The following is a 72089-nucleotide window of genomic DNA, read 5'->3' as shown; positions in this document are numbered from 1 at the left end:
TGTAAGTAAAACCACACAAAACATCTGTACCTGAGAGTTCCAGGCCAATTCATAATCAGACAGCAGTGCACAGAGGTCAGGCAGTGAGAGGCTTCCCCTGTGGTGGAGGGCCACATGAACGGCTGGTGACACTGTGGTTGTCGTAGAAACACTGGAGGAACATCAGCTGGTCTTCAGCGTGCATAGGAGGTAAAGTCATATAACCAATGTTTCGGGCATTAGCCCCTTCCTCAAGGGCTAGCACTTGAATAAAGTGGCTAGGGGAGGTGGGAAGAAAGAACAGGGGGAGGAACGTGGATAGGAGGACAGGTGTGAATTGATCAGGGAATGGTGGTGGCTCTGTGAATGCAGAACTAGAGGGAAAGGAGACGGGGGACAGAAGGTGGGGTGGGGAATCTCACGGAAACTGGTTGGAGAGACTCTGTTGGTCTGTGCTCCTCCCCCTGCCCCTTCTTTCTTCCCTCCTCCCTCCACCTTTTCATTCAGACACCCTGTCTGCTCTTTGCTCGTACCTTGACAAAGGGCTCAGGCCAGAAGCCCAGGTGTTGTTCCTCCAATTTGCAGGCCAGTGCTGTTCCTCCAATTTGCAGGCAAGTCTGCCAGTGCATGAGACCATGGACAGACATGTCGGCAAGGGAATGGGATGGGGAATTGAAATGAGAAGTTAAAAATATTTGAAATTGAAGTGATCCTCTGACTCCTGTTGTCTGTGCGCCTCTTCTTCCTCTCATTTCTTCTCACTGGGGCTGTACACACAGGAACCCTCTTTACAGCTCTCATCCACCTTCTCCCTCTGAAAACCCTTCCTCAAAAACACCATCTCATTTACCATTTTGCCATCTCTCTCTCTCTCTCTCTCTCTCTCTGCCTCCTTCTCTCCCTTCCTCTCCCTCCTCCCTCCCTGTCTGTCTCTCTCTCTCTCTCCCCTTCCTTTCTCTTTCTCTCTCCCTCTTCCTCTGTCTGTCTCTCTGCCTCTCCCCTTCCCTCCTTCACTCTCCATCTCTTACCCTCTCTCTCTTTCCCTCTTTCTTTCTCTCTCCCTCTCCCTCTTTCTCTCTCTCTCCCTCTCCCTCCCTCCCTTCCTCTCTCTCTACACCTCTCTCCTTGTCTCCCTCTCCCCTACTTAGTTATGCCTCTGGAAACTTTAATCTGAGTTAAAGAAAACTATTACTGTTTCATGTGAGTCCCAAGAAAATCTTTGCCTTTCTGCTGAAATCCATAAATATAAGAGGGTGAGTGATGCTTCCAAAGGGGAATTCAAGAGAAAACATCTCCCCCAAGGTGCAGTGAGAAGGCAAAACTTCTCCTGTGGGTTGTAGCAGAGATGTTAGTAAGATGATTGTGTGGAATGAAAGGCACATTTGGTTAACTACCCCCTTACCCTTTCAAGTCATTGGCCATTCTTTCCAAGAAGCCATCTGGAAATTATGGTCAGCACACCTCCTGCCAAGATGGCTGGTGACCCACAGATATTTTTATTTATTTTTGTCTTAGAGGCATAAAGTTCTAGAGCACTTGTCCCTGCAGACCAAGTTGGTCCTTTCTGCCTGAGTTCACCCCCATCCCTCTAAACCAGGGGTGTCAAACTCAAATTCACGGAGGGCCAAAATTAAAAACTTGGACTAAGTCGAGGGCCGAACTAAATATTTATTGAAAATTTTCAACAACATCTGCATGTTTTCTCTTCTTTCAACATATGTAATGTTAAACTTTTTCTTATTAAAATAAATGTTTAATAATAGTTTTGGATAAACTCTTTCCAGAAGCATTAACAAATGAGAAATAAAATATTCAATAAATAATATTTCTCTATAGAGGATTTGTCAAATGTTGCTAGTGTGCTGTCGAAAAGTAAAATCTGAGGGCTATTGAGAATGTGGGAGAATAACATGATTCCTGAAACAATCAAATGGGTGACCGATTGCGGGCATGAACTCTAGCAGGGTTATTTGCCGTGCCCTTTTTCCATTGGTACATATCCTTTGATTTACACACTTTTCAAGTTTTATGCCTAATGAGCTTGTATCCAGGTGCAGGACCATTTTTAACCAGGAATATATTTATCACTGTGACATGAAACTATTGGAAGATCATTTTATCCTGAGATTAAAGTTCATAATCCTTACTCAGGCCTGTGTGCGGGAGGGCGGGGTTTGAGGGCGATCGGGTTGGACAACGACAGTGCGGGGACATCGGCTCTCGCTGCTGGGTGGCATCTCGGCGGATCAGTGGCCCCGTCACCGTGAGTCGCGGGTTGGCCTGCGGCAGGGAGGGGGAATGGGCAACGGTCCTGGCGAGGTCAGGCCTGAGGCCTCCGGTTCCGGGCACTGGGAAGCGGCCTTGGTTTCAACCAGAGTCCACGGTGAGACCCTGCAACGTAAACAGAGGAGGTGGGAAGGAGTCACGTGATGGAGTAGTGGCCGGACGGTGAACTCCAGCCCTCTCCAGAAAAGTCGGAAAAAACAAAGGAAAACACAAAGGCACAGAAATAAAAGTTAAAGAAAAGTGAGTATAAAGGTGGAAAGAAGATGGTGACAAAAAAAGAAAAATCGAAATCAACGGTAAGAAGAGAGGAAGAGAAGACAACGGAGGAAGAAGGAGAAGGCCTTACCTGTTCGAAGAGGCCCGTGGTGGAGAGAGAAACCCGCTCCCTCAGGTCGGTAGAAATGGGACTACAAAAATGGCTCACTGAGCCGAGTAAAAGTGCGCAACCGCGCATGAAAAAAAACACACCGACGGGAGGGGTGACCAGCTGGGGAGTCGATCTCCACAGCCGGCAACGACAGCTGCAGAACACCTGCAGCAAGAAGAGAACACAGAAGACAATGGAAACAAGAAAGAAGAGAAGAAAAGGGCAACAAAGAAACAACAGATGGCCAACCCAGAGGAAGAAGAAGAGGAAGAGGAAGAGTACAGTGAAATAGAAGAAGAAGGGAAAGGCAAGATAAAGGATTTACTTTCTCTTATTAAAGAATACATGGAGTCATTTAAAGAATGGCAAACACAGGAATTTAATGATTTAAGAAGAAGAATAAACAACACAGAAGAGAAAATGAATAAAATAGATATGACCTTAACAGAAATGGGAAAGAAAATGGACAAGATGGAAGAGCGGGCAGTAGCAGCAGAAATGGAGGTAGAGGACTTAAAAAAGAAATTAGAGGAATCTAATAAAAAAGCTATAGAGACACAAGAACTGTTAGCTCAGAAAATAGATATAATGGAAAATTATAACAGAAGAAATAACATAAAGATAGTGGGCCTTAAGGAAGATGAAGAAGGCAAGAATATGAGAGAGTTTATAAAAGATTGGATCCCTAGGATCCTAGGATGTCCAGAACTACAGCAAGAAATGGAAATAGAAAGGGCACATAGAGTATTGGCCTTTAAACCACAACCACAACAAAAACCAAGATCTATTTTAGTAAAATTCCTAAGATATACTACAAGAGAAAAGGTACTGGAGAAGACAATGGAAAAAGTAAGAGAGGGCAACAAACCACTGGAGTATAAAGGGTAAAAAATCCATTTATCCAGATATAAGTTTTGAACTCCTAAAGAACAGAAAGGAGTTCAATACAGCAAAGGCGATTTTATGCAAGAAAGGGTATAAATTTATACTAAAGCATCCAGCGATATTGAAAATATTTATTCCAGGACAACAAAACAGACTATTCTCGGATCCAGAAGAAGCACGAAAATTTGCAGAACAATTACAAAATAGACTGAGGGATGAAGACGTGTAATGAGAGTAAAAATGATCACGATTGATATGTATGTGGGTAAAGAGGTATAAGAGTGTATAGGTATAATGTGCATACGTGAATGTATCTGTATTTAGAGGAAAATATAGATAGTATAGACAAGAATTAATAAGGGAAGGTAATGGAATAGAGAGAATAAGGAGGGAATTAAAACAGTGACCTTTGTTACATATGAAAAGTGAAATCTTTTCTGGGGGGAGCTGGGTGGGGGGGAGTTGCGGTCACTGCAAAATCAGCTGACGCTTGCGAGTGAATTCACAAATCCAAATGGAGAGGGGAGATGTGGTTGTCCGACAAGGGATAAAGGACAACTCAGGAGGGGAAGGGGAGATTGGGGCTAAAGAAGTTTTAAATAGGAGAATAAGGAAAATGTTTGATGTTTTAGGAATGTTGTCTTATAAAGGGTTTAAAATAAGAAAACAGAAATGGAAAAGGAGGAAAGGTAATGATGGAAAAACGGAAAGAGAAGATAAACAAAGTATAAAATGGCTACGTTGAACTATATGACTTTAAATATTAATGGAATACATAACCAAATTAAAAGGAAGAAACTGCTAAATTTACTGAAAAAAGAAAAAATTGATATAGCATTTGTCCAAGAAACACACTTAACTGAATTGGAGCACGAGAAATTAAAGAGAGATTGGGTAGGACATGTAACAGCAGCATCGTATAATTCAAAAGCAAGAGGAGTGGCTATATTAATTAGTAAAAATGTGCCATTTAAAATAGAAGAGGAAATAATAGATCCAGCAGGGATAAAATGTCAGATATATTTGGAGTTTTGGAATCTACTCAATGTATATTCACCTAACGAAGAAGATCAAAAGTTTATGCAAGATATCTTTTTGAAGGTAGCTAATACACAAGGGACATACTAATAGGAGGGGATTTCAACCTGAATTTGGATTCAAATATGGATAAAACTGGGAAAAAAATTAACAGAAAGAACAAAGTAACCAAATTTATAATTAAATCAATGCAAGAAATGCAACTTTTGGATATATGGAGGAAACAAAACCCAAAAGAAAAGGAATATTCATATTACTCGGCTAGACATAAAACATACTCAAGAATAGACCTATTTTTGTTATCAGCTAGTATGCAAGATAGAGTAAGAAAAACAGAATATAAAGCTAGAATACTATCGGACCATTCACCCTTAATATTGACAGTAAAGCTAGAGGACATCCCTCCAAGAATGTATAGATGGAGATTAAACCCCATGCTACTTAAAAGGCAGGATTTTAGAGAATTTATTGAAAAACAATTAAAAATGTATTTTGAAATAAATACGGAATCAGTGGAAGATAAGTTTATACTATGGGATACAATGAAAGCATTCATTAGAGGGCAAATAATAAGTTATGTAACCAAGATGAAGAAGGACTATAATCAGGAAACAGAGCAGTTGGAAAGGGAAATAGTAAATATAGAAAAAAAATTAGCAATGAAGGAAGATACAACTAAAAGAAGAGAATTGGCGGATAAAAAAATAAAATATGAAACATTACAAACATATAAGGTAGAGAAGAATATAATGAAGACAAAACAGAAATATTATGAACTGGGTGAAAAAACGCACAAAATCCTAGCATGGCAGCTTAAGACAGAACAAGCTAAGAAAATGGTATTGGCATCAAGGAAAAAAGACAACCAAATTACATATAATCCAAAAGAAATTAAGGAAAACTTTAGAGAATTCTATGAACAATTATACCGAACTGAAAACGAAGGGAAAGAAGGGAAAATAGATGAATTTTTGACTAAAATTGAACTACCAAAACTACAAATAGAGGAACAAAATAAATTAAGAGAACCATTTGGAACAGTAGAAATACAAGAGATAATAAAAAAATTACCAAATAATAAGACACCAGGAGAGGATGGATTTCCAATAGAATTCTACAAAACATTTAAAGACTTATTAATTCCGCCCCTCCTAGATGTAATCAACCAGATTGATGAAACACAAAGCTTACCAGATTCATGTAAAACAGCAATAATTACAGTAATACTAAAACAAGGGAAAGATCCACTCTCACCAGCGTCATATAGACCGATATCTTTACTAAACACAGATTATAAGATAATAGCTAAACTATTAGCAAACAGATTAGCAGAGCAGGTACCGAAAATGGTAAATTTAGACCAAACTGGATTTATCAAAAAAAGACGCACAACAGACAATATTTGTAAATTTATTAACTTAATTCATGCAGTAGAAGGAAATAACGCACCTGCAGTAGCAGTTGCTTTAGACGCAGAGAAGGCCTTCGACAGAGTAGAATGGAATTATTTGTTCAAAGTATTGCAAAAATTCAGTTTACCGGAGAAGTATATTAATTGGATTAAAGCATTATATAAGGGACCGTTAGCGAAAGTGACAGTAAATGGACATGTATCAAAGCAATTTAACTTAAGCAGGTCAATGCGGCAGGGATGCCCACTATCACCTTTATTGTTTGTGTTAGCTATAGAACCACTAGCAGAATTGATAAGAATAGATAATAATATAAAAGGAATAAAAATAAAAGACAAGGAATATAAAATCAGTCTATTTGCGGATGATGTTATAGTGTACTTAACAGAACCAGAACTATCAATAAAAGAATTATATAAGAAATTGAAGGAATATGGAGAAGTGTCGGGTTACAAGATAAACGTAAATAAAAGTGAAGCAATGCCTATGAATAATGCGGATTTCTCAAAATTTAAGAAGGATTCTCCATTTAGATGGCAAATGCAGGCAATAAGATACCTAGGTGTACAAATAAACAAAAATCTCGGCCAATTATATAAACTCAATTATTATCCACTAATGAAAAAATTACAGGACGATTTAGAGCATTGGAAAGATTTACCACTAACACTAATAGGAAGGATAAACTGTATTAAAATGAACATTTTTCCAAGGATATTATACTTATTTCAGGCATTGCCAATACAACTGACAGAAAAATTCTTCAAAGAGTTAAAGAAAATAATAAGGAAATTTTTATGGAGAGGGGGGAAACCGAGGATAGCACTAGATAAATTAACAGAATGGTATAAACAAGGAGGCTTACAATTGCCAAACTTTAAAAATTTTTATAGAGCCGCACAATTAAGATACCTATCAGATTTTTATCAAACAAGGGAAAAACCAGACTGGACGAGACTAGAATTAGATAAAATAGGGGAAAAGATACCTGAACACATATTATATAAATGGGATGAAAAATTGGTACAACATAGAACTTCTCCAGTATTACATCATCTCCTCAATATTTGGAAGAAGATTCATGTAGAAAGAAATAAAACAAATTATCAATTACCAAAACTAATATTGACGCAAAATAAGTTACTCCCTTTTACAATAGATAACCTTTCCTTTAGAGAATGGGAAAAAAAAGGGATTAAAAGAATAGAAAATTGTTTTTCAGGAAGTAGATTCTTATCCTTTGAACAAATGAGAGATAAGTACAATATAACTGGAGATACAGCGCTGGCATATTACCAATTGAGATCCTACTTGAAGGATAAATTAGGAAGCAGTTTGAGTTTGCCAGAGGGAAGTAACCTTGAATATGTGATTACAGATACAATGTTAATCAAAAGATTTATAACAAATATGTATATTAAACTGCAAGAAAAGGAGAATGAGGAAACAAATGGTAAAACTAAACAAAAATGGGAACAAGATTTAAATATAAAGATAAAAAAGGAAACATGGGAGAAATTATGTTCTGGAACGATGAGAAATACAATAAATACGAGGCTACGTATGATACAATATAACTGGTTACACAGACTATACATTACACCTCAAAAGTTAAATAAATGGGACCCAACAGTATCTGATAGATGTTTTCGATGTAAAAAAGAAATGGGAACAACAATTCATGCAATCTGGACATGTGAGAAAGTAGAAAAATTTTGGGAAGATCTCAATCAGATATTAAATAAAATAACAGAAAACAATATACCAAAGAATCCAGAGATCTTTCTCCTAAGTAACATAAAAAACAAAGAATTTGGAAATGATTTGGAGGATGCACAAAAAAGATTTGTTAAGATAGCTCTAGCCGTAGCAAAAAAATGTATTATGTCAACCTGGAAATTGGAAGATAATCTGAAAATACAACAATGGTATATAGAAATGAATAAATGTATTCCATTGGAAAAAATTACATATAGTTTAAGAAATAATATTGAAATATTCAAACAAATATGGGAGCCTTACATTAAATACAATAGCGAAAACCTACCGGGGACAATCATTACCTAAGTTGATGGAAGGAGAAGGAAAGAAAAGAATGGACTCAGTAGAATTTCTGGTGTATTTTTGTTGAATGACAACATTGTCTGACTGGTTTAATGTAACCTAGATTGTATACCTAAAATGGATGGGAGGGGGGGGGTGGGGGGGTGGCTTGGGAGGAGGGGGGGGGGGAGAAAAAGTCACTGTATATGTGTGAAAAAGAAAAAGTGTGTATCATGGCTAATGTGATTTATGGTGTGAAAAATAAATTTTTTTTTAAAAAAAACAGAGGAGGTGGGGGTGATTAGCAGGCTGATGCCAATGCATTCTGGGATTTATTGTATTACTGTGCATGCGCTATACTGGTGCGGCGGCCAGCGGGCCACCTCTAATACATTTTTGAAATGATCTTGCGGGCCAAATATAATTATATCGCGGGCCAAATTTGGCCTGCGGGCCAGAGTTTGACATGTGTGCTCTAAACCTTCCCTGTCCATGTACCTAAATATCTTATAAACATGACAATTGTCCCTGCCTCTGCTGCTTCCTCTGGGCAGCTGTTCCATATCCCCAAAACCTTCTGTAGGAAGAAGGTGGCCCTCAGCTCTTTTTGTTTTTAATGTAATTTAGACATACAGCACATTAACAGGCCCTTCCAGCCCACGTGACCCAGATTCATCTAAAGTAACCTCCCAATCTTTGGAATGTGGAAGGAAACTGGAGTGCCCACAGATACGGGGAGAACATAAGAAATAGGAGCAGGAGTCGGCCATCAATGAGATCATGGCTGATCTGATGATTGGCTCATCTCCACCTACCTGTCATTTCCTCATATCCCTTAATTCCCCTATGATGTAAAAATCTATCCAACCTTGCCTTAAATATATTTATTGAATTCTCCTCCACTGCTTCAATGGGCAGCAAATTCCACAGATTCCCCACCCTGTGGGAAAAGCACTTCCTCCTCATCTCTGTCCTAAATCTACTACCATGGATCTTGAGGCTATGTCCCCTAGTTCTGGCCTCCCCCACCAATGGAAACAACTCTTATCTGTGCCTTTCAAAATTTTGTATGTTTCTATAAGAAACCCTCTCATTCTTCTAAATTCCAGTGAGTATAGTTCTAGACGACTCAATCTCTCCTCATAGGCCAACCCCTTCATCTCTGGAATCAACCGTCTCCAAAGACATTGCATCCTTACAGACAGCAGATTCGAACCCAGATCGCTGGAGCTGTAACAGTATTTTTCTAACCATTATGTTAACTGTGCCATCACCCAGCCTATTTGTGAACTTTCTAATTAAATGAACCCAATATTATGAATGCCTTTTGAAGCCCCCTGTAGATTCTGGTGTCCTTTCACCAGAGCTTATGTTCCCCAGTCTGGTGTCGAGTGCAAGATTCAAGATTCCTTTTATTATCACTGGGATAAAATACAAACTGCTTACAGATACAAAAAAAATGTAAACTACACAAAATTTATTAAGGCAAACAAAGATTCACCATGAGCATTGTCTGGCGCCTCTAACAATAAGAGAAAGAGAAGCAAAGAGAGTCTGTCCAGAGTCATTAAGTGTCCATGGATTTGCCTCCAGCGCTCCCTCAGCCCGGAGTTGGCATCAGAACAAGTCTGTTGGGGGGGTGCGGCACAAATTGATGTTCGAAAACTCTGTCAGCAATGTGGAGGGGGGGGCCTTACCTACCATGAACCTCCGTCCGCCACCATCACACTTCCCCCTCCCTCTGACGTAGTGCGTGAGCTTATATCACGTGTCGACGCTAGTGACACTAGCACTGTGGGTGGGAGCACAATTCAATTGGGGGGGCCGATGTCTGCGAATTCGCCCACCCTGCTTTAGCCGCACAGACTCCTGTTCAATCCATCAGCGTATCGAGCTCCAGATCCAAACCTCCAACAAAATTAGAAAGCCTTCAAGGCCTGAAGCCCCTCTTGACCTCCAGCTTGTATTTGTTGGGCAATGTCTCCTGTTTCAGGGCTGCAGTCAACACGTTATCTCCAATGCTGATGGGTGGGACATTCCTTTTACTACCAGTAGAGGGGGCTAGGAAAATACTTCGATATCCAATGAACCCTGTGTGGTTCTGGTTGCAAAGTAGCAACCTGGTAAATATTTTACACTGTAGCACCATCTACTGATTGTCTACACACTGTGCGGCATGTCTGGCCGAGATGGGATGGAGTGATCATCTTAATGTTGCAGCTCTGGGTGGTTGGACCACCCAGTTCTGGTCGCCTCATTACTGGATGTGAAAGTTTTAGAGAGGGTGCAGAAAAGATTTACCATGATGCTTCCTGGATTGCAGGATGTGTCTCGTGAGGCAAGGTTAGCAAGCTGTTCTCTTTGGAGCAAGCAGGATGAGGGGTGACTTAGAGGTCAACAAGATTAGGAGCCGCATGGATAGGGTGGACATATAGCACCTTACAGTAGCAAATACCAGAGGCCATCTGTTTAAAGTGAGGGAAGGAAAGTTTAGGGGAGAAGTCAGGGGTAAGTTAATTTTACACAGAGCCAGCTCTTCAGCGCTTGACGTCCTGCTTTTCGGAAACTGCCAAAATATTTGGCCTGGAAGTCAGCCTGAAGAAAACTGAGGTCCTCCATCAGCCAGCTCCCCACCATGACTACCAGCCCCCCCACATCTCCATCGGGCACACAAAACTCAAAACGGTCAACCAGTTTTCCTATCTCGGCTGCACCATTTCATCAGATGCAAGGATCGACAATGAGATAGACAACAGACTCGCCAAGGCAAATAGCGCCTTTGGAAGACTACACAAAAGAGTCTGGAAAAACAACCAACTGAAAAACCTCACAAAGATAAGCGTATACAGAGCCGTTGTCATACCCACACTCCTGTTCGGCTCCGAATCATGGGTCCTCTACCGGCACCACCTACGGCTCCTCGAACGCTTCCACCAGCGTTGTCTCCGCTCCATCCTCAACATCCATTGGAGCGCTTTCATCCCTAACGTCGAAGTACTCGAGATGGCAGAGGTCGACAGCATCGAGTCCACGCTGCTGAAGATCCAGCTGCGCTGGGTGGGTCACGTCTCCAGAATGGAGGACCATCGCCTTCCCAAGATCGTGTTATATGGCGAGCTCTCCACTGGCCACCGTGACAGAGGTGCACCAAAGAAAAGGTACAAGGACTGCCTAAAGAAATCTCTTGGTGCCTGCCACATTGACCACCGCCAGTGGGCTGATAACGCCTCAAACCGTGCATCTTGGCGCCTCACAGTTTGGCGGGCAGCAACCTCCTTTGAAGAAGACCGCAGAGCCCACCTCACTGACAAAAGGCAAAGGAGGAAAAACCCAACACCCAACCCCAACCAACCAATTTTCCCTTGCAACCGCTGCAATCGTGTCTGCCTGTCCCGCATCGGACTTGTCAGCCACAAACGAGCCTGCAGCTGACGTGGACTTTTTACCCCCTCCATAAATCTTCGTCCGCGAAGCCAAGCCAAAGAAAGAAAGAAGGTTGGTTCCTGGAATGCATTGCCAAGGGTGGTACAATAGGGGCATTTGAAAGGCTTACCTCACCTGCAGCCTTCTATCTATTGTCACTTCATAGTCATGGAGGTGATTGCATCGAAGTGTCTTCTCACCTACCCTGTGAAATGCCTTCATGTTATTGGCCTCTACATTCCCAGTCTTCTCCTTTATTTTTGGAAAAACAGTCCCACCCTGATTGCGACACCCTGCCAGCCCAATTGTCTGAATTTCTTGAGTGATGTTGAATTATTTCACCAGCACACAAAGCCAGGCAGAGGTTCAAGGGAATTAGAAGAAGGAAAGGCATTCTTGTCAAAAAAAACTAAAGCCTTGAACATTCTTGGCAACTTTCCCAAACAAAATCCAACCCAATACCGCTCGGAGCCAATACATCCCGAGAACGGTTTGGGGCAGTTAGTGCAATGCCATTACAGATCCATCAATCGGGACCAGGGTTTGAATCACATGCTGTCTGTAAGGTGTTACACATTCTCCCCATGTCTGCGTGGGTTTTCTCCTGAGGCTCCTACATACCAGGAGTGTAGGTTAATTGGATGTCATTGGACAGCACAGGCTTGTGGGCCGTAATAGCCTGTATGCTAAATTTAACATTCCATATTCCTTTCCCACCATGGCAGCACTGTCTCCAGATCGCAGCACCACCCAGCCACAAAAGAACTACCTCTTTCGCAGCTTGGCAGTAGGCCTTGGCAAACTTCAGCAGCTGTGTAGGGGAAAGTGTGGTGGATGTGGAGCCGGTCTGGGGAGAAATAAAGTCTTAATGCATTTTTGATGTCACACCCAACCATCTGGAAGTTAGTGATGATCTCATCCATTGGCGTGTTTGTAGCAGGTGTTAGAGAGGGAGTGCCACAGATGGTATACAATTGCAAATTGTATATAAACCACACAATGAACTTTAGCTCCAATTTAGTGGCAGTGGAAGCAGTAGATCCTGGATTCTAAATTACATCCTCTCAGTAATAATGTTGCATAAGCAAGCTGTTCTTTTTTTTAAACCATTTATCTTTGGAAAGTTATGATGTAGCATTTCAAACTCAGTTGAGCTGCAGGCAATAAGGCAGAAGCCAACAGTATGAAGTTGTTAGAACCTTGGGATGTTCTGCTGTGTTAGTAGTGCTGCGTTAAGTCATTTGGGGCATGGATCTTGAGAAACTTTTTTGATAACAGGGTAATAAAAACACAAAGCTGGAGAAACTCAGAAGGTCCAACATCGCCCTTCATCCTCAAGCCCGAAACATTGGTGATGTATCTTTATCTTTGCTAAACTGTTTGACCTGCTGAGTTTCTCCAGCGTTGTGTTTGTACTTTAACCACGGTGTCTGCAGATTTTTACCTCCAGAACAGGAGAGTCTGATTTGAGGGTCCATAACATTTAAGATTGGAGCTTTAGAGGAGAATCTGAGGAAGAATGTTTCCACCCAGAGGATGGTCAGAATCTGAACACTGATGGATGGGGTGGTTGTGGTGACACCCAGTCCTCGCACATAAGGACATTCCACATCCTGAAGATGAACACCCTTCCCCTCCACCATCAGATTTCTGAATGGACAATGAACCAGAGACTACCTCACTTTCTCCTTTTTATTTGCACTGATTTATTTATTTTGGAATATAATTAATCACAATGTTTACACTGTGATGCTGCCACAAAACAACAAATTTTGTGACGTATTCATGGCCAGGAATCCTGATTCTGATTTCAAATTCACCTGGCTGGAATCAACAAGCTGGCTGGGTCTTTAACCCTTTGGACTCCATGTCCCAGTTTTCCGGGACGACCAACAAGCCCATATACTCTGTGAACCCATTTTCCAGGACTGGTTTTATACTAAACCCCCAAATGGTTCATACTGTACTAGTGTTTGTATTGTAGTTTACCCACACACCCAGTCTGGAGTACACATTATGAAAGGGTAAAAATGGCCAGAGTCCAAAGGGTTAATGCATGAAGCTGGGTTTGAGAAGTTGCTGAACAAAAGGAGAACGCTGCCAGGTCAGGCACTGTCCTCGAGTGGTAATCTAAGCATGCCAGGTGAATATCTTGCAGACATAACTGGCAAGACTCCAGGTAAAACTGGTCACCTGAAATAGCTGGTCAACATTGAATCCAAAATATGCCTTGAAGGAGAGGAGACAGAAGTTGTTCCTTCAACTTGCAATAGCCTTTGGTAGAACAGAATGTATCGGGTGGCACAAGTTCGTGGGTCGAAAGGTCCTGTTTCTGTGCTACATGTCTAAATCAGTGGTTCTCAACTTTTTTCTTTCCACTCACATCCCACTTCAATTATTCCCTATGCCATCGGTGCTCTGTGATTAGTAAGGTGGGATGTGGATGGAAAGAAAAAGTTTTAAAACCACTGTTTTAACTGTCCCTAATTGACTCGTTATGTGCACAGTTTCATAACTCCAAAGGAAATGGGCCAATGACAATTTTCCCAAGCAAAATATTTCAGTAACGATTGGGTCTAGAGCAGTGGTTCTCAACCTTCCCTTCCCATTCACATCCCACCTTAAACAATCCCTTACTAATCAGAGAGCACTGATGGCTTAAGGATTGTTTTTTTTTGTTTTTTTTTATTTTTTTTATTTTTTATTTTTCACACCATAAATCACATTAGCCATGATATACACTATTATTTTTTCACACATATACAGTGACTTTTTCTCCCCCCCCCCCCTCCTCCCAAGCCACCCCCCCACCCCCCCCCCTCTCATCCATTTTAGGTATACAATCTAGGTTGCATTAAGCCAGTCAGACAATGTTGTCATTCAACAAAAATACACCAGAAATTCTACTGAGTCCATTCTTTTCTTTCCTTCTCCTTCCATCAACTTAGGTAATGTTTGTCCCTGGTAGGTTTTCGCTATTGTATTTAATGTAAGGCTCCTATACTTGTTCGAATATTTCAATATTATTTCTTAACCTATGTTATTTTTTCTAATGGAATACATTTATTCATTTAAATTTAGTAGTTTCTTCCTTTTAATTTGGTTATGTATTCCATTAATATTTAAAGTCATGTAGTTCAGCGTAGCCCTTTTATATTTTGTTTATCTTCTCTTTCCGTTTTTCCATCATTACCTTTCCTCCTTTTCCATTTCTGTTTTCTTATTTTCAACTCTTTATAAGACAACATTCCTACAACATCCAACATTTTCCTTATTCTCCTATTTCTATCTTATTTATCCCCAATCTCCCCTTCCCCTCCTGAGTTGTCCTTTATCCCTTGTCGGACAACCACATCTCCCCTCTCCATTTGGATTTGCGAATCCACTCGCAAGCGTCAACTGATTTTGCAGTGACCGCTATTTCCCCTCACCCCGCCCCCCCCAGAAAAGATTTCACTTTTCATATGTCACAAAGGTCACTCTTTTAATTCCCTCCTTATTCTCTCTATTCCATTACCTTCCCTTATTAATTCTTGTCTATACTATCTATATTTTCCTCTAAGTACAGATACATTCACGTATGCTCATTGTCTCTATTCACTCTTATACCTCTTTACCCGCATACATATCAATCGTGATCATTTTTACTCTCATTACCCGTCTTCATCCCTCAGTCTATTTTTGTCTTTACCCACATACATATCAATCGTGATCATTTTAACTCTCATTACCCGTCTTCCTCCCTCAGTCTATTTTTGTAATTGTTCTGCAAATTTTCGTGCTTCTTCTGGATCCGAGAATAGTCTGTTTTGTTGTCCTGGAATAAATATTTTCAATACCGCTGGATGCTTTAGTATAAATTTATACCCTTTCTTCCATAAAATCGCCTTTGCTGTATTGAACTCTTTTCTCTTCTTTAGGAGTTCAAAACTTATATCTGGATAAATGAAGATTTTTTGCCCTTTATACTCCAGTGGTTTGTTGCCCTCTCTTACTTTTTCCATTGTCTTCTCCAGTACCTTTTCTCTTGTAGTATATCTTAGGAATTTTACTACAATAGATCTTGGTTTTTGTTGTGGTTGTGGTTTAGAGGCCAATACTCTATGTGCCCTTTCTATTTCCATTTCTTGCTGTAGTTCTGGACATCCTAGGGTCTTAGGGATCCACTCTTTTATAAACTCCCTCATATTCTTGCCTTCTTCATCTTCCTTAAGGCCCACTATCTTTATGTTATTTCTTCTGTTATAATTTTCCATTGTATCTATTTTTTGAGCTAGTAGTTCTTGTGTCTCTTTAGTTTTTTTATTAGATTCCTCCAATTTCTTTTTTAAGTCCTCTACCTCCATTTCTGCTGCTACTGCCCGCTCTTCCATCTTGTCCATTTTCTTTCCCATTTCTGTTAAGGTCATCTCTATTTTATTCATTTTCTCTTCTGTGTTGTTTATTCTTTTTCTTAAATCCTTAAATTCCTGTGTTTGCCATTCTTTAAATCACTCCATGTATCCTTTAATAAGAGAAAGTATATCCTTTATCTTGCCTTTCTTTTCTTCTTCTATTTCACTGTACTCTTCCTCTTCCTCTGGGTTGGCCATCTGTTGTTTCTTTGTTGCCCTTTCCTTCTCTTCTTTCTTGTTTCTATTGTCTTCTGTGGTCTCTTCTTGCTGCAGGTGTTCTGCAGCTGTCGTTGCCGGCTGTGGAGATCGACTCCCCAGCTGGTCCCCCCCTCCCGTCGGTGTGTTTTTTTTCATTCGCATCGCACATGCGCGGTTGCGCACTTTTACTCGGCTCAGCGAGCCATTTTTGTAGTCCATTATTTACCGACCTGAGGGAGCGGGTTTCTCTCTCTGCAGCGGGCCTCTTCGGACAGGTAAGGCCTTCACCTTTTTCCTCCTTTGTCTTCTCTTCCTCTCTTCTTACCGTTGCTTTCGATTTTTCTTTTTTTGTCGCCATCTTCTTTCCACCTTTATACTCACTTTTCTGTAACTTTTATTTCTGTGCCTCTGTGTTTTCCTTTGTTTTTCCCGACTTTTCTGGAGAGGGCTGGAGTTCACCGTCCGGCCACTACTCCATCACGTGACTCCCCTCCCTTAAGGATTGTTTAAGGTGAGATGTGAGTGGAAAGAAAACAGTTGAGAACCACTGGTGTAGAGCTAGGTCTGGCATTGTGCCTTCACTTCAAAGTTGTCATGTTTGATTTCTTCAATGCAGAGTTCAACATCATGAGCACCAAATATCATTACTGACATTTCAGGCCTTCAAGGAATTGCTTATTTCTTGAAAAAGGGCTCAGGTCTGAACTATCAGTGATATATCTGTACCTCCTATGGATGCTGCGAGACCGGCTGAATTCTTCTTGTTCGTTTTTATTAAAATATAAAACTCTCCAGAGAGTTGTTAACTCGGCTTATGACATCACAGACACCAGACTTCGCTCCATCAAGCATATCTACATTAGGCCCGCGGGCCAGAGTTGGGTTTTTACTGAGATCATTGGGGTCTCTCTTCCTACCATGATGGACACCTACAACACACGATGCATGTGTAAGGCAAGTAACATTGTGAAGGACTTCACACACCCCTCTTGTAAATGTTTCTCCCTTCTACAGTCTAGAAGGAGGATCCGGAGCATTCGGGCCCACACATCCAAATTGTGCAACTTTTTTTTAATCTTCCAAGCTATCAGGTTTCTCAATTCCGAGAACATATGTGTACTAGTATATCATGTGTTTTTTTAAACAGCAAAAAAAAATTGATATACAGGTACACAATCCTTTATTCGGAACCCTTGGGGGACAGTGTGTTCCAAATTTCGGATTTTTCCAGATTTCAGAACAAAACCCAGCTGCCCCAGATTTAAGCACACCCAAATTGTACTGCCATATCCACCCCCTTCCAGTCGCGCTGCCATCTCCCCACCCCCCCCACCCCCCAGAATCGCACTGCCGTCTCTCTTCCCCCCCCCCACCCACCTGAGTCGCGCTACTGTCACTTTCTCTCTCTCTCTCTCTCTCCCTCCACTGTACCAGCACAAGGAAAAAATGCCAGTTTTTGGAGATTTCTGGATTTTAGATGTTCGGATAAAGGATTGTGTACCTGTACTAGTATTTAAACTATAGTGTACATAGTTAAATATACTATGTACAGTATATTTAACTCCTATTTATGTAAATCTTTTCCATGGTCCTGGAGAAATGCTATCTCGACTGTAGTGTGCATTGCATTAATAGTTATGGTATGAATGGCAAATAAAGGTGATTTTACTTTACTTTAACCACGGTGTCTATGTACTTTCGTGTTTTACCACTGGCAATTATATTAGTGTGTAAGGTGTGCTTAAGGAAAAAGACAGCTAAGGTGCACCATTTTGGAAAGTTTACCAGAGATGTAGGAATTGGGTGGAGGTTTGCACAGACTGAGAGAAAAAGAGAAGCAGTTAAGTGGAACTGTATTAACAACTACTTCGATGTTGGTGATGAAGTCGCTCTAATGAATGTTGAGGATGGAGCGGAGACAACACTGGTGGAAGCGTTCTAGGAGCCGTAGGTGATGCCGGTAGAGGACCCATGATTCGGAGCCGAACAGGAGTGTGGGTATGACAACGGCTCTGATTACGCTAATCTTTGTGAGGTTTTTCAGTTGGTTGTTTTTCCAGACTCTTTTATGTAGTCTTCCAAAGGTGCTATTTGCCTTGGCGAGTCTGTTGTCTATCTTGTTGTCGATCCTTGCATCCGATGAAATGGTGCAGCCGAGGTAGGTAAACTGGTTGACTGTTTTGAGTTTTGTGTGCCCGATGGAGATGTGGGGGGGCTGGTAGTCATGGTGGGGAGCTGGCTGATGGAGGACCTCAGTTTTCTTCAGGCTGACTTCCAGGCAAACATTTTGGCAGTTTCCGCAAAACAGGACGCCAAGCGCTGAAGAGCTGGCTCTGAATGGGCAACTAAAGCGGCATCGTCTGCAAAGAGTAGTTCACGGACAAGTTTCTCTTGTGTCTTGGTGTGAGCTTGCAGGCGCCTCAGATTGAAGAGGCTGCCATCCGTGCGGTACCGGATGTAAACAGCGTCTTCATTGTCGAGGTCTTTCATGGCTTGTTTCAGCATCATGCTGAAGAAGATTGAAAAGAGGGTTGGTGCAAGAACGCAGACTTGCTTCACGCCATTGTTAACGGAGAAGGGTTCAGAGAGCTCATTGCTGTATCTGACCCGACCTTGTTCGTTATCGTGCACTTGGATAACCATGTTGAGGAACATCGATCTACTCGAGATGGCAGAGGCAGACAGCATCGAATCCACGGTGCTGAAGATCCAACTGTGCTGGGTAGGTCATGTCTCCAGAATGGAGGACCATCGCCTTCCCAAGATCATGTTATATAGCGAGCTCTCCACTGGCCACCTAGACAGAGGTGCACCAAAGAAGAGGTACAAGGACTGCCTAAAGAAATCTCTTGGAGCCTGCCACATTAACCACTGCCAGTGGACTGATATCGCCTCAAACCGTGCATCTTGGCGCCTCACAGTTCGGTGGGCAGCAATCTCCTTTGAAGAAGACCGCAGAGCCCACCTCACTGACAAAAGACAAAGGAGGAAAAACCCAACACCCAACGCCAACCAACTAATTTTCCTTTGCAACCGCTGTAACCTTGTCTGCCTGTCCCACATCAGACTTGTCAGCCACAAACGAGCCTGCAGCTGACGTGGACATTACCCCTCCATTAATCTTCGTCTGCAAAGCCAAGCCAAAGAAAGAAGAAATTAACAACTACATTTTTTTAAAAAAAACAAGAAAGAGGTAATTAAAGAGGAACTTTCATCTTAAATTGTTGTCTGTGGAATTCATCAGTTTTCATTTGAAAGATCATAGTAAAAAAAAAGTGAACTTTTACAACTTTTACTTGTAGCTCTGATCATGTGATCGTGGACACGCCAGCTCCCTGGAAAAGTTATTGAGCGGACCTGGGTGAAGCTGGGGGAGAGAGAACGCATGCTCACACCGCCTGTCAAAGCGGACCGGCGAGAGGCAACCGAAAGGGCTCCTGGTCCGAGCCATGAGGGGAAGGCAGATGGTTTCAGTCAGTGGCCAGCAGAGGAGTTCCGTCAGCCTTGGGGGCAATAACACTGGGGGAGGGGATCAAAACGGACCAGGTCAAATATAAACAATGTTAACTGGGAAGGTGTTGACCAGGCGGGCGCTCCCTCCCTTGGGAATGGAGACCGGGCGGGCGCTCCCTCTCAGGTCAGTGCGGAGACCGAGCGGGCGCCCCCTCCTGGCAGTGCGGAGACCGGGCGGGCGCTCCCTCCCGTGGGAGTGGAGACCGGGCGGGCGCTCCCTCCCGTGGGAGTGGAGACCGGGCGGGCGCTCCCTCCCGTGGGAGTGGAGACCGGGCGGGCGCTCCCTCCCGTGGGAGTGGAGACCGGGCGGGCGCTCCCTCCCGTGGGAGTGGAGACCGGGCGGGCGCTCCCTCCCGTGGGAGTGGAGACCGGGCGGGCGCTCCCTCCCGTGGGAGTGGAGACCGGGCGGGCGCTCCCTCCCGTGGGAGTGGAGACCGGGCGGGCGCTCCCTCCCGTGGGAGTGGAGACCGGGCGGGCGCTCCCTCCCGTGGGAGTGGAGACCGGGCGGGCGCTCCCTCCCGTGGGAGTGGAGACCGGGCGGGCGCTCCCTCCCGTGGGAGTGGAGACCGGGCGGGCGCTCCCTCCCGTGGGAGTGGAGACCGGGCGGGCGCTCCCTCCCGTGGGAGTGGAGACCGGGCGGGCGCTCCCTCCCGTGGGAGTGGAGACCGGGCGGGCGCTCCCTCCCGTGGGAGTGGAGACCGGGCGGGCGCTCCCTCCCGTGGGAGTGGAGACCGGGCGGGCGCTCCCTCCCGTGGGAGTGGAGACCGGGCGGGGGCTCCCTCCCGTGGGAGTGGAGACCGGGCGGGCGCTCCCTCCCGTGGGAGTGGAGACCGGGCGGGCGCTCCCTCCCGTGGGAGTGGAGACCGGGCGGGCGCTCCCTCCCGCGTCAGTGCGGAGACCGGGCGGGCGCTCCCTCCCGTGGGAGTGGAGACCGGGCGGGCGCTCCCTCCCGTGGGAGTGGAGACCGGGCGGGCGCTCCCTCCCGCGTCAGTGCGGAGACCGGGCGGGCGCTCCCTCCCGCGTCAGTGCGGAGACCGGGCGGGCGCTCCCTCCCGCGTCAGTGCGGAGACCGGGCGGGCGCTCCCGCGTCAGTGCGGAGACCGGGCGGGCGCTCCCTCCCGCGTCAGTGCGGAGACCGGGCGGGCGCTCCCTCCCGCGTCAGTGCGGAGACCGGGCGGGCGCTCCCTCCCGCGTCAGTGCGGAGACCGGGCGGGCGCTCCCTCCCGCGTCAGTGCGGAGACCGGGTGGGCGCTCCTTCCCGTGGGAGTGGAGACCAAAAGGGCTCTACGTCCCAGCGGAGCTGCCGGTAAGCTCCCTCCCGTCCGCTACAACCCTGCGGCAAAGGCGCAACCGCGGCGCGCCGACGACTGGACTGACAGCCGCCACTCAGGAAAGGGGCGGGACTCCAGTGCGGTCCCGCCTCCCGGCGAGGCGGACCTGGGAGGAGCCAGCCGACCGGCCAGTAAAGGCGGAGCGGGCAAGCGCAGCACCCGCCTCCGAGGTTTGAATCCCAACGGTAGCGATGGTGTCCCGGCTCCTCTCCAGGCTGGTGGTGTGAGTATGCGGCTCCTTCCCCAATCACTCCGGGCCACAACCCCGCTGACACTCGCCAGGGAATCCCTGCACTCCCTTCTTGTTCACTTCAGCCTTTTAAAAGAGATTTCAAGCACGACTTCCTTAAATTAAAGCACGTGTTTCTGCTTGTTGCTTTGCAAACATGTTGACGTGGGTTATTTTAGTCTGTTGAGTTGGGCAGAGCAGTTTGCAGGGAGATTTCTGGTGCTGAGTTGGGCAGAGCAGTTTGCAGGGAGATTTCTGGTGCTGAGTTGGGCAGAGCAGTTTGCAGGGAGATTTCTGGTGCTGAGTTGGGCAGAGCAGTTTGCAGGGAGATTTCTGGTGCTGAGTTGGGCAGAGCAATTTGCAGGGAGATTTCTGGTGCTGAGTTGGGCAGAGCAGTCTGCAGGGAGATTTCTGGTGCTGAGTTGGGCAGAGCAGTTTGCAGGGAGATTTCTGGTGCTGAGTTGGGCAGAGCAGTTTGCAGGGAGATTTCTGGTGCTGAGTTGGGCAGAGCAGTTTGCAGGGAGATTTCTGGTGCTGAGTTGGGCAGAGCAGTTTGCAGGGAGATTTCTGGTGCTGAGTTGGGCAGAGCAATTTGCAGGGAGATTTCTGGTGCTGAGTTGGGCAGAGCAGTTTGCAGGGAGATTTCTGGTGCTGAGTTGGGCAGAGCAGTTGCAGAGAGATTTCTGGTGGTCTTGTGGGATTGCATTGCAATCTATGATAGACTAGAAGGGCAGAACTTGGAAATTAGGAAACCAGCTTTAATATAATTGAATGGAGGTAGTCTACTTGTAAAAGGAAAATAATGTACACTCTTTGACCTCCTGAGTTTCTCCAGCATTGTGTTGATCATAATGTCAGCAGACTTTCGTGTTATACTCCAAGTTTATTGTCATCTGATCTCACAAGTATAATCTGACAAAACCGTTCTCCAGTCCTCCGTAGAAAACACGCAGGAACACAGCCGTACATAACGCACGCACAGACAAATAATACACATGCAGGACAAGTATTTGTCGATATAAATAAATGTTTTTTCATGAATGTTTGAGTCTCAGATGGTCAGTGTGAGCAGTTCCTTTGGTCGTTCATCATTCTCACTGTCTGTGGGAAGAAGCTGTTCCTCAGCCTGGTGGAGCTGGCTCTGATGCTCCTGTATCTCTTCCCCGACGGGAGCAGCAGAAAGATGCTGTGTGCTGGTTGGAAATGGTCCACAACAATTTTCTATACCCTCTTAAGACAACTATCCCAGTAGATCACGTCAATGGTGGCAGTGGAGGGAGACTCCAGTGATCCTCTCTGGGAAGAAGCTGTTCCTCAGCCTGGTGGTGCTGGCTATGATGCTACAATTTTCAAATTTGGGCATACAGCACAGTAACGGGCCCTTTCAACCCTTTGGCACCCAATTAACCTACAACCCCTGGTAAGTTTCAAATGGTGGGAGGAAAGCGGAGCCCTCAGGGGACATCCCACGCAGACACGGGGAGAACGTACAAAGTCCTTACAAGGCAGTGCGGGATTCGAACCCCAGACCTGATGGCTGGTGCGCTAACCGGTACACCAACCATGCTATTTTGATGAGGTTTGTGATATCAAGAACCAAATGCTCCCTTAAATCTGAAGGGGTGTTTTCAAAGTTGTGTATCTTCTGTCTGAGAGGCGGGTGGAGAGTGAGTGGTGAGGTGGCTGTATTCCTGAGGCAGCAGGGGGTGCGAATAGAATTGCTGGAGGAGAGTGTGATGGCCTGAGGTGTGTTTCACAACTCTCCATGGGTTTTTGTAGTCTAGGTTGAGCAGTTCTGCTACCAAGCTGTAATACATCAGTGCATCCATAAAAATAGGTCAAGAACATGCAGAATTTCCTCAGGCTTCTAAAGATTTTGAGGCTCTTCTTGGCTTAGACGTTTGGTATTATTAAATCTAAAATCTTAAACCATTTCCACTTCAGCACAACTCCACCCTCCTTTCCCCTCTCTTCCCAAAGTCCCTGGCCATCTACAGCCCTTCTGCCCTTCTAGTCTGTGGCAAACAATTATTCTCCCAGTCCCACTGACCTGCACCTAGTCCGTGGCCCTCCATATCCCACCTGGCCATGTAGCTGACCAAATTCTCCTTAAATGTTGAAATTGAGCCCGCATTCACCACTTCAGCTGGCAGATCTTTCCACACTCCCACCACACTCTGCAAGAAGTTTCCCCTAATGTTCCCTTTAACCCTTTGGACTTCATGTCCCTGTTTTCAGGGACCACTAATAAATGCATATACTCCGTGTCCCAGTGTTTGTACTATAAAGGTTTATTCATGGACCCAGTCTAGAGTATAGATTATGGAAGGTTAAAAATGGATGGAATCAGAAGGGTTAAACGTTGCCCCTTTGTTTTGCTGATGTTGCGAGTGAGATTCCTGCCCTGGCTCAGTTCTCTACTTCCTGCTACTCTTTGAGATCCTCCTGACCACAATGGTGTCATCAGCCAATGTGGAAATGGAGTTGGGAGCAGTATTTGGCCTCTCAGCCATGAGCATACGAGGTGATAGTAGGTGGTGAGCTCTTGGCCCTTTAGGGCACCGGAGCGGAGCAAGGCGGTGAGGAGACGTCGTCTTCATCCTTAGATTATGGTCTGTGGGTCAGCAGGTCAATGATCCGGCTGCAAGAAAAGGAGCAGGGAGGTTGCATCAATGGCACTGAGGTGAAGATAGTGGGCAGCGTTAAGTTCCAGGGTGAATGTCTCCAGTGACCGATCCTACATTAATGTGGCCAAAGATGTGCCCCAGTACCTTTATTTCCCCAGGAGCCTGAGGAGTTTGACATTGCACCTGCTTCCCTTAGTACAGGTGTGTCGCTGCAGTGGGGGTGGGGCACCTTATTAAGGAGACCGAATGCTCTGTGCAGCCCCAAATACAGTCTCAGAGCTCTGCATAGATGCAGAAGGCTTCTTCTGCCTTGTAATATATTCCTCTTGAAATAAAGGCCAAAATACCATTGACCTTTTAATGATTTGCATGTTAGCTTTGTCTCACATCTTTCCACACGTCAGCATATAATAATCTCTCTTCAAACATTCACTGCTTTTCTGTCCTCCTCCTTTCTATGTGTCCTGTTTCAAGCTCAGTTTATTGTACAAGTTAAAACAGCGTTCGGTGCAAAACACGCACACATGCAGACAAACAACACATACACAGGACAAATATTCATATTTACAAATAAATAATGTTTCCTGAATATGAGTCTCGGCGGGTCAGTGTGAGCAGATCCTTTGGTCGTTCAGCATTCTCACTGACACAGGGGAAGAAGCTGTTCCTCAGCCTGGCGGTGCTGTCTCTGATCCTCCTGGATCTCTTCCCTGACGGGAGCAACTGGAAGTTGCTGTGTGCGCGGGGTGGAAGGGGCCCTCAGTCATTTTCCGTGCCCTCTTCAGACAACAATCGAGGTAGATCACGCTGATGTTGGGGGAGGAAGGTTCCAGTGACCCCCAGTTTGTGACGTTAGAGTGGAGTTTGGCACAGTGAACTCCAATGGCTGGTTTCAGGTTTGTGATTCAGCTGTTTGTGTTATTCCAGCTAGAATTTGTCTTTGATTTGGTATCTAGCCAGCTCTGTTTTAAGTCATTCTGGTAATGTTTCTTAAATTAGCCTCATCCCATCTTTATTTGGGTCAGTCCAATTATATTTTTCTTCCTCCTTTCTCTTCAAAGTCTACGTCTTGTCTCTAATTAGATTTTTCTCAGTCGAGTTGAAAGATTTTGAGTTCTCACCCGACCAGTTCCCAACTCCGTGTCTGTTCCGGGAAGAAACGTAGCTCACTGTGGATTTAATTACCTCAATTTAATAACCTCAAACAAAGTCCAGTGCAATGACGAATGGGCTTCAATCCTGATGGCCATAGTGATTGGCTCAATGCATTTACAGCACTTTCCCTAGGTGAGTGGGACATCAGGCCCACACCTCATCTGCCATCCCCTGTGCCTGAGTCTTTTAAATGCTCGAATCATACCAGCCTCCGCCCACTATTTTCTGTGGGGGAGAAAAAAAAATCCATGATGTGTCCCCTAAACTTTCCTCCCCTCATGTTAAACAGATGTCCTCTGGAATTTGTTGCACTTCCCAGGATGAAGGTGCTGGCTGTCCATGCTTTGTCCTCCCAACGTGCAGCACCTCGCACTTGTCCGCAATAAATTCCACCTGCCATTTTGCAGCCTGTTTTTTTTTCCCCACCTGGTCCAGATCCCGCTGCAAGACTTCCTCGCTGTCCACTGCACCCCCAGGCGCGGTGTTATCTTCAAATTCACCACAATATCCTCCAGGCCATTGATATGGATGATAAACCATGTTGGTCCCAGCCCCAATCTCTGAGGCACTCCACTAATCACAGGCATGGATGATGGGCTGAATGACCCCTCTGCATGCTGAATGGATTAATACTGTGTATTGTTTCATGGTTTGTTTTGGCACAGTTAGCACAATGCTTTTACAGCACTGGTGTCCCAGGTACAAATCTCGCGCTGTCTGAGAGGAGTTTGTGCATTCTCTCTGTGATTGTGTGGGTTTCCTCCGTGGGCTCCGGTTTCCTCCCACCCTTCAAGATGTACCGGAGTTGTAGGTTAATATGGGGGCAATTGAGCAGGTTTAAATGGCTGGAATTGGCTTCTTCCGTGATGTAAATACAATTTTACATTTAAATTTGTGTAATTTTCAGGAAATGTGCCAGCATATTGGTTGCAGCCTGTACGAGGGTGTAACCCGGATCTCAAATGGTCTGAAGGAGATTGTTTTGTGTGAAACAGGGAAGTGATTAAGACACCTGAATTGGTTTTTCATAAGGCACTTTCAAGCAGGGAAAACACCCGTCTGTAAAGGCACAGGTTCTTCGCCCTTATGCTTAAAGGCGTACCTTCCTGAATGTGCCATGGTCGGCTCTGAGGTGCCAATTCCAACCCTTCTTGGGGAAGAATAATTGGCGGAGTGCTGCCCTCTGCCACCTGACCTGAATGTACTGCCTTAGGAGGGGGCTGATTATGCCATCAGCCCGCGACCCCTCTCCCCACTCACCCCTCTTCCTCATGGCCCCCTCAAGGCAGGGGAAGCAGGTGGGAGCCATTAGCGGGGGTTGTCAGGGCACAGCGGGAGCCATTGGGGGCAGCCAGTGTGTGCTGTGACACCCTCACTGAGCCGCTTTGTTCTTTGGGGCCGCTCTCTGCGGCTCAAAACGCGGCAGAGCAATGGCCGTCTTCCCTAACTATAATCCCTCATGCACCTGGAACTGTTCTGGGAACCACAGAGCGGTTCCAGGTGTGTGGGGGATTATGGATAGGGAAGACGGCCATTGTGCTGCCACGTATTAATGACGGTAACACTACGACACCAGTCACCCTACCTCCATCGGATCCGGAGGGCGCTTTGAGGCGCCTTTCAATATGAATGTGATGTTGGAGCACCCTTTTAGGGCTGCTGTCTGAAAGGTAAGTTTTAGGTTTTGAGTCTGCTCTTATAGCCGGCCTCCAGGCGGAGGCCTGACATGAAATGGCCTACAAGTAGATTGTATAATCCCTTTGGACTCTGGCCATTTTTAACCTTTCAAGTCAAGTTTATTGTCATCTGATTGTACAAGTCTAACCAGATGAAACAGCGTTCTGTATGCACTCTGAACTGGGTGCTTGGGTAAACTATAGTGCGAACACGAGGATGAACCATTTGGTGGTTGGGTATAAAACCACATCCAGAAACCGGAACACACAATATATTGACTTGTTGGTAATCCTTGAAAACAGGAACATGGAGTCCAAAGAGTTAAAGGACTGTTTTTATAATGTAAACCCCTGCATCACAGTAGTTTTCAGTTGCCTGTGTGACAGATTATGTTATATTTTATATTATAGATGTGTTTCTGGAAGAGAGATTGTGGGGTTTTTAGTTCGGTCACACACAGATACAAATACTTCAAAACAGATCTCATTTAAAATACCAGAGCTCTGCTCAAGCCAGACAGACAGTCCAGGCTCCGAGTACCCTTGCAAAAACTTTGAAGAAGGCCTATAAGGACTTCACAAGTAGGTGTTAATTGGACAAGCTGTGGAGTAATGGATTATTGTTTTGGAAAGCAACAGATGAACAAACTCGGAAGATTAGGTTCGGAGCCGCAGGCTGTCTGAGTGCAGTTTGCTGTTCTAAGAGGGTCATGAGGTTTTGCAAGCAGAGGGAGTCAAACAGGCTTTTCTCACAGAGAGAGAATTCATTTCTACAGTTCAGCAGCAGGGACTGGAACATGAGAAGCTGGCAGGCTTTGAACCCTCCCCAATTTTAAGACAGGTAATGAGTTCTTAGTTCAGCCTGTTCAAACCCCTTGTGGTCCATACAAGAGGAGATAGCTGGCTGTATAATGTTTCACTTGTAATAAGAGAAACAGAAAAGGAACTCTGTGGTGACCTGAAAGAAAGGGGATATCATATGGAAAACCCTGATGGGGCAAGTTTCTTCGGCAAGACACTGAAGTGGCTCATCGGAAGGAATCAGTTTGTGTCTAATGAGCAACAAATCTCTCTCTGAAAACCCATAAGAACCTTCCTGAGCGGTAACCATTTATCTTTCAAGCACCAGAGCCTGGTGGAGATTCATAGATGTTTAATTTTGTGCACAATATAATTGCCTGATACTGGTGAACGTGAGAAGTGAGATTGGACTGTGAATTAAAGAACTTTTCTGAACTTACACACTCATTACGTACACGTGCACTTAGAATTAGAGGAGGGTTAATAGTAATAAGTTAAAGTTTGATCCTATTTTTATATTTAAAGAACATTAAAAGTAACTTTTGTTTAAGTATATTTGTCTTGGTGAATTTCTATTGCTGCTGGGTTTTGGGGTCCTCTGGGCCCATAACACCTGCCTGTAGGAAAATGCCCCATCTTCTTTTGGGGCCAGCTTATGGTGGTGAGATTGAAGCAGGAGCTCCCAGAGCCGGTGGGAGATCTACCACTTTTGCTCCCATATTGCTGCATTCTTAAATTATCTTTGATGGATATCATGAATAGCAACCAAAAAAAAGTGGAGCATAAATTGAAGCTTGCAGACCTAATATTCTACCTCTTTTTATTTTCTTTATTGAATCTTGAGCTCCCATGTCAACACAGTCGATCCTGAGTTGGCTTCCCTGGGCTTCACTCAAACAGCTGTTGAAGTAAAATGGACGGATTTATTCTATGGCTGTGCCATATCATGCTTGCAAGTTTTATCTTCCTAAGGAAACGAGGGAGGTGAAGCTGAGGAATTGCATCTGCTGTGTTATTTTCAAACCTGAAAACCTGACTGACCTTGTAAAGCTGCTGTCACATTTGAGCTGGTATAAAGTGAAGATTATTTTTTTCTTAAAAGAAGCAAGGTAGATCTGAAAGAAGCTTCCTGGCCTTTGAAAGTTCTTTGCATGTTTTTTTTAAACAGCACAGTACAGGCCCTTCAGCCCACGATGTTATGCCGACCCATGTATACCTACCAAAAAAAACTAAACCCTTCCTACCCCATAACCCTCTATTTTTCCTGCATCCATGTTCTTGTCTCGGTGTTTCTTAAATGCCCCTAATGTTTCAGCCTCCACCACTCCTGGCAATGCATTCCAGGCACCCACTACTCTCTAAAATAAATAGTTAAATAAACTTACCCCAATGTCTCCCCAAAACTTTCCTCCCTTCACTTTGTGCAGATGTCTTTTGGTGTTTGCTACTCCCACCCTGGGGAAATGGCACTGGCTGCCCACCTTATCTGTGCCTCTCAGAATCTTGCGGAACTCTTATAAGATCACCTTTCATTCTTTGCTCCAAAGAGAAAAGCCTGGGCTCTGCTAGCCTTGCCTCATAAGACATACCTCCTAATCCAGGCAACATCCTGATAAATTCTCACCTGACTCCTTATCATTTCCATTTAACACCTTTTGTTGGTCTGGATTCCTCCCCTGCCAGCATTGTCTGAACTCTGAGATTTCCTGCTTGTGGCTCATTCTGCTTATTCCTTGAGGAAGGGCTCAAATACATATTTGCTTTTTATGGAGGCTGAAAAGACCAACTGAGTTCCCCCAGAATTTTTGGTGTGCTTTTTACTACAATCATAGCATCTGCAGACTTTCATGCTTCACTCAACATCCTGGTAAATCTCTACATCCTCTCCACAACTTCCACATCCTTCCCATAATGAGGGGAGTTTAGTAAGAGTTTCCTTCTATTTGGAGATGGGGAAAAAAATCTTCCAAAGATAGGCAAATGGAAATCTCTAGCAGTTATCCAGAAGGAAACAAACCAGTGCACAAAAGCAAAGCTAAACAGTTGTTCAGGAGTGTTTGTTTTCCAAATTCTGTCAGTGCACCACAGTAATAAACTGTTTAGCATTCTTTCCTAAGAAGGTTGAAAAGTACCCATTAATTATGTACTCAAGCAAATTGAACACAAAACCCAAATACATCTTTCACCACACCTGCTCATCTCAAAGTTCCAAGCTAGTTTCAATGGTCCATGGTATCCTATGCCTTCTTCAGGGGACTGTTCTCCCAGTGCATTGAGCTGCCCCCTCCGCTCCCCTGAAACCCGTAGCCCTCGGGGTCTGCTCTGCTGAGCACAGGCAATGCTGGAGAAACTCAGCAAGTCAAGCAGTATCCTTTGTATAGCAAAGATAAATAACCAATGTTTCAGGCTTGAGTCCTTCATCGAGGTATCGATGCCATCTTGGGCTCCAAGACTCCGTGAGCATCGACATTAGAAAATCTGCCACTGCCGCTGTTTTACATTCTAAACAGGGCCACCGGGTGGGCAACCACTCTCCACGGAACAGTTTTCTAATATTTAAGTTGGTTTAAAGTCTCCAATAGCTCAGTGGTTAGAGCACTGGTCTTGTAAACCAGGGGTCGTGAGTTTGTTCCTTGCTGGGGCCTCATTTCTGTGAGGGGCGCTGGACAAAGTGGTGACTCTGTCTTCATTACGGTAGATAAAGTTAAAGAATTTTGTGAGTTTCTAAACATGACAACAATGGAACCTTTAAAAGAATCTTGTTAAACATTACTAATGTACTATAAGAGGTATGGTTAAAAAAAATCTTTATTAAGGTGATCTTTTCTTTAAATAGTCCAGCTCTCTCATGCTCCACATCCAAATTACACAAATCTGTTTTTCTGGGGCAGAGTCCAGCTTGCATTTACTGTGTACAGGTAAATGAGTGATTCTTTCCATGTGTTGTGTCGCACTATAGAGCCTTAAGCTATGGAAGGTTGCAAACCTTCACTTTCCTTTGGTGGGAACCACCCACGGTGATGCTCTGTTCTTTGATGTGGACAAAGACAGTGGCATGCATCCATTTAACCCTTTTGGGCCTGCTTCGCTATTCATCAATATCATAGGTGATTTTCTGTCTCCGTTCCATTTATAGCATTACTGCCACTGTGCAGTCCGAAGAGCTAGTTATCTCTGTTTTGAGTGCTTCCACAGAATTTTTAGTTTTTAAAAATCACAACTCTCTTCTCACTTCAGTCCTTTCTTCTCAAACTGTTTCCTCTGGTCCAAGAATCCTTTAACACGTACTAGTGTTTAAAAAGTCCATCTCGTGTGAAAAGTTGAACCCGCCCCCCCCCCCTTATTTTTCGTAAAAATATCTGGGATTTTCCGCATATCTCGTGTAAAGTTGGCCCTAGTCTCTTACCTCAGCCATGGCTGTCTGCCCATCCAATCTTCCTACGCCTCGAACATGAACTCTCACCCCCGCCGCCCGCCCACCCACAGGAACTCCTGATGCCTCTGATGACAAAGATGGTTGCCGTGGTCCCAACCTTCCCCTGTGACAGGACGTGTGTTTGATGCACAGATTCTACTATTACTTGAATTAATTGTGTTTTTGTTCTTTCTTCGTTTGGAGATTATTTGGACTTCTGCTACTGATGTGCTGTTTTGGATTCTAGTGTGAATTTCAGCCCCTCAGAAGTAGTTTCCATGTAATAATATATTTAATAATAAATTTAACATTAAAAATGGTCTAGAAAATTTGACTTTTACAAGGGTATATATGGTACTTCTCCTGACATCCAGCTTGGAAATCCTTTGAGAATTTTACATTTTGATGGGATTCCCCTCTCCTTCTTCAAGATAATGCACCTCTGTTTCTCCTCTTCGCCTCGTGAGTCTTTGATCCACTCATTAGACAAGTCTGCCTGTCCTTGTCCGCAGCTCCAAGTGTGGTCTCGATTGTTATAAGGGGTCCTGTTGTAATTAAATACCCTCTCAGTAAAAGATACTATATTATTTGCCTTCAAATCACTTGTGAATCTGCAGGTAGGCCCTCAGTGACAAGCACATCTCGATTTCTTTGGGGGAAATTCCAATTCCTCTCTATTAGGGTGACGTGATTAGCGCAATGCCTTTAAAGCGCCAGCAATCGGAACCGGGGTTCGAATCCCACGCTGTCTGAAAGGAGTTTGTACATTCTCTCCATGTCTGCCTGGGTTTTCCCCAGTTTCTTAACACCTTCTGAAATGTACTGGGGGTTGTAGGTCAATTGGGTGGCACGGGCTCGTGGGCCAGAAGGGCCTGTTACTGTGCTGTACGTCTAAATTTAACAATAGTCTGTTTTGTTATGGGCATCCAAGTTGATGACTTCACATTTTTCGATATTGCATTCCATCCACCATTCGCTCTGCTTGAAATGAAGTCTCTTTATATCTTCCTTTGTGCTGGTAATCCCATCAAATTTAGTTTTATCAGCAAACTCAGAAATATGCTCATTCCTGTCGATTGTGAATAGCTGGGGCCCAAGTACTGACTCTGCCTCATGTATCCACTGCCAAACCAAGTAGGACACATTCATTCTCACTCTTTGCAGTTATTACCCCCAATTTCACATGTTGTGACTTCATGAAAACCCTCTGGAGCTCCAAATGCACCAACATCCACAGGTTCCCCACTTTACCCATCCACCTGGTTACAAATTCCAGATCGTTTCCCATCAGTGTTCACTGGGCCCGATTTTATTCTTCTCAAGATGTGTGCTGTTATAGATTCCAACATTTTGCCTTCCTTTGGAGTATAATAGGTTTGTAATATTTTATAGTTTATTTTGCACTAGTAGTTCTTCCTGGCCTGCAGGAAAAGGAATCTCAGGGTTGTATGTGATGACACGCATGTACTCTGACAAGAAATCTGAAATCTGACTTTGTTTTTTATTTTCATTAGTTTCTGTTTAAACTTTATTTTCAAACAGGCTTGCATTTGGGACTTTGTATCCTGCGTACACGTCTTATAAAGCTATCAAGACAAAAAATGTGAAGGAATACGTAAGTACGATGAATTTGTCATTAGTCCAGAGTCTTGCTGCTTCAGGCATCCCCCGCAGTTGGAGGTGGCCATGTGCGGTTCTGCTCATTGTTAACAGCCACCCTACCATTCAAACCCTTGCCTAATGTCCCACCAGTCAAATCCTGCCACGATCTATTATTTGATGCACTATATGATCCACCTCGACACACACGCGTTGAACAGGACCATTTTCTGCATGGGTGTTCATGCTCTGGGTGAGCCCACGGAGAGAAATAAAGGTGCCATTTTTGAATTCTACCAATCGACAGACCTATCACGGCGTCAGTTTTGGGAATTTCAGCTGTTGCCAGGTGGTTTGAAAAGCACTATTTAAAACAACTTCCGAAAACAGTAATTTTAAGACATTGAATGGAATGGTTGATAAATCAGTGTTATTAATTAATTGAGTGAGATGAAGCCAAGGCTTTGGTAGTTTATGTTGGAAGCCTATTTAAAAGGGGCCCCGAGGCCTTTCAGCCTAATTAATCTTTCTCTTTGATTTTCTTTTCAGTCATACAGCACGGTAACAGCCCCTTCCGGCCCACGACCCCATGCCGCCCAAATACACCAACTAAACTACAATGCCCATACATTTTTGAATGGTGGGAGGACCCAATCAGACATGGGGAGAACGTACAAACTCCTGACAGACAGCCCTGGATTCAAACCCAGGTTGCTGAATATGAACTCTAGTAATGACCAACCTGCTCTTTTTTTTAAACCATAAATGCTCTTTCTGTGCCCGAAGATTTTATGAAATATTTCAGTTGGCCATCCATCCCTTTCCCTTCTCTCCTCCCCAGCCCCCAATTGCCCAATCCAACTGAAAGTGAACCAGTCTGACGCCTTAACCTTGTAACTTACCAATGCTTTTTAAAGAAAAGAACTATAAATACATAAAATTAACATAAAGAAGCTGTGCTAGATTTTCCTTGTGAGCAACGTCTGATGAAAAATTGCTGTCAGATGAGTGAGCTGCGGGCTGCTGGCGACTGTGGTTGATGGACTCCCACCAGGCTGCTGGAGTCTGGCTGAAGGGGAACCAGGTAATTAATGGTGCCGAGGGCAGGAAGGGCTCTTGAGGGGCCTCGGGTGCTGAAAGACCTCCTGATCGTGTCTAGGCTCAATTCAACGTGAATGCGTTGAATTGCGGTTGTATGTGAAAGATCAGTATGTGCAGGTTTGAGTGCAGTTACTATACTGCTGTTACAGCACCAGCTACTCTGGCTCGAATCCTGTGCTGCCTGTAAGGAGTTTGTATGTTCTCCCTGTGACCTGCTGTGTTCTCTGGCTTCACCCTGCCCTGCAAAAATGTATGGGGTTGAAGGTGAATTGGGTGTAATTGGGCAGCATGAGCTCGTGTGCTGGAAGGGCCTGTTACTGCACTGTATGTCTAAATTAACTCTAAATTGTAACGAATTGCATCATAACCATATTCCTCAATATCAGGAGGACATCTACCAGTAATTAAGGTGAGTGGGGGAAAAGTTTAGGGGAGATGGCAAAGATCTGTTTTTTAACACAGAGAGTGGTGGGCGCCAGGAATGCATTGCTGGGGTCTGTAGTTGAAGCTGATACCCATGGAACATTTAAATGTGACTCGGATAAGCACAAGGATGTAAGAAAAATTGGTGTTCTGGACAGTGAGGGAAGGAAGGGTCAGATTGATCATGGAATAGTTTATATGGTCACCTCAACATTGTGGGTCAAAGAAACTGTATCCAGTTTAAAATGGATGTGCATATTGTGAACTGTATTGTTACTACCTCATTCAGTTATTTACTTACGTTTGTCGGTATCACATTATCTGCAAGAAATTGTACTGTGAAACAGAAAGGCAATTTCCAGGTGATGTTTAGTGTGCTCTCTGGCCAGTTTGAATCGTCTTTATCATGAGGGGCAGTGGGAATCCTGTTAAAATACTCCTTCATTGTCAATAGCTGAGGAAGTTTCAGTAAACTGACATGGTATAAATGTGCATTGTCTCCATTTCTATACCTTTCTGATAAATCCAATTGGCATTTGATTTTTGCCTAGGTCCGATGGATGATGTATTGGATCGTGTTTGCAATCTTCACGATCGTAGAAACTTTCATGGACATATTTATTTCCTGGTAAGTTGTAGAACATCTCCAGCATATTGAAGGAGGTCATTTAAGAGACGAATATACTTTTTTTATTGTAGTAATTTGTTGAGAACAAAATAATTCATGGGCATCAGGAGCAGGAATTCATTTGGTGAGAAGATGTTGAAGACCAGTTTGCGAAGATGCAATGCATATTTTGGTTGTGGTGAAAGCTGTCCAACTCCCTGGAGTCTGAAATAAGCTAATCTTGACTTTTGCGCACCTTGATAACCGATAGGAGTTGCAGTCATTCTGCACGTGGATTCATTCCAGAGTGAGTAGGCAGGCAGCATGCAAATTAATGTTGCCTGCTTCAAGTGGGATTGATTGCTGGGGCATTGGTCTGTTGTTTCCGAAATGGTCAGTCTCAGTACCACTGATGGATAAACCTTTGATATCTTTTATGTCCTTTCTATCTTCCGTGCTAAATCTGCCAGCAATTGCATATGTTCAAAACCCGTCAGAATAAAACTCTTGCATTTTGTAAAAAAATTCACTCTGCTGCTGTAACTGCAGAGCTGCCACTGGAGCTGACTCCGGTGAGAGAGGAGACGACACAGTGCTCCTTTTGCAGGCTTTAAACGGCCTGTTAAAGGAGCCAATGATGTGTTTAAAATCCTGTGACTATGGGATCTGGGCCCAAGATGGCGATGCCCATGTTTAGCAGCGACCTCAAGGGATTGCAGACACCGGGGTAAAAGTAGACTGGCGCAGAGCACCAGGATCAGGGAGAACGTCCCTTTTTAGAGGAGACGACCCATGGGGCGGTGACCATGGTGACGGATCAGCGAGAGGCTCTGAGGCTGAAGAACCCACGGACAGCAGGCTGTTGGTGACTCAAGGCGAGGAACCCACGCCAGCTGCGGGCTGCTGGCAACTGTGGTTGAGGGACTCCCACCAGGCTGCTGGAGTCTGGCTGAAGGGGAACCAGGTAATTAATGGTGCCGAGGGCAGGAAGGGCTCCTGAGGGGCCTCGGGTGCTGAAAGACCTCCTGATCGTGTCTCGGCTCAGGTAGGCGATGGTTTGGACTGTGGCTGCAGGAGCGCGGGAGGCAAATTCATGTACACTCTGTCTGAGAGGACTCTTTTGCTTCTCTTTGAATGTCGGTCAATTTCCATTGATGCTGAATCTTCGTCTAAATTGCAGACTAAATGTAATTTTGTGTAATATTACATGTGTTTTACTACACGTCTCAATAAAAGAATCTTGGTGATACTGAACTGACAGATTTCAATTCAATTGGTTACAATTCTTAATAATTTCCTGATGCCTTTTAAATCCCCCTTTTTAAGCTTTTATAGCAATAACGATATTTTCCAGTGAACTAGTTGAGTTTAAAGTAAATGTAAGTTGAGGCCCCGCTGAGTGTAAAAGGAGTGTGGGAATGGGACCCCAGTGATTTTAAAGGAAGCATCAGGAGACACCGATACAGGAACCCATAGGTTTCCAAACAACAGGAGATTATTGGAGATTTGCGGCACAAAGTGATTTGCTGTGTGGCTGTCAGTAAGAAGTGAATGTTGGCTATAACATTATATATGTTGACCTGAGTTGGTTATTGATTTTGTGTTTTGCTTTCTGGATGAACCCTGATCTGATTTTTTTTTTCCAGTTATTCCACTGTGCAAAAACGCTGGAACTTTCCTCTGTTTGTTGCTTATCTTGCTGAACAATAAATCCCTTTCTCCCTGTAGGTTTCCATTCTATTATGAAATAAAGATTGTATTTGTCATCTGGCTTTTGTCCCCGTACACAAAAGGCGCCAGCTTGATTTACAGAAAGTTTGTTCATCCCACACTCTCTTCCAAAGAGAAGGTAAAGTGTATCCCTTGTATTAGGCAGAGCTATTCATAAAACTATAGTCATTTCTTAATCTTTGAAAATGTTTTGAAATTATTTGGTGCAACCATATATTTTAAACTTCTAGTCAAAGCACAGAGATGCTGGAGGAACTCTGCTGGACTCACAGCACCTGTAGGAGGTAAAGATGCATTACTGACATTTCGGGCCTGAGCCCTTCCTCAAGGTGTGAGCAAAAAGCCGGCTGGCATCTGAATAAAGAAACCTGAGGGAGGAGGGAAGAAAGGGCACTAATTGGACATGCGTTGGAGAGGAAAGGTGAGAATTGATTGAAGGGATGGGCGGCTCTATAAGTGCAGAGCTGGAGGAAGGGAGACAGAGGGGAAGGGAAAGAGAGATGGGTGGCAGATAGCGCCACACTGTTACAGTGCCAGTGATCGGGACCAGTGTTCGAATAAGGAGTTTGTATGTTCTCCCTGTATCTTCATGGGGTTTACCCAAGGGGCTCTGGTTTCCTTTCACCATTTGAAGTGTTCCGGGGGGTTGTAGATTAATTGGGTGGCATGGACTTGTCGGCTAAAATGGATATGACCAAAATTTTTTTTAAAAATTAAAAAAAGAGAGAATTCTACTTTGAAGAAGGCTTCAGGCTCAAAACATCTTTACCTCCTATGGATTCTGTGAGACCAGCTGAGTTCCTCCAGCATTTCTGTTTTTACTACAATCACAGTGTCTGCAGACCTCCGGGTTTCATTCCATTTTAAAATTCTAGTTCAGTTACTGGACGCCAACTGTCAACAAGTTCCTTCACGAGGAGGAGGAACTTCCCCTTGAGTTTGATCTGTAACTGCGTTAAAATACCCAACCATGCAGGTTCTGTGGTTGCTTTCAACATAACAGACTACATGATCTCATTTGGATTCCACATTTGCCATTTCTTTTGGTATTTGTCAAATACAGTAAAATCCTTGCAAAAAAAAAGGAAATAAATAAATATTTTAAATGTTAAAATTAACACAAATAAATAAAAGTTTAAAATTGTAAATGTTCTCTGAAGCAACCTTCACCCTTAAAGATAGGAGTGCCCCACCCGCAGCAGCTGTTTGAATAAAGTTTCTATAAAGTTTTGTTTGAATAAAATGGCGGCACCCAGGATGAAGGTCTGGCTGGTGCCACTAGGGTGACTCTCCCAAAGTTTCACCCTATCCCTGCTTTGTAAGAGTTTTTATTAGCATTAAGTATATGAGTAAGGTTTTATCTGTAAACTTGGAGAAGGGGGGGGTGCGGTTAGTGTAGCAGCTAGTCTTCTTCTTTGGCTTGGCTTCACGGACGAAGATTTATGGAGGGGGTAAAAAGTCCACGTCAGCTGCAGGCTCGTTTGTGGCTGACCAGTCCGATGCGGGACAGGCAGACACGATTGCAGCGGTTGCAAGGGAAAATTGGGTTTTTCCTCCTTTGCCTTTTGTCAGTGAGGTGGGCTCTGCGGTCTTCTTCAAAGCTAGTACAGCCCTCTTAAAGCACTAGCAACCAGGATTTGAATTTAAATTTTGCAAGTTATGCAAATTATCTGATTAAAGTGAACTTTACATAATTAAGGACGACAATACTGATTTTTTTTTTCAAGTTACTTTATATTTTGCACTGTCTATTCTTAATGCTGGTTATTTGGTTAGGCATTGTAAGAAGGAGTCTCAAGCTCATTCGCACATCCAGCATCGACCAGTTCCTATAGGTGTCAGATGCCAGGGGTTTTCCCCATTTTGAAGCTGTCCACAAGTTTAAATATTCCTTTAAGGCATTCCGAGATCATTCTTGGCTCTTGTTTATTCTTTATCTCGTCACCTTCTCTCTCTCCACCAAACTATGTCCGGAACTGTGACCACGTGTTGGGTACAATCATGACTGTTTCTGTACCAGCGAAAACACAAGTGTTAGCAGGCCAGGCACCATCTGAAAGAAACAGATTTGTAATTTCCTGTTGGAGGTATTGTGTCAGAGTAGCTGTGTTATCGCTGTTTTCTGTTTTAATTTCCAAATATCGTTTTTGATTGTTCACCACTTTCCATCCATTTTGCACTTCAGTCATTAAGTATCATTGTTCTAAAATGGCATGCTATTTGGGATATTAAGTGTGCAAACTTTGGCCCTTCAAAATCATCGGTGCTTGTTCCCTAGTTCAGCCATACTCAACCCTTTTATGGCTATTTCCACCCAGCCCCCCAGGACTCTGCTTAGTTTATGGGCCCCCTTCCCTGTAAAGCAGTCAAGTTTTGTTTGCTTCTGTACTCCTCTACTACTGACTCCTAATGATATGTGAGGTATAAAGAAAGAAAGAATTTAACTTGAATGTGCTGTGCCCTCCGAGGCAGGATGTGGGGTGAGCAAGGGCCTACATTGAGAATATCCCCTCTAGATGTTTGGAATCTCATGGCAACATCATTCCTTTATTTCAATGAGCAAAATGGCAGCAGTTCACTCGAATGTGATTTGATCCAGCATTGAGATTTAGTTTGGATGCACATTAAACTCTGGTTTGATAAAATGCTCATATGAACATTTTTTTTTTTAATTGCATTTTGGTGCTGAATTTGTCCATCTGTGAATAGTCTTTAAACACTGAGGTCCGCAGTCGCCGTGGTTGAAGTAAAAACACAACGCTGGAGAAACTCAGCTGGTTCAACAGTGTACATTATGTAGCAAAGATAACATTTTGGGCTTGAGCCCTTCATCAAGCTATTGTCTTTGCCTGGTTAAGCAAAGTAGATAATGACCAAGTAACATTGATGAATTCTATTCATTATTTAAGTTTTTTTTTTAAATCAGTCTATGAACTTCCTACGAACAACCGTAAAACACCTGGCTGATTTTGAGATTTGACTTGTTTTGTGATGATTTGGAAGTTTGAACTGGACATTTAAAATGTCATGAGGGTTTTTGTCATGGAACCTAGCTTACTGCGTTCAAAATGTTCTGTGGTAGTTGAACATTGGACAATAGCTTCCATATTTTTTAGTTGGATTTTATTTTCTGGAGTATTTTTCCACCTGGATGTTAAATACCTCAGTCACAGATTTATCAAGATGTCCCAAGCTCAACTGCAGGTACTGCCGCTATACGCAACCGTGCTTTTGCCTGCTGTTCGTACAACGATTACCAGTAGGTATCCAACCACTTGAACTCGATGTGATTGAAGGATTGAAGATGGAATTGGACCCTTGTTTTAAAATCATTAAAGTGGGAAATCCAGCCCCTTACTATTCCCTTGAAGTCCCAGTTTCTGAATGTCGATCACTATGTGGGCCAAGACAGCAGCAAATCTCTACACCGAGTGCTGTTAATAGCAATTGAGTGAATAAATAGTTTTGATCATATTTGAAGAATAGCTGCTCAGAAGGCCTGCTTTAAAGTTCAGATTTATTGTCCTGGTATATACATGACGTCAGATACAACCCTGAGATTCTTTTTCCTGTGGGCCAGGCAGAATTGCTTCTTATTGGTAGTAAAAAAAAAAAAAAAAAAAAATTACTCCAGAAGATCAAGTCAAGTTTATTGTCATCTGATTGCACAAGGACAAACTCACAAAACAATGTTCTCTGGTCCTCTATGCAAAACGCATACAAACCATACATATGAATATCAAGTATACATAATACAAGATACTTAGACCTGTAAACAAAGAAAGAAATGTAAAACTGCAAAACAGAGAAAAAAAATAAACAAAGTGCACGGGTAAGAGTCCTTAAATGAGTCCCTGGTTGTTGAGGAGTCTGATGGTGGAGGGGGAGCAGCTGTTCCTGAACCTGATGGTGCGAGTCTTGTGGCACTGATACCTCTTTCCTGATGGCAGTGAGAACAGAGCATGTGCTGGGTAGTGTGGCTCCTCGATGCTCCGACAGCAGTGTTCCCTGTAGATGTTATCGATGGTGGGGAGGGTTTTGCCTGTGATGTCCTCGGAGGCTTATTATTTGGATGAGCTGATGATAACATATCCACAGAACACTACAGCACAGAACAGCCCTTCAGTCCTTGATGGTATGCTGACCCAAATATTCCTTTAAAAAAAGTACTAAACCCTCTCTACCCTGTAACCCTCTTTTTTTAATCCTTCCATGTGCCTATGATACCAGCCTCCACCACCATCCATGGCATGGCATTCCAGGCACCCACAACTATGGTTTCCCTAATGTCTCCCTTCACTTTGTACAGATGTCCTCTGGTGTTTGCTACTCCCACCCTGGGAAACAGGTGCTGGCTGTCCGCCTTATCTAGGCTCTCATAATCTTGTAGACCTCTAAGTCTCCTCTCATCCTTCTTCACTCCAAAAAGTCCCAGCTCTACTAGCGTTGTCTTAAAAGACCTATCTTCCAATCCAGGCAGCCTCCTAGTAAATCTTCTCTGCGCCCTCTCCATGGCTTCCACATCCCACCTATGATGAGTTGACCGGAAGTGAACATAATACTCTTCACCAGAGGTTTGTAGAGTTCCATCTGAGGAAACTGGTGGATTCATATCAAAACCTGGTCTGGAAAGTGTCAACTAATTCTGCAGTCCTCCCTAGATCACAACAAGAACTTGTCTAGTATGATTGAACTAGCTGAGCAAGGGTCTGAAACCCGTGGGAAAAGCAAAGGTTTTTTTTTAAGGAAAGCAAAGGAGTCCATTATCATTTGGAATATGCATGCCAAATTGAAATCATTTTATTACAGTGATGAGGCCTGCTCTTTGTATTCCTGTCATTTCTTCCAGAGCATCCGACCTAGAATCATTGTGTATGAATGGTGCCCTCTTTTTTTTTGTATTTATCAACATGCTGTCATCTCCCATGACGACGAACAAATTAATTTATGGTCCTTTAAATGTTCCCCTTCAGTATTTTCTGGCACTGACCCACTCAAATGGTTTCATTGCATGCAAACCTGTCTTATTTAATGCAGGAAAAGTGCTTTTTTAAGAAGTAAAACACGGAAGTCTGCAGATACCAAGGTTGAAGTAAAGTTACAATGCCTTGATGAAGGGATCGAGCCCGAAATGAGTTCTGTATCTTTATCTTTGCTACATAAAGGACTGCTGAGTTTCTCTAGCATCGTGCTTTGGCTTTAAGAATGGTGCTGTAAATCCACAATGCTTAGCCACGCAAGGGTGGTTAAGGAGAGAAAGGAAGATCAAGTTGTTTTCGAATGAAAGTTTATTCCTTTTTTTTAAAAAAAAAGCATGCTTTTTCTTTCCATTTTCATTTTCCATCCCGTCAGGAAATAGATTGCCTCATCGTTCAAGCCAAAGAGCGTAGCTATGAGACGGTGGTCAATTTTGGCAGGAGGGGACTAAACCTGGCTGCAACTGCTGCCGTCAATGCTGCTGCAAAGGCAAGTATTAGAATGGGTCCGCTGCTTCAAACAGTCATCTTGGAATGCAAGTCAAGTTTCAACATCACTTGGGTTGGGTCACATTGGAGCAACAGGTTTGTGCCATTGCCTTATTAATGCTGGAATATTTCTTAGCCATTTGAGCTGAGAGCCGAGGGCAGTTGCTCAAGCATCCAAAGGCATGAAAGATAACTGTGTAAATGTATGCTATTGTCCTTTTTTATCATTTAACTTTCGACATACAGCACAGTAACAGGCCCTTTCAGCCCACGAGCCTGTGCCCCCCAATTGATCTGCAACCTCTGTATGTTTTGAAGGGTGGGAGGAAATCGGAGACTCCGGGGCAAACCTGCGCAGACATGGGGAGAACGTACAAACTCCTTGCAGACAGAGCTGGATTTGAACTCTGGTCCTGAACACTGGCGCTGTAACAGCGTTGGCTAACTGCTACACTAATTGTGTTGCCCTTTATGCTCCTTATATTGCCATCTTCAACAAGCTGAGCTGATTAAAAAAGAATCAAATTGACACGTGGCTGTGTGTGCACTAATCTTCACCTCCAGTACAAGACACTGGACTGAGTTAGTCCTAAATCCCTGTCAGTGCAGTTTGGAGTTCTGAGAGTCAAAGATCTTATTTCACTGTTTGAGGAAAAAACATTCTAATCTTGTCCAAATCCTATTTTGCATTCTTTCGCCCGATTTTTGATGGCTACTGACATAGCCTCATTGAAAACGGGAATTGTCTCCAAACTTCCAGCTCAAGACTGGAGCAGGCAAGGCGACCAGCTACCATTATGCCAACCTTCTACAGGATGCTATCAAGAGTGTCTTGGCCAGCTGTATCACGGTGCGGTACAGTTGCTGCAGAGAAATAGATTGGAGGACCATCCACAGGACAAAAACAGTGGCAGAGAGGATCACTAGAGTCTCCCTCCACCACCCCCCCCCCCCCCCACCCATCATTGTGATCTACTGGGATCGTTGTCTGAAGAGGTCGCACAAAATCATTGAGGATCTCCTTCCACCCTGCACTCAGCATCTTTCAGCTGCTCCCGTCGGGGAAGAGATGCAGGCGTGTCAGAGCCAGCACTGCCAGGCTGAGGAACAGCTTCTTCCCACAGGCAGTGAGGACGCTGAACGACCAAAGGAACTCCACACACTCTCTTTTGTATTTATTTATATAGATATAGTACTTGTCCTATGTATGTATTGTCTGTCTTGAATGTGTTATATCTAGTGTGTCTGCATGTTTTGCATTGAGGACTGGAGAATGAATGCTGTCATGACAATAACTTGACTTCAACTGAGCCCTTTGTAATTGATCATTTTTGTGTGTGTGTGTATACAGCTCAACTACAAGATGGGATCTTGGGTACTTTTGGATTTAAATTTTCCAAGGAATGCTCCATTCCCTATATAATAGGAATCACATTTCAAAGGTTCAACAGATGCATACCAAAAGTTCATCTGTCACGCTCTAATTAGGCCATGTAAATATTGGCTCGGCACATTTAAAGTTCAGATTTATTGTCACAGTACATTATATAGCATCGCTTACAACCCTCATTTTGCACTGTTCTCAAGGGAGATAGATGTATGTGCACATGCAAACAAATAAAGAAATGTAAACAACTTGACTGTGCAGTTAGAGAAATAAAGCACCATGCAAGTTGCAAGATGCAAACAGACCTGTCATCGAGCCACTGTGCTAACTTGATCAGTTTGCAGTTGCATGGTTGAGATATCCATACGATATTGATATTTTATTTTAAATGTTGGACCATTCATTTTCATCGGCATCCTTTAAAAATGTTCCTTTACCAGTCAGACCATTCTGTCTACATTTCACTATGGGAATAAAGAGGCCTCTCTTGCTTCCCCTGTATTACAGAGTCAAGGAGCACTCGCTGGGCACCTGAAGAGTTTCAGTATGCAGGATTTAACGAGCATTCAGGTCGATGAGCCAGCACGCTACAGCGATCCTCTTTATCCTGAGGAAGAGCTGATGGCCGGGGACCCCTTCTCTGCAGCAGGAGAGTATCGTGAGTCTTTTGATTTTGTGGAATTATCGAAAAAATGGGCAATGCGACAGATTCATTTGGAAGATAGGGTTTTATTTCCAGTCCAAAAGTTAAACAAGAATTGAATCTCAGGATCTAATAAGGAAAAGACTGCAGGATAGTAATCGGTAAATGCAGATGCTCAGCACAACGGTGATTTTTGTGTAAAATTAAACATGGACTAGGACCCCAAGATCAGAGGGATCTTAGGGTCAGAGTCTATAGGACACTCAAAGCAGCTGTGCAAGTTGACTCTGTGGTTAAGAAGGCTTACGGCGCATTGGCCTTCATTAAGCATGGAATTGAATTTAGGAGCCAAGAGATAATGCTGCAGCCCTATAGGACCCTGGTCAGACCCCACTTGGGGTACTGTGCGCAGTTCTGGTCACCTCATTATCGGAAAGATGGGGAAGCCGTAGAAAGGGTGCAGAGGAGATTTACAAGGATGTTGCCTGGATGAGGGAGCAGGCCTTATGAAAACAGGCTGAATGAACTCGGCCTTTTCTCCTTGGAGCGGCAGAGGATGAGAGGTGGCCTGATAGAGGTGTTTAAGATGATGAGGGACATCGATCATGTGGCTAGTCAGAGACTTTTTCCCAGGGCTGAAATGGTGGCCACAAGAGGACACGGGTTAAAGGTGCTGGTGAGTAGGTGCAGAGGTACATTGTTTTTACACAAAGAGCAGTGGGTGCGTGGAATAGACTGCCGGCAACGGAGGTCTTTTAAGAGATTTTTGGATAGGTATATGGAGCTTAGAAAAATAGAGGGTTATGGGAAAGCCTGATAATTTCATGTTTGGCACAACTTTGTGGGCATAAGGGCTTGTATTGTGCTGTAGGTTTTCTATTTAAACTCGATTGGTACTCTGGATATGGGTCTTCTCAGGTGAGAGTTCACTGCCAATCTTAATGCTGCTGTTACATTCAATCACTTTTTTTCACTCTTGCAGCTCAAAGAGCTCCCATTGCTGGGCCAAGCTGTCAGTTTGTAGAGAGCGACTCACAAGAGGAGTGCAAGTCTGACAGGGAGGCGGAGAGCCAGAAGAGTTCATTACGCTGCGAATTGCCAAGCTCCAAGTTAATCAGACAAGGGCAGGTTTCCAGAAAAAGAGGCAAAGGGGTAAGAATTCTTGCTGGGCACCACAGGGAATTCGGGGATATTTAATTTCCTCTAAGGGGTAAGAACCTCTTGCTGGGCACCACAGGGAATTCGGGGATATTTAATTTCCTCTAAGGGGTAAGAACCTCTTGCTGGGCACCACAGGGAATTCGGGGATATTTAATTTCCTCTAAGGGGTAAGAACCTCTTGCTGGGCACCACAGGGAATTCGGGGATATTTAATTTCCTCTAAGGGGTAAGAACCTCTTGCTGGGCACCACAGGGAATTTGGGATATTTAATTTCCTCTAAGGGGTAAGAACCTCTTGCTGGGCACCACAGGGAATTCGGGGATATTTAATTTCCTCTAAGTGGGCTAAGAGATCTTCCTTGCCCCCTTGATGAAGAGTGGTAATGAATTGTGCCAGTTATCCAGGACAATTGATGTGCATCATAGCTTCAAAATTCCTTTATTGTCATGTCTTCTTCTTTGGCTTGGCTTCGCGGACGAAGATTTATGGAGGGGGTAAATGTCCACGTCAGCTGCAGGCTCGTTTTGTGGCTGACGAGTCTGATGCGGGTCAGGCAGACACGGTTGCAGAGGAAAATTGGTGGGTTGGGGTTGGGTTTTGGGTTTTTCCTCCTTTGTCTTTTGTCAGTGAGGTGGGCTCTGCGGTCTTCTTCAAAGGAGGTTGCTGCCCGCCGAACTGTGAGGCGCCAAGATGCACGGTTTGAGGCGAGATCAGCCCACTGGCAGGGGTCAATGGGGCAGGCACCAAGAGATCTCTTTAGGCAGTCCTTGTACCTCTTCTTTGGTGCACCTCTGTCACGGTGGCCAGTGGAGAGCTCGCCATATAACACGATCTTGAGAAGGCGATGGTCCTCCATTCTGGAGACGTGACCTACCCAGCGCAGTTGGATCTTCAGCAGCGTGGATTCGATGCTGTCGGCCTCTGCCATCTCGAGTACTTCGATGTTGGAGATGAAGTCGCTCCAATGAATGTTGAGGATGGAGCGGAGACAACCCTGGTGGAAGCGTTCTAGGAGCCGTAGGTGATGCTGGTAGAGGACTCATGATTAATATTACATGAAATCACACAAAATTGCCTTCTGCCTGCTATCAGGCAGACAGTCACCACTAGGGTCACCTGGTGCCCCTTACTATCAGTGAAAGAAGCAAAACAGAGTTCCTTTCAGAGCCAGTGTACGTCCGTGGATTTGCCTCCCATCGTTCCTGTAGACTCTGCAGCCGCATAGACTCCCGTCCAAACCATCGGCGATCCGAACTTCCGACACCTTCTCGAATCCCAGCTCCGATACCTGATTTCCACGATCCCGACTCCAGCAGCCTGAGCAGATCCCCCAACTGCAAGTCGCCCGCAGCCAGTGTGAGTCCTTCACCTGGCTGCCACCATGGTCACTGTCCTGCCAAGGCATTTCCTCTTCCTCTACCCGACGGGGGTGAGGGATGGGTGTTTGGTGGGGTGGTGGTTCTCCCCCCTTTCTGGTCCACTGTTTCCCCCAGAGTCTGCAAACCCACGTGGCTGTTGCCGAGCGCAGGATCCACCATCTTGGGCTCAAGGCCACGGTTGCAGGATTTTAGTTTAAAAGCACCATTGGCTCCTCCAATGCCTGTACAGAACTACCAGCATTAGGACCCTTTAGAACAGTGCTGTATCTCTGCATATTCTACAAGTCACTGTATATGTGTGAAAAAGAAATTGTGTATATCATGGCTAATGTGATTTATGGTGTGAAAAATAAAAAAAATTTAAAAAAAAAAAAAAAAAAAAAAGAGAATGGCTGCCGAAGAACACATTGGCACTGTGGCAATGCTTTGTGTTACCAGGTGTCATGACTTCAGGGTCAGTTATATTGTCAAGCACCCAACTCCCACACTGATATGTCTGTCCATGGCCTCATGCACTCCCAAACCAAGGTTACCCACAAATCAGAGAAACAACAGCTAATATTCCATCTATGCCAGTGGTTTCTTTCCACTCACATCCCACTTTAAGTATTCCCTGTGCCATAGGTGCTCTGTGATTAGTAAGGGATTACTTAAGGTGGGACTCGGGTGGAAATAAAAAGTTTGAAAACCACTGTTTTAATTGTCCCTCATTGACTCGTTATGTGCACGGTTTCATAACTCCAAAGGAAATGGGCCAATGACAATTTTTCTCAAGCAAAATATTGCGGCAACAATTGGCTCAAGAGCAGTGATGCTCAACCTTCCCTTCCCACTCACATCCCACCTTAAGCAATCCCTTACTAATCACTGATGGCATAGGGTTACTTAAAGTGGGATGTGAGTGGGAAGAAAAAGGTTGAGAACCACTGGTCTAGGCCCTTTCCAACCCGATGGCATTAATATCGACTGCTCCAGTTTCCGTTAGGCCTTTCTTCTGTTTCCCTGATTTTTCTGCAACCCTCTGTCTCCTTTCCTCCAGTTCTCCTCCCTCTTCCCTCTCCCTTCAGAGCTACCCCTTCCTCTCACTTCTCAGCTGCCCTCCCACTGATACCCACCTATGACCTCCTGCCTGTGGGCCTCTCTTCCTTCCCCTGCTCTATCTTCCCTCCTCCCCCCCCCCACCATTTTATTCAGGCACCTAACTGCTTTTCATTTCATCCTTGATGAAAAGCTCAGGCATGAAACGTTGGTTATGTATCTTTCCCATTAAGAATGCTTTCGATCTGCTGAGTTTCTCCAGCACTTTTGTGTATTAAGTCACGACTTCTGAGTAGGTTAGTTGTCAAGCGACTTCTACGGTAGTTTTCAGATGTCAATTGTTGTACCCTGCTGGTTATTTCACTGAAGCATGAGTTTCCAAACCTACAGAAAGTTTAGACCCAGTCATTGTAATTGCAGGATTCCAGCAGGCTGCTTAATATGATGCTTTGAGGACCTCCAGTGGATGGAAGTGGGACTGTGTGCCTCATGACTCTTGCAAAAAAAGGGATATGGCTGCTGCCGAACACAGGCCCAGGATTTTACAGGGTCCTTTAACAGGGTGCTTAAAGCCTGCACGGAGCCATCAGTAGTTGGACTGGCAGCAGAACCCTGTGGAAGAACCCTGTGTCCCTTCTCTGCGCTGCCATTGTTGCAGCTCTGGTGGTGTTGCCATTTTTTTAGTGCAATACACAGACGTGCTGGGGAAACTCAGCGGGTCACATGACATCCACAGGAAGTAAAGGATAACCCACGTTTCAGGCTTGAGCCCCTCGTCAAGGCAGTCATGATGTTCGTGACCTTCGAAGTTGCTCCAGCTCCTTTGTGGGTGGCAATCTTTGTCGACAAGATAGCAAAATGACTATCAGGAAGTGCTGGGAGGGATGCAGAGCGAAGTAGGCACGTGCTGGAGAAACTCAGCAGGTCACGACACAACCCTAGGAAGTAAAGGGTAACCAACGTTTCAGGTCTGGGCTCTTCATGGGTGCTGCGTGCGTGACCTACTGAGTTTCTCCAGCATGCTCTTCCACAGCACCTGCAGATTTTCTTGTTTGCCTGTTCAAATTCCCCCATCAATCTGCCTTCTGAGGGAGTTTTCCTCTAGAAAACCTACTAATTAACTGCAGCAGGTGAGCTTATTGTTTTAATACAGCATTCCTATTATCTGAAATCTCAAATTCTCTGTTTCTAGGGTGCAACCAAATCAATGAAAAGTGGGTCAAAGAAGAAGATGGTGCAGTCTAATTTTGACACCTTATGAGCACTGGAAAAAGTCATTTGGCATTCGGGAGAAGCCCTGTGCTGCACAATCAGGGTAAAAAAAAACACCACTGCTGTTCTTGATCACTGGCAGCTTTGAAATCTTATCTTGTGCTGTGTTTTATTGTCTTAGTTACCCCATAATCAGGGTTAACATCTTTGAAGCTTGAAAAGGCTAGATGGCAACTAAAGATTCAGCATTGTCACTTACCAGGACGTGTTGACAGCTGGTTTGTGATTGACTTGATAAGAGGATCTGTATGTCTAAAGAAATTCCTGTACCTCCTTCAAGAGAAGCAGACATTTGCTTGGACTGGTTTTTAAGGGGTTGGGGGGAGGGGTGGGAGATCTTCCATTTTCATGTCAAGTTCAAGGTTTCTTTTTGCAAGTTCATATTTTATTAGCTTTATAACATAAATTGATTTGTTTGTGGACTGCTCTTAATTTGGCAGGATGGTGAGATGATAGACCAAGCTTGTACTGAGACTGCCCTCAGTAATGTTGAACAATGTTTTTTTTCCCTCACGTTTTTAATTAAACTACATTTGACAATCCCTGAATTGGCGCAATAATACATTTTCTCACAGACTTAATCTAGACTCTCGTGCCTATGGGATAAACTTGCTACTTAAAAGTAAAACTTTTTTTGGCAAGTATGCTTTGGAAATGTCAACACTGCAGTATCAAAAATGAAAGGTCTGCTTTTCCATTTCCATGTTTGTACAAGAGAACATAACTTATGCTTGATTTAAAAATCTGTAATGATGTCAGCAAAGTGTTTGGAGTGTGGTCCTGCTTAAAAATCTAGAGTCTCCTTTCAAGTGAAAAGAAATTGAGAGTTGGAGGTTTATTGGAGCAGTGATTTGTATGTTGAGCTGAACAGGTTCTGTCCTGAATTGGACAGTTCCCAGTGCCCCGAGACCATTCTGTCTTTTGTTTCCAATTCCCACCAAAGCAACCCCTTGTGATCCACTAGTTTGTGCCAGTAATTGTTAGTGTCTGTTTGATGTTGATATTTTGAGATGTTCTGCTTGTCAGCAATTTCCATTTCTGCTGTTTGTCATCAAAGAAAACCCCCATGAAACTCTATTTTTAAAAATGCCACATCAAAAGCTTGAGCAGGTAATTGTACTCCAATCTAAATGCTGCTCGATCTTTCTTCTAGATAGATACCTGAATCTCACCAAATGAGGAGCATCTTGCTCTCAAATTGGTATTGTTAAATGACTAGGAATAAAATCTTAATCGTTTGATACAGATATCCAAGTCTGATCCATGACAAGGGCATGAGGACTTGTGGTATTTTCTGTTTGATTCCAAGCCAGGCGACTTGTATCAAGATCATTCAAAGTGTCTGAAAGTGATGTATTTCTTTCTTCTTGCTCAATAGTGTTTTTTTAAGATACTTTACAACTTGCTACTGAAAAATGAAGTATGGCCACATTCGCAAAGAAATCCTCTTTCCACAGTAAATTTCCAATTATTTTACTGGTGCCAGGTATTTGAGCTTTTTCCCTCTTTGCCTTGCAATCTAGTCTGTAAATTATAAATGTACGATACAATCTTGATGCTCAAGTGGGAGATGTGAACCATGTGATAAATTTGGAAGTCCCTCTTGGAGATTTGATTGGGTAAACAGTAGAGTGTTGCCATGTGGACCAAGACCAATCCAGCCAGCTGCCTGCGTAATATCATGTGTTCATTACAAGTTCATGTGGTTCAATAATGTATTAACCTGCAGAAGTGAAGAGTGCTGTGAATCACATGGCACTGCTCCCGACATAAAATACACTGGCCTGCTGTCTTAGACTCATCTCAATGAGATGATCTGAAGTACTGTTGAAAACGAAGATTAACAGAAAGAAGTTGGATCCTTTTAAACTACGTTTTTATGAAATGTGGCAGAGGAGAGGAATGTGAGCTCTCCTTGTTGGAACACCACACTTAACACTGCAATAGAGTGAGTGCGTGTCACTTGGCCATCTGCTATGAATTCTTCCTGAAAATCGCATCCCTCCTTTGCTGATGTGTGATAGACATTGTCTCTTAATCCTGTACAAATGGGCCTTTTAAGTCGTATTGTTTTCACAATAAAGTTGTTGACCAATGGGTTTTTTTCACGCCTTTTACTTTGTGTCTGTTTAAATGCATTCTGACCCATCATTGAATTTGGGTGTTTTTATGGAGAGCCTCTTCTTCGAGGCCGGCTCCATGTGCGGAGAAAAATTTGAACTTGCCTTTTTATAGAAAGGCTGCTCCAGCGTCGCTTTTATGCTGAGCAGAACCTTGGTGCGTCCTCCGGAGCTGCTGAAGGCGGGACGACAGTAGCCGTGGCGGCACCCGTCCACATGACGGCATAAATATGCAGCAAGCAATAGCTGCCTTTTCCCCATAATCCCCCACACAACTGGAACCGCTCTGAGAAATGCAGAGCAGTTCCAGCTGCGTGGGGATTATGGGTAATGAAGTCAGCCTTTGATCATTCTTCTGCCCTACTGAATCTTAAGTGGGGGGGGGGGGGGGGGGGAGTTGTCATTAGAGACCAGGACCACAGGATCGGCAAACTAGCGCACCCCCTCATCAACCCCCGACTGCAGAGCTCTCCCTTGGGGACGGTATGACTGGTGGGAGAGTGAGGGAGGCAGGGAATTGGGGGAGGGGAGTATCATTAGAGACCAGGACTGCTGTAGTGGCAATTTAGCACACCTTCTCACCAACCCCACCCCCACACCCTGTCCCCGACTGCAGAGCTCTCTTTTGGGGACAGGGTGACAGATGGGGAGGGAGGGAGGCATCCCCAAAACATGATTTAGTCTGGTTGGTTGGGGGGTGGAGGGGGGAAAGCAGATTCCATAGTTCAATCTCCACAAGCCACAGGAGGAGAGCGGAGTGCCTGTGGTCCCTGGGAATGCATGCCAGCTCTACCCTGTGTCCAGTGAACCCTCTCAGCACCACCTCTCCAGTGTGTGAAGCTGACAGGGTGCTTCTCCTCGGACTTGCCTTTCATTTCCTCCTCCGACCCCCGGCTACAGAGTTCTCTCTTGGGGTGACAGGAAGGGGAAGGAGAGAATAGGTGGAGGGGGTTTGTCAGAGACCAGGGGCATGGCACGAAGTCGACCCAAAACTGATGTCCAGCCGTGCATCCCCGAGAGGAAGCAGACTCCCCCATGCACTCGGGGAGAGTGAGGGGGTGGGGAGAACCAGCACAGGCAGCTGCGAGAGCAACGCCCTCAGGGGAGGCTCATTAGACAAACGTTAAGCCCTGGGTCTCGGGCTGACAGCATCATCGTGATGTCATCATGCTTGAGAGGTGTATGTTTATGAAGCAAGGAGGAGTGCTCTGCTCCACCGCTAGGAATTCTGCCTGGAATGATCGGAGTCATTCTTGTCTTGGAGCTGCTACTGGAGCACTTATGAAGGTAGGGTCAGACATGTGAGGGTGGAGGAGGTCTGCCTTTACAGTCACATTTTATTACTCAATAAAAGGGCCAAAAGGTCATTTGGTTCTTGAAGCCAAGTAACCTTGGTTTGGGTGGCTTTCCTCTGATGCTGTGACCTGGTATATGTGCTCCTCTCTTGACGAGCTTTGCTGTTATCCTGCTGGGCCACCAAAGAGCACCACCTTGGGAAGTTTCCGGCCACGTGGAAGGAACAGGAAGCAGCCACAGTCGGGGTGTTAACCGTGGGCTTGCTCGTCCATTAACTGAAATCTGCGCAGCACCATTCACAACAGTGCAATGAGACGAGATGTTTCTGCTGATCTGTCTGGACTGGCTTACATAAGAAGGGAGGCGCAGTTTTGCATAGTGGTTAGCCCAGTGCTGTTACGGCGCGGTCTTTAAAGAGTTTGATACATTCTCTCCGTGTGTGCCTGGTTTCCTCTCAAGCTTTCAATTACATCCAATTGGATGTAATTGGGCAGCATGGGTTCGTGGGCCATGCTGTATGTATGTATGTGTATAGATAGACAGACAGATAGACACACACTTTTCTCTGCCATGTCATCTAACTGGGGCATTGAGTTCTGGGCCACTTCCAGTGTGTTCTTGCCATGATTGTTGGAATGTAGAACTCAGATGAATATTCACAGGCAATGTATCGAACAACCCAATATTCTCCCTCCAAAACATTTTTTGAAAGCTAGAAACAAAATCTTAGCATTTGTTGTATTGCTGTCATTCTATTCATCTTTATTACTTTTGTCCAATAACTTTGCATGTGAAGTGTGTCGTGTGTCCCTTCCTCAGGATAAGGAGATGCTTGTCATTTGTATTTTAGTTCTGCCCCCATCGAAGTCCTGACATGTTGGAGCGATGGGCCCCAGCAGACTTGGAGCTGGCCGGAGATGTTTCTTCCCAAGAAGCATTTGGGTTGCAAGGGGCCACTAACCCTCTGAGATCCTCTGTGTGATTTCCTTTAGAATGAAAAACCTGGAGAATGGGGCAAGAAGGAAAGATCAGTTTTTCTCGCGATACGCGGCCATATCAACTCTCGGCCAGTCCTGGATTTCATTTAGAGGGGTGGGGAGGGGTGTAAGCAATATATGAAAGAACCATTCATATTCAGCAGCTTTGTAAATCTGCGCTCTCACTGTTGGCCCGTCCCCCTCTATCATCTGCCTTTGCAGTTGATATTTTGTGCAAGTTGTACTTTTGCTTTGCTTGCAAGTCATTCAAGGGCAATGAGCTATTTGGCATGTCAAGCATCATTCTGCCTCTTGTTCTGTTCACTGCAGATGATTGACAGATAAAGTTATTCCCACTCCCAATGTACCACTGTCGATATCTGATTACACCAGGCAATGAAGATTTTGCTTCCTAAACACTTGGGTGTATTTTATTGATTTTTGGGCTACTGATCACAGACGTCACCTTAAAATTTTCAAACTTGTATAATTTTTGTTTAATGTAACCTATTTTTGTGATTTCCCCATTGTATTTTAAGTCTACTTCAGATATGCCATGAAGTCCAACATGTCACTTGCTCTTGGACTTCTTCCCTGGTGATCCTGGTGCAGTCAGTGACAAGCACGGTGAAAGGTTTCACCAGGACATTGTGACTGTGGAAAAGCAGAATCAGGGCAACTGGAATCCATCAATGCTGGCCGATTATTGTTGGACACTGACATGAGAGGCATCAGATGCTGAGTATAAATGAAAATCGGCATCATATCGCAATTAAACATGTGAGATTCACTAAAAGTTAATTTAATGTTTCTCCAACTTACTGGAGCTAGTGGAGTTGTTCAAGTGAACTGGTACGGACTTGAAGGGCCAACATGGCCTGTTTCCGTGCTGTAAACGGTTATATGGTTATGTGATGCAACAAATCTGAAATTATCTTTGTGTTCAGCTTTGAAGTTGTCTATCACAATTCCCAATGTTTTTTTAGGAAGCAAATCTTTTGGAAAAAATATTGTTGTCTAATGTCATCATGATTCAGGTGCCTTGCCGCTCGGCCTGTGCAATCATGTCTCTCCATCCATCACGATCTCTGACCCTCCGAATTGTAGTTGTTGCCTCCCCTGTTCTCCTTCGGTGAAGGCTCCATCTTTGAGCTGAGACCATGGTTGATGCTTATACAAGGTAAAAATACTGAAGTGGTTTTCCCGTTGCTTCCTTCAGTTGCAGTGTCCGTACTGGACGGGTAACCCTGGCCACTGATCAGCAGATTAATCTGCCCAGTGTTTTTAGTTTTACAACCATAAGATCCAATGTGTAGAATCTGCTTGTAAAATCCATCCACCGTCTGCAATCCATGGCTTCACGTGACCCTGTTTGGGAGGCTAAACAGGCCCTACACCTTGCCCAAGGGTGACCTGTAGGCTATCGGACGGAAGGAGGCGCCCTACACCTCCTTTTGCTGAGGAATTACACAGCACCAACACCGATATTCAATGCAACTTGGGTCAGAACTCGGGTCTAATTTTCTAACTAAACACTTCTAACACTTTCATCCAGTCCTGTTCTATGGTTTAATTTCTATGTATTGAACTTCAAAGTTCAATAACTTTTAAATTACACCCAAGTATGTGGGATGTAATGTTAATCTGGGGTATCTGCCAGTGTATCACATTTGCAACATCCCACAAGACTATTTCAGAGGGGCAGGGGGGAACAGAATTGGCAGTCATCCCCAATATTTACCATGCGCGGTTGCCAAGACACATTGTTTAATGATCATGTTGCTTTAAAACAGGTGCAGGAGCAACACGATCTTGGTGTTTGGGTCACACATAGCAAGGTGCTAGGACAGCCTATGAACATATTAAGAGACATACTGCACAGGAACAGGTCCTTCCATCCACAAAACCATGCCAACTATTATATGATCTTTGGTACTAGTAACATTTATTTGCACTTGGATAGTTGCTCTCTGGGCTTTGTTAGTTCAAATGATCTTCCAGCTAATGCTTTCAATTGAATTCAAGAGTAGGGAAGTTATGATGAAATTGTACAAGGTGAGGCCAAATTTGGAGTACTGTGTACAGTTTTGGTCACCAAATTATAGGAAAGATATAAACAAAATAGAGAGAGAGTGCAGAGAAGGTTCACGAGAATGTTGTCAGGATTTCAAGGTTTGAGTTACAGGGAAAGGTTGTGCAGACTGGGGCTTTTTTCTCTGGAGCATACGTAGAAGATTGAGAGGGGACTTGATAGAGGTGTTTAAGATTTTAAAAGGGACAGACAGAGTAAACGTGGATAAGCTTTTCCAATTAAGAGTGGGGGAGATTCAAACTAGAGGGCATGGTTTAAGATTGAAGGGGGAAAATTATAAGGGGAACGTGAGGGGAAATTTCTTTACGCAGACGGTGGTGGGGATGTGGAATGAGCTTCCGGCTGGCGTGGTCGAGGCGGGATCATTGGTTACATTTAAGGAAAGACTAGATAGTTACATGGATAGGAGAGGACTGGAGGGGTATGGACTGGGTGCTGGTCAATGGGACTAGGAGGGTGGGGATTTGTTACGGCATGGACTAGTAGGGCCGAACTGGCCTGTTCTGTGCTGTAAGTGGTTATCTCCAGGCTTTTCTTGGGCTGTGTATTTCTGGATGCACTGGTCCTCTGGTTGATTTCCCCCCCCCCCACTTTTCCCCCACTTTATTTCCTTCTGAACTTCAAACCCCACACCTTTAACTTGTGCCTAATGACTTGAGATCAGCCATTCTCAACCTTATTTTGGCTATACCCCACTAAGGACTCTGCTCAAAGTTTTTGGGCCCCCTTCCCTGTGAAGCAGTCAAGTTTAAATGATTTCTTCCACACTTCTACCGATTACATGGAAAAATGATCATGATTTTTATTCTGTGGCCCTCTTTAAAATGTACTGTGCCCCCCCCCCAGGGGGCGCCATAGGACCCCTGTTGAGAATGGTTCCTTTTACACACCCCCTCATTTTGTACACTTCTGTTGGGTTCCCTTCTCTGCCCTGCCTGCTCAAAGAAAAATGCACCCAGCCTTTCCTTGTAACCTGCAACACTCCATCGTCCTGGGAAATTATCTCTGCACTTTCTCCAGAACATTCATGTCCTTCCCATAGTGTGGCCTCCAGAACTGCACACGATACTCAGCTGGGACTGAACCAAAGTTCTATGAAGTTGTGTCGTGTGCTCCCGTGCCACAACTAATGAAGGTGAGCATCCCTTCTGATTCTCCTAATTGGAGAGGGGATTAGAATTCTCAGGACCAGTGTATTGTCATCTGATTGCACCTACCTGGCAAAACACCATTCTCCAGTCCTCGGTGCAAAACATGCAGTCAAATAAATGACACGTATGCAGGGCAAGTATATCGTCCATACAAATAAATAAATTAATATCGTTTTGTGCATTTGTGTGAGGTTGGAGGATGCATCCCAAAACAAGCTGATTGTGTTTAATCTCTCGGCCATTGGTTTAGTTACAACCAGCAATTCTAGTCACATTTTGGGGGGGGATAGAAAAGGAATGACAAGAATCTTTGAGATGTATCAAAAAGTAAGTGTACCCTGAGAATGTTTTTAATTGATGTACTAGAGAAGGTGGAACTGCTCTCCTAAAAGCTTGAGAGATTGACGTGACACGAGAGATGAGTTGTTCAAAAACTACGTCTTGGAAAGAGAAACTGGCCCTATTGACAAATGGGTGAAGAACCAGAAGAGACCAGTTTTGGGAGATTAAGAAAACCTGCAGAAGTAACGCAGATCTAGAACTTGCTGTTTAAAATGATGGTGGAAGCAGATTAATTTACGTTTGTTACATATTTGGAAGAAAGCATTGCATTGATCAAGAAGAAAGAGTCGACAAGGGGCAGACACCCTGGAACCAACAACTTGTGTTATTCTTTTCAATACAATTTACAAAGTATGAATATCTGTCAGGATTTAAACTTTTCTGCTGCGTTCTATACCAGCTGCTTTAAATCTGACTTGCATGAAGTTCAAAAGCAACTTCTGTGACCCGATTGCTCCTGTCTCCTTTTGGCAACGGTTTAAACTGAGCAGATGCCTGAGCAGAACAAGGACCCTGGTCTATTCAGATATTTATTCAAATGGCTGCACTTGCATTATTTGGATCCAGTGATCCTGGTGGCTCTAAGTATTCATGTTGCAGCCGTGCCCAGCGGCAGCATTCTTGCCACTGAGTTGGAAATGTTTTGGATTCAAGTCACACTTCTTAGAAGCAAGCACAAATATCTGAGCTGCCTCTTCGCAACATTGAGGCGGTGCTGGTAGTACAGATGAGACTTTAAATCACATTTCACTCGTGGTCATCACTCTCAAGTCATCCTTAATGTTCTGACCTGGCTTCAGATACTCCTTATCTCAGGTTGCCCTGATATATGGGGCTTTATCTTTAGTTAAATAATATACTCTTTGCTCTCTAACCATGATTATATTTTTTTAACGCAGCCATTCTCAATGAGGGCCTTGGAAGCCATAATACACTTAAGTAAAATCCTTTTTAAATAATTTTTATTTTAGACATGCAGCACGGTAACAGGCTGCACACCCAATTGACCTACAATCCCTGGTGCATTTTGTTTGAAGGGTGGGAGGAATCCAGAGCCCATGCAGACACGGTGAGAAAGTACAAACTCCTTGCACACAGATCCGGATTCAAACCCCGGACACTGACGCTGTAACAGTGTTGCACTAATCACCTCTTGTTTTCTTTTCACCTCGTAACTTTGTGTGTGTGTGTGTGTGTGTGTGTGTGTGTGTGTGTGTGTGTGTGTGTGTGTGTGTGTGTGTGTGTGTGTGTGTGTGTGTGTGTGTGTGTGTGTGTGTGTGTGTGTGTGTGTGTGTGTCGGACACTGACGCTGTAAGTGTTGCGCTAACCACCCTTTGTTTTCTTTTCACCTCATGTAACATTTTTTGTGTGTGTGTGTGTAGTTGGTCGGAGAGAAGTGTGGAAGAAACCAAAACTTGGCTGCTTCACAGGGAAACTTTGAGCAGAGTCCTTGGCGGAACCATAGCCAAAATCAAAGGTTGAGAATGGTTGGTCTAGAATCAAAGCAAATCTTTAGACATACAGCATGGTAACAGGCCCTTCAGACCCACAATTCCATGCAGCCCAATCCAGTCTAATAATATCATGCATCTACAGATCAAGTTGTGATAGTACAGATTCTATCACCAATGTGTATATGTACAGATTGTAGTGTAGGATGACTGTGATTGGCTGAGAGTGTAGCCACACCTACTGGCAGGTCTTAAAGAATTGCTCCTAGCCAGACCAGGTCAGTCTGGACTGGTCGAACTACTTGTGATATACTCCAGTCTTTTAGTTAATAAAAGCCTTGGTTTGGATCAACAAGTCTTTGGTTCTTTCGACGTGCTCTACAATTTTATTAACTAAAGGATTTTGAAGGGATGGTGCGTATGCTATGGCTGGAACGCCTCTACGTCGACCCACAGTCAGCTACAGCCTCGAATGACTTTAAGCACTGGGTGAAATGCTTTGAAACATACTTACAGCTCTCTGACCCTGCCGTGATAGAGGACAGCCATCGACTACTAATATTGATGACTATGGTGTCCCCAAGAGTCTACCAGAGTGTGTAGGACACTACCACTTACGCCAGAGGCAGCCATGAAGGCGCTGAGCCTGCTAGAGCACGGGGGAAAATACATAGAGGACGTGATCCGGATCGCAGAGACGATGGAGGCTGCGGTCTTAAATATGGACATGTACTCTCAGGGCTGGACCCCACACTCTGATGTGAGTAGGATGCCCTCCCTCTACCCGACTACCCCCGGCACACCAACGGCCTGTCAGCTGCCACTACGCTGCCCGATGCAACCCCAAAGTGTTATTTTTGCGGGAGGAACAAGCACAGCAGGTCCCAGTGCCTGGCGAGAAAAACCAGGTGCCGAAGTGCCTTAAAAAAGGCCACTTTGCTGCAGTCTGTTGCTCCAAAATGGCCACCGTCATACACAATGCCTCGTGTGAACCCCATTCGCCACCCTCCCATTCAAACACTTCTTCCTCAGAGTTCTCGTCCAATGAGAGCGAGGCCTCCACCATGCGGCAGCGCCTGATGTCACGGGGCAGATGCTGAGCACGGAATGTACAACCCACCCTCGCTGCAATGACGTTCACCCAACCTCATGAAGCAACATTCGACCAGGCCCCAGCCCCGACCTCAACGGCCGCCGCTGCTGCCAACCAGGGACCTGCCTCCGCCATCACTGCTGAGCCCGCCGCCGACCGGGGACCCGCCGCCAACGAGGCAGCTGACCAGGTACCCGCAACTGCGACCGACACTGCCGACCAGGGACACGCCGCCACGACCGACGCTACTGTTTCCCAGCACTTTGGGGGGCCTCACGCTCCACTCTCTATCTGTAACCACTCCACCCCAGAAGCCTCCTGCCAGCATCAGCCCAAGCCACCCACACCCACACCCCGGGGCCTCACCTGTAGTCTCTCCACCCTCTGAGTTGCTCTGCCAGCGCTTTTCGCAAACCTCACCCCTGGCTGGAAGCCTGTGGCCACCAAAAGCTGGCAATATAGTTATGAACACAGGAAATTTATCACAAGCAAGGTGTGCAGACTGCTGGACGAGGGCATTATTGAACCTAGCTCGAGTCCCTGGAGGGCCCAGATGGTGGTTGTTAAAAACGGGGAGAAGCCGCGGATGGTGGTTGACTACAGCCGGACAATCAACCACTTCACGCTTCTGGATGCGTACCCCCTTCCATGGATCACGGATGTGAAAATCAGATTGCCCAATACTGTGTATTTTCCACCATTGACTTACGTTCAGCCTATCATCAACTCCCGATCCACTGAGAAGACCAACCTTTCACGGCCTTAGAAGCGAATGGGCAGCTGTATCAATTCCTCGGTACCCTTTGGGGACACAAATGGCGTCGCGGTCTTCCAGCGGGAAATAGACCGGATGGTGGACCAGAACGGGCTGACTGCTACTTTCCCGTACCTGGACAATGTCACCATCTGCGGCCATGACACGGAGGACCATGATGCCAACCTTGAGAAATTTTTTTCAGACTGCAACTCAGCTGAACTTGACCTACAATTTTGACAGGTGTGTCTTCCGGACCACTTGGCTCGCAATTCTGGGTTGTGTGGTGGAGAACGGGGTGGTCATGCCAGACCCTGACCGCATGCGTCCCCTCATGGACTCACCCCCCAACTCCCAGAAGGCACTCAGATGCTGCCTGGGCTTTTTCTCCTACTATGCCCAATAGGTTCCACACTATGCCGACAAGGCACGGCCACTCATCAAGACCACCTCCTGCCCCCTGTCAACTGAAGCCAAAGCGGCCTTCGACTGCATCAAATCGGACATCGCTGCTGCAATGCTGCACGCCATCGACGAGTCTATTCCGTTCCAAGTCGAGAGCGATGCGTCTGACTTTGCTCTGGCAGCCACTTTGAACCAGGCCAGCCGGCTGGTAGCTTTCTTCTCCTGAACCCTCCAGGGTCCTGCGAGCCGACACTCCTCTGTCGAGAAGGAGGCCCAGGCCATAATCGAAGCAGTACGTCATTGGAGACACTACCTCATTGGCAGGCGCTTTACACTGCTGATTGACCAACGCACGGTCTCCTTCACGTTTAGCAATACCCAGCGAGGTAAGATCAAGAATGACAAAATCGCCAGGTGGAGAATCGAGCTCTCCACCTTTAATTATCGGTCTGGTAAACTCAATGTCCCGCCAGATGCGCTCTCCAGGGGGACTTGCGCCAATATATAACTGGACAGACTACAGAGACTCCACGAGGAGCTCTGTCATCCAGGGGTCACTAGGTTCGCGCACTTTGTCAAAGCTCGCAGCCTGCCCTACACGGTCGAGGAGATTCGCTCCATGACCCGAGCCTGCCCGGTGTGTGCTGACTGCAAGCCCCACTTTTTCTGTCCGGAGAACACCCACATCATCAAAGCCACCCGCCCCTTGGAGCGTCTCAGCGTAGACTTCAAGGGGCCCCTACCATCAACCAACTGTAACACCTACATCCTTACGGCCATAGACGAGTACTCCCACTTCCCGTTCGCTGTGCCCTGCTCGGACATGACTGCCTCCTCAGTCATAGAGACCCTGCACAGCATCTTCGCCATCTTCGAGTACCCCAGTTACATCCACAGTGACAGGGGGTCCTTGTTTATGAGCGCAGAGCTGCGGCAGTACCTTCTGAAGCATGATATTGCTTCAAGCAGGACCACCAGCTATAACCCATGCGGTCGAAAGAGAAAATGCCACTGTCTGGAAAGCGGTTACGCATGCCCTCCAGTCCAAAGGTCTCCCCACCTCTCGCTGGCAGGAAGTGCTCACTAGTGCCCTACACTCCGTCTGCTCCCTCCTATGCACCGCGACCAATGCCACCCCCCATCAAAGGATGTTCTCTTTCCTGAGGAAATCCAAATCGGGAACGACCATACCGGCGTTGCTCACGGTTACCAGTCCGGTACTCAAAGAACGACCCCTTGGTTGACCGAGTGACTCTGCTCCATGCGAACCCACATTATGCTTACGTTGAGTACCCGGACGGGCAGGAGGACACAGTCTCGGTAAGGGACCTAGCCCAAGCCGGATCAGGCACAGCACTGCCTTTAACACAACCTCCCCCTATTCCTTCTCCCCCAGGTCATGTGCTTGAACAGAGGGACCAGCACCACCCCACCAGCTCAGGCCAGACTGTCGACAACGCCATTGGGGAATTGAGCAAAGCAGTGGCCGCACCCTACGAGCCTGCCGGTGACGCTACTCCGGCGACCCCAATCCCGGCAACACGGTGGTCACGCCAGATGGTCAGGCTCCCTGAGCAGTACAGCCCCTAACCTCCATCCACCCCGGGGTCAGTTCTCAAAGAAGGGGTAAATGTGATAGTACAGATTCTATCACCAATGTGTGTATGTACAGATAGTAGTGTAGGATGACTGTGATTGGCTGAGAGTGTAGCCACACCTACTGGCAGGTCTTAAAGGATTGCTGCTAGCCAGACCAGGTCATTCTGGACTGGTCGACCTACTTGTGATATGCTCCAGTCTTTTAGTTAATAAAAGCCTTGGTTTGGATCAACGTCTTTGGTTCTTTTGACGCATAAGGTGACCAGCAAAGTATCAAACCACGAAGCCGTCTCCAGGGTCATCCTCCTTATTTTACCGAGGTACCCTGGGTAAATGAAGGAAACACTCCCAGAGTTGGTGCAAGTACTTCCTTCCAGATATATTTAGTACATAATTGATAGCTGAAGAAGAATGGCAGATGATATACCAGGCACCCAATGATCAGCTGATGTCATGAACCTCTGAAGCCATCAGGCATTTTTAAACTTGCACGCAGAGGTTTCAAACAATCCAAAAGCTTGTTTGAGCTGGAAAGTGACCAGCAGCGGTCTTTGGCGAGAGGCTTGTGAGCCCAGCACTCTTCATGTGCCAGTTCAAGTTTCAAATCCGTTCGAATCTGGCTGGTCGATGCTGCTCTCTTGTACATCGCAGTTTCAGTTTTATTGGGGGGAAAAAAAACTGAAAGTGCTTGATTTGGCACATTTTAGTGGAACCTCGGTTGAACATGTTTCAGCCCCAGTGCTGGCACAGTCGAATTGTTGCTTGTGCAACTGGGCATCTGCCTGTGTCCTGAAGCAGCTTGGAGCCTTCTGCGATGGAAAAGTCTCCTATGTAAATGCTGGCTGGCTGAAGGCTATTGCTGGCTTGGCAGTCTGTGCTATTCCCTTCCCTTGTTGACGCTGAAGTGCACAGTGCCAGAGGTACAGCTTTCAGAAGAAGCTTTAAACTGAAGTGTCGTCAACCTTCGTGGACCACCTTTTGCCTTAAAAAGAAAAAGCACCACATCGTGAGTTAATTACGCTGTCGCCGTTAAAAACTACTTTCTTATTTTTTTGTGATGGTTGGGAATTTGCTGTATGCATCTTGGCTATCACATATTATTTGCTACAATGGCTACGTTTTTTGATGTAATGTCACAAGCAGCAAGTTTGTTCTTTCTAAAGTTAATAGTCACAAAATGCAAGGGGCTGAAACTGGTGCAGTGTAATTATCATACCTCTCTGGCTGGCATGCCACCAGCTTTCCCTTGCCAATGGCCCACGCTGAGATGACTGAAATCTTCGGCCAATTACGGGGCAGCATACAGATGCAGGTCTTCACAATCCTCCTCCCTGAAGGAGCAGTGAGCTCGTCCAAGATACAGCAGTATGGAGTCTGAGCACGTCCCCAATGGTCTTGTTGGTGTGCTTCAGATTAAGCAAAACAAAGCAATCACATAATAATAACCACAGAAATACTGGAGGATCATAGCAGGTTTCGCAGCATCCATAGGAGGTAAAGATGCATCTTCTCAAAGAAGGGCTCAGGCCCGAAATGTTGGTTATTTATCTTCTCCTCCTGTGGACGCTGCATACCCGCTGACTTCCTCCAACATTTGTGTCTGCAGTCGCAGTGTCTGTTTCAAAGCAATCACATAGCGCAGGTTAGCAAATAACTAAGAAAACGGTGGTGTCATTTTCCTTTTAAGAGGCTAACCCTCCGTCTCCAGCAGCAGTCTTGCCCCATTATCTTCAGAGAGCCCAGTGTCTTGATAACTATCGTCGCTGGTCCTTCCTCAATTGATTGCTGCAGTCCCCTCTCTGCTCTTCCCTTCCAAGGTAGATCACTGTATTTGGATATAATCTCCCATATGGCAAACATTGACGTGAAAGTGTTCCTATTCTAATGTCTGTTTTATCCCATATTCCTTTCCATTCTGGTAGTACCTCAGTCTTATTCATCCTCATTTGAAGTTCTCGATCTTGTCCAACTGCATTACTCTCTGGTTTTACCTCCCCTAGTTAACATGTAACTCAACATTCCTTCAATATTTTTTTAAATATTTCATTTAAAATTTAAAATCACTTAACATAACATTAATTACTACAGCATTCCTTCATTGACATGTAATAGAAACAAACATGTATTATTACACAAAATTGCCTTCTGCCTGCCATAAGGCAGGCAAAGTGTCACCGCTGGTATTGCCCGGCGTCCCTTACAGGACGAGAGAAAGAGAAGCAAAAGAGAGTGGAGTCCCTTCAGAGACGCTGAGTGTGTGTGGATTCGCTTCCAGCACTCTCGCAGCCTCTGCAGCCACAAAGACTCCTGTTCAATTCCTTAACAGCCTGGGCCCAGCTCGATCAGGAAGCCTTTCTGTGCTTGAGGCCCAGGAGCCAGTCTCCAGTAGCCGAGAGCTCATGCAGGTCCCTCCAATTCATAATTGGAAGTCGATGCTTTTGGTTGGAACTCTTTGTTAAGACTCTTTTGCCTTGATTGAGGGTGTTAAATGTGTGACAGTTAGTTGTGGTCTCCTGATGGAGGAATGGACCCTTGGCTATATCTGGCATTTTTTTTCCAGGGACATTTAATGACTGCTTTGCTGTTTCCCTCTCTTAAGCAGCATTATTATCTCTGATTTCTCTGTTCCAATGTTCGCCATATCATAAGCCTTCAGATTCCGGGCTCTAGTGATGGGGATAGCTTTGATAGTTCACTGTTTATTCTCTAGAATGCTGAGGAGTGGTCTTGAGGTGCCTGGATAAGGATGGGGGATTCTAAGGTTTGAGAGGAGAGATTGAAGAGGGTCCTGAGGGGAAACCTTTTCACTGACGGCTGTCCATAGCTGGAACGACCTGCCAGGACCATCGTCCCTTTCGAATCTCTCCAACCAAAAACAGGAACGTTGTTGCCATCAACCCTGACAGACCTAAGCAAAGAATCTTTTAAAAGGGAGACCCTTAACTAAATGCAAGCATGTAAGTGTGAGCATCATCTTCAGCAGACCTTCAGGATTCAGGATGACTTCCTTCCACTTCAGTTTCATGGTTCTCCTGGTGGCTGGATCCATTGACTCTTCCAAGGGTGGGGGAGGAGGGCGGGGGAGGGTGCGTGCTCCCAGTCCAATGCATAACCTCAAGTTACTCAATGTCATCCCAAATTGAAGGCTCCTGGAAACCAGGGACGATGTTGCACTTCAAGGAAGCTTTAACACCTCCTCGAATCTTTTCCTCTTGCCCTGCAATCTCTTATGACAGATCTCAAATTAAAGTGATAACTCACTACAAGCAAACAATGAATCTTTTTTTATTCACCATAGTGTATATTACAAACATCACCGGCTAGTCTATGAATTGCAACCTGACTGACGTCAATGACGTGTGCCGACCGTTTTTTTTTTTTTTTTTATTTTTCACACCATAAATCACAATAGCCATGATATACACTTTTTCTTTTCCACACATTTACAGTGACTTTTTCTCCCCCCCTCCCTCCTCCCAAGCCACCCCCCCACCCCCCCCCCCTCTCATCCATTTTAGGTATACAATCTAGGTTGCATTAATTCAGTCAGACAATGTTGTCATTCAACAAAAATACACCAGAAATTCTACTGAGTCCATTCTTTTCTTTTCTTCTCCTTCCATCAACTTAGGTAATGTTTGTTCCCGGTAGGTTTTCGCTATTGTATTTAATGTAAGGCTCCCATACTTGTTCGAATATTTCAATATTATTTCTTAAACTATATGTTATTTTTTCTAATGGAATACATTTATTCATTTCTATATACCATTGTTGTATTTTCAAATTATCTTCCAATTTCCAGGTTGACATAATACATTTTTTTGATACGGCTAGGGCTATCTTGACAAATCTTTTTTGTGCATCTTCCAAGTCAATTCCAAATTCTTTATTTTTTATGTTACTTAGGAGAAAGATCTCTGGATTCTTTGGTATATTGTTTTCTGTTATTTTATTTAATATCTGATTGAGATCATCCCAAAATTTTTCTACTCTCTCACATGTCCAGATTGCATGAATTGTTGTTCCCCTTTCTTTTTTACATCGAAAACATCTATCAGATACTGTTGGGTCCCATTTATTTAACTTTTGCGGTGTAATGTATAGTCTGTGTAACCAATTATATTGTATCATACGCAGCCTCGTATTTATTGTATTTCTCATCGTTCCAGAGCATAACTTCTCCCATGTTTCCTTTTTTATCTTTATATTTAAATCTTGTTCCCATTTTTGTTTAGTTTTACCATTTGTTTCCTCATTCTCCTTTTCTTGCAGTTTGCCGACCGTTTTCTCATTAAACCTTTTTATGAAGGAATGATGAGAAATAGATGGGAGGGTGCGTGATGATGAAATGAATGGTTTTTCACCAACGTTTTTCAGCTGTTGAAAGTCAGTCCTGAGCTGATTGGTAACAAAGATTGAACCCTTTGTTAGACTCTTGATATTCTCCAGACAACAGGCACTGATTCCAGATGTGGTGAATGCTGATCTTTCTTTTAAGAGGTGTTTTCAAAAGTACTCAAAGCTTCGTACGCAGCCACATTTCTGATGTGCTGCAACAAGCTCTAAGAATAGATCATTGACTCTGTCCGCCTCCACTCATATGATCGCTACTGAGGTGAAACAAGAAGAGTTCAATCTGCTGCCACTGTTTAATATATAGCCCAGCAGGTGTTTAAACCCCGAGTCTCCTTCATCCAATCCCATCAGCAGAACATTTCTCACCTCCTTGTGCTCAAGTAGCTTCAACTTAAATCCATCATTGCAGATCTCCTTCATCTCAACTATGCCCAGTAGAATTAGAATTTATTGTCACGAACATGTGACAGGATTTGTTGTTTTGCAGCCACATCACAGTTGCAACTATGCTATAAATTATATTTTAAAATAAATAAATGGGTGCAAAAGAGAAAGTGAGGTGGTGTCTATGGTTCATTGACCATTCAGAAATCTGACGACAGAGGGAAAGTGTGGTAATATCCTTGTGCTGCTGGGTGTTTGTCTTCAGGCTCCTATACCTCCTTCCTGATGGTAGCAGAGTGAAGAGGGTGTGGCCGGGGTGGGGGGGGGGGGGGGAGAGGTGGGAGTCCCTTGAGGATAGAGGCTGCTTTCTTAAGACACTGCCAGTAAGTGGTAATTCTGTCTCGCCACAGGAAAAAATCTCAGGGTTTTGTAATTTATGTACTCTGACAATAAATCTGAAATCTTAAGTACAGGTAACTTGCTTGTTTTAAGAGGGAGGTAAATTCCATTATTTACACTCCCTTGTTCTGTTTTCAGTTTTCCCCAACTAGTTGATCAAGCCTTTTCATTTGTAAGCAATCTTTTTTGCTTACCCTTTTATTCCCTGAAGAAAATAGTTCTAGTCTGCCCATTCTTTTCCGAGAAGTTTAGTTCCTTGATAATCAGTTAGTCATCTCACCTCTACCCTAGAACAGATAATTTGGCCACAGATAATGGGTGCAGAAACTTGCCACAAGTACTGGATTGAATGTCTATGAGGAATTGAAGACTGCATCCTGGGTTAAGACAGCATTCCTACTTTGATACAAGGTCTCTTGCTCTCTGGTCGAGAGAGTTGGGCCTCTTCTATGTCTTGCAGTGCTGAATAACCAGTGATCTTGGCTGCTTTCTACTGTTTTTCTTCTCTCTTTCACAGGATGTGGGCAAGGCACCACTTGTTGCTCATCCTTAAATAACTTTGAGAAGAAGCCTGTGGTTAATTCGCTACTTTGAATCAACGTGGGCAGTGCAGTGGTGCTCGGGCAGCGCGTTAGGGCAGGGAGTTCCAGGAGTGTGATGAAGCAATGTTGCTACGTCACAACCTCCAATCTGCTGGGGGGATCTCAGCAAGTCCTGGTGATTGGTTGCTCCAGATTCAATATCTGCAGCCTCGTGTGTTTCCAACGCTGATGTGTTTTCAGACTGGGATAGTGTAGGGCAGGGAGGAGAAGTCCCAGTTGATGGCATTTCCAAATTCCCACTGCCATCATCTTTCTAGGTGGAAAGATTTCAGATAGTACTTCAGGAAGTGGTTTTTACTGCCACTAGCTGCGTGGTTGAGCTAGTGAGTCATCAGGTGAGAGAGACGGAGGGAAGCCACTCATGTTGAATTCTCCCTTCAGCTTTTTATGTCTGCTTTAAATGCCCAGACTTTAATTGCTCTATCACTTAAATTCTTAATCATCAATGTTCCAGTTGCACAGGTTCAGACTTGTGTGTGAATATTGCATGTTCTGAACATACTTAATGACACACTATCAATAATACCAAAAAGGCTGGAGATACAGGATGACCATAAGACTTGGACCATGCTCCTGTTCCGGCCCAATCCCAGGGCTCATACTAAAGGAGGGACTTGGCTTACTGCCTGTATTAGGGGATTCCGGGGTTGGAGTCACCGAGGGAAGGCGGGCCAGCCATGCATATGAACCAAACCTATACACAATGCCGGTAACCAAGTAACAGTATCACCACATTCACCCACTCTTTTAAAAATCCTGGGGGTGTTGGGTGGGAGGGGGGTCCAGTGTCCATCACGTTCCTTTTGTCCGGTGGTCTTCTGTTCCTTATGGACCATCCTGGCACCAGCTGTGGTGCAGCTGCTGGTTCCCGGTCGGATGGGAGTATGTCGGCAGTGGGTGTACCCAGGGGCAAGGGCGGATTGGGCGGTGCGGGAGTTAGAGTGGGGTGGTGGGGATCGTAGCAGCTGGGGTCTGGGTTGGGTTAGGGTGCCCGGGTGCAGGGAGGGTCAATGAGTGTAAGAGGTGGTGCTGGGTCAGTGGATTCCAGGGGGTGGAGACACTAAAGGAAGGTGGGGCAGCCATACAGAGGAACCAAACATATACACAGTGCCAGTAACCAAGTAACAGTGTACAGTGGCGAATCACCACACTTATAGATTCCTTGTGACATAAAAGAAGGCACTTTGGCCAGTCAAACCTTTGCTGGCTCTGAGGGTAATCCCATTGCCTGTTTATTTCCTTGCAACAATTTCTCTCGCGTGTCGTCCCGCCAACGTGAGCAGAAACTGTTAGGAGCCAATTAACTGACCAATCTGTGTGTCACTGGGATGTGGGAGGAAACCCACGCTGTTATTGGGAGAACAGGAAAACCTGGCATAGATCAGGGGTGTCAAGCTCAAATTCACGGAGGGCCAAAATTAAAAACTTGGACTAAGTCGAGGGGCGAACTAAATATTTATTGAAAATTTTCAACAACATCTGCATGTTTTCTCTTCTTTCAACATATGTAATGTTAAACTTTAGGATATAACTTTAGGAGGATAATGTTACAGGTCAGGAGTAGGTAGCTCAAGTTCACCCTTTGCTTTTGGCCTCTAAACCACAACCACAACAAAAACCAAGATCTATTGTAGTAAAATTCCTAAGATATACTACAAGAGAAAAGGTACTGGAGAAAACAATGGAAAAAGTAAGAGAGGGCAACAAACCACTGGAGTATAAAGGGCAAAAAATCTTCATTTATCCAGATATAAGTTTTGAACTCCTAAAGAAGAGAAAAGAGTTCAATACAGCAAAGGCGATTTTATGGAAGAAAGGATATAAATTTACACTGAAGCATCCTGCGGTATTGAAAATATTTATTCCAGGACAACAAAACAGACTGTTCTCGGATCCAGAAGAAGCATGAAAATTTGCAGAACAATTACAAAAATAGACTGAGGGATGAAGACGGGTAATGAGAGTAAAAATGATCACGATTGATATGTATGTGGGTAAAGACAAAAATAGACTGAGGGATGAAGACGGGTAATGAGGGTAAAAATGACCACGATTGATATGTATGCGGGTAAAGAGGTATAAGAGTGAATAGAGACAATGGGCATACGTGAAAGTATCTGTAATTAGAGGAAAACATAGATAGTATAGACAAGAATTAATAAGGGAAGGTAATGGAATAGAGAGAATAAGGAGGGAATTAAAAGAGTGACCTTTGTGACATATGAAAAGTGAAATCTTTTCTGGGGGGTGCTGGGTGGGGGAAAAGAGCGGTCACTGCAAAATCAGTTGACGCTTGCGAGTGGATTCGCAAATCCAAATGGAGAGGGGAGATGTGGTTATCCGACAAGGGATAAAGGACAACTCAGGAGGGGAAGGGGAGATTGGGGATAAAGAAGATAGAAATAGGAGAATAAGGAGAATGTTGGATGTTGTAGGAATGTTGTCTGGTAAAGAGTTGAAAATAAGAAAACAGAAATGGAAAAGGAGGAAAGGTAATGATGGAAAAATGGAAAGAGAAGATAAACAAAATATAAAATGGCTACGCTGAACTATATGTCTTTAAATATTAATGGAATACATAACCAAATTAAAAGGAAGAAACTACTAAATTTACTGAAAAAGGAAAAAATAGATATAGCATTTGTCCAAGAAACACACTTAACTGAATTGGAGCACAAGAAATTAAAGAGAGATTGGGTAGGACATGTAACAGCAGCATCGTATAATTCAAAAGCAAGAGGAGTGGCTATATTAATTAGCAAAAATGTGCCATTTAAAATAGAAGAGGAAATGATAGATCCAGCAGGGAGATATGTTATGATAAAATGTCAGATATATTCGGAGCTTTGGAATCTACTTAATATGTATTCACCTAACGAAGAAGATCAAAAGTTTATGCAAGATATCTTTTTGAAGGTAGCTAATACGCAAGGGAACATACTAATAGGAGGGGATTTCAATCTGAATTTGGATCCAAATATGGATAAAACGGGGAAAAAAATTAACAGGAAGAACAAAGTAACCAAATTTATAATTAAATCAATGCAAGAAATGAAACTTGTGAACATATGGAGGAAACAAAACCCAAAAGAAAAGGAATACTCATACTACTCGACTAGACATAAAACATACTCAAGAATACACCTATTTTTGTTATCAGCTAGTATGCAGGATAGAGTAAGAAAAACAGAATATAAAGCGAGAATGCTATCGGACCATTCACCCTTAATACTGACAGTAAAGCTAGAGGACATCCCTCCAAGAATGTATAGATGGAGATTAAACCCCATGCTACTTAAAAGACAGGATTTTAGAGAATTTATTGAAAAACAATTAAAAATGTACTTTGAAGTAAATACGGAATCAGTGGAAGATAAGTTTATACTATGGGACGCAATGAAAGCATTCATTAGAGGACAAATAATAAGTTATGCAACCAAGATGAAGAAGGACTATAATCAGGAAACAGAGCAGTTGGAAAGGGAAATAGTAAACATAGAAAAAAAATTAGCAATAAAGGAAGATACAACCAAAAGAAGAGAATTGGCGGATAAAAAAATAAAATATGAAACATTACAAACATATAAGGAGGAGAAGAATATAATGAAGACAAAACAGAAATATTATGAACTAGGTGAAAAAACACACAAAATCTTAGCATGGCAGCTTAAGACAGAGCAAACTAAGAAAATGGTATTGGCAACAAGGAAAAAAGACAAACAAATTACATATAATCCAAAAGAAATTAAGGAAAACTTCAGAGAATTCTATGAACAATTATACCGAACTGAAAACGAAGGGAAAGAAGGGAAAATAGATGAATTTTTGACTAAAATTGAACTACCAAAACTACAAATAGAGGAACAAAATAAATTAACAGAACCATTTGTAACAGTAGAAATACAAGAGATAATAAAAAAATTACCAAATAATAAGACACCAGGAGAGGATGGACTCCCAATAGAATTCTACAAAACATTTAATGATCTAATAATACCGCCCCTCCTGGATGTAATCAACCAGATTGATGAGACACAAAACTTACCAGATTCATGTAAAACAGCAATAATTACAGTGATACTAAAACAAGGGAAAGATCCACTCTCACCAGCGTCATATAGACCAATATCTCTGCTAAACACAGATTATAAGATAATAGCTAAACTATTAGCAAACAGATTAGCAGAACAGGTACCGAAAATGGTAAATTTAGACCAAACTGGATTTATCAAAAAAAGACGCACAACAGACAATATTTGTAAATTTATTAACTTAATTCATGCAGTAGAAGGAAATAAAGCACCTGCAGTAGCAGTTGCTTTAGACGCAGAGAAGGCCTTCGACAGAGTAGAATGGAATTACTTGTTCAAAGTATTGCAAAAATTCAGTTTACCGGAGAAGTATATTAATTGGATTAAAGCATTATATAAGGGACCGTTAGCGAAAGTGACAGTAAATGGACATGTATCAAAGCAATTTAACTTAAGCA

The 72089-nt window shown here is 44.4% G+C and overlaps 1 protein-coding gene across 2 annotated transcripts; it reads left to right on the top strand.

The window, feature by feature from the left end:
• Positions 1–19582: 19582 nt before the first annotated feature.
• LOC138752440 (receptor expression-enhancing protein 1-like) lies at positions 19583–50671 on the top strand. 2 transcript variants are annotated; one of them, XM_069915289.1, is made up of 8 exons: positions 19583–19662; positions 32315–32387; positions 34447–34523; positions 36231–36351; positions 41586–41699; positions 43593–43743; positions 44711–44880; positions 48500–50671. In XM_069915289.1, the coding sequence occupies exons 1-8, from the start codon at positions 19586–19588 to the stop codon at positions 48566–48568; spliced, it is 852 nt and encodes a 283-aa protein (XP_069771390.1). In that variant the 5' UTR covers positions 19583–19585; the 3' UTR covers positions 48569–50671. The 2 variants fall into 2 exon arrangements, with proteins under 2 accessions (XP_069771390.1, XP_069771391.1); XM_069915290.1 differs by lacking the exon at positions 19583–19662 and adding an exon at positions 20986–21092.
• Positions 50672–72089: the final 21418 nt, after the last annotated feature.

The sequence above is a fragment of the Narcine bancroftii genome, chromosome 2, assembly GCF_036971445.1.
Source record: "Narcine bancroftii isolate sNarBan1 chromosome 2, sNarBan1.hap1, whole genome shotgun sequence".
Taxonomy (NCBI): Eukaryota; Metazoa; Chordata; class Chondrichthyes; order Torpediniformes; family Narcinidae; genus Narcine; species Narcine bancroftii.
Note: the sequence above shows the minus strand (reverse complement) of the source record. Positions and strands in the feature narration are given on the sequence as shown.

Coding starts and splice junctions, on each gene's coding strand:
- LOC138752440 (XM_069915289.1), top strand. CDS start 19,586: ATGTTAACTGGGAAGGTGTTGACCAGGCGGGCGCTCCCTCCCTTGGGA. Junction 19,663..32,314: donor GGGCGGGCGCTCCCTCTCAG/GTCAGTGCGGAG, acceptor ATTTTCAAACAG/GCTTGCATTTGGGACTTTGT. Junction 36,352..41,585: donor CACTCTCTTCCAAAGAGAAG/GTAAAGTGTATC, acceptor CCATCCCGTCAG/GAAATAGATTGCCTCATCGT.